We start from the raw sequence: 72,089 nt of genomic DNA, 5'->3' as shown, positions 1-72,089 counted from the left end.
ATCTCAATAAGGACATTGTTATTTCTTTATTTCCTTATAAAATTTTCACATTGACGCAGACTGAAGATTATTCTATACCTACCTACCTTTACTTTCTTCTTCATCAATCGGGTGTAAAGCAGGTGCGATTTTGCAACAAAAATGTGTAGGCTGATGATTAGATCGCCTTAATCTTTTTTTTAAAAGATTATTAGTAATTTGTTATTTCACAAATTACTAATAGTCCCGTTATCCCCTCGTACTAAGCTGAATATGCTTATGTCACGAGTAAGCTCACCACAATAGTCGAGCGGCGGCGGGGACCCAAAGATCACTAACTCATCACGAAATCTCAGAAACTAAAAGTGCTAGGAGTCTCAAATTTTGCATAGGGGTTCCTTTTAGAACGTAGGTGCTCACTAAGACAGGATTTTGCAAAATTCAACCCCTAAAGGGGGAAAACGAGGTCCACGCGCACGAAGTCGCGGGCAGCCGCTAGTGGTTAATATAGCAGAAGAAATAAAGAGCGTCATATGTTAACACGTTGAGTGCGAAACCAGGTCTATAGACCTTGTGTACGTCTCGCTTACCGTGCGGCTAAGAAAATTATAGTCTTCCTTATCGTGCGAAAGGCATAACTTCAATTGGGTCCGGTGTAGGAAAGTGATGAATATATATCTATGATGTANGTGGTTATAGTGAGAATTAAGGTATTGTATAATTATACACATCACACAAAAACAGTTCAACCCCTTCCCTACAGGCTATTGGAAACCAAAGTGCGCCTCTCAATGTGGGGTATTGTTACGCTGTCAAAATGTTTGCTCCACTTTACATCAAGATATTTTAAAAAGTATGAGACTTACGGTATTGAAATTTCGAATATAACAAAATATTCAATCAATGTACTTTCATAATTACATGCGCATTTTACACTACATTTGCAATTTTTTTGTTTTTTTGTCGGTAACCGTGATTTAGTATTGTCTTTGCCAAAACAACACTAGATGCCACCCGTATTGAGAAGTAACTTTTGACTTGCCATCAATAAATTAGGTGCCGCGTACTTTCGATTAATTTAAAACAGTATTTAGTTTTCTAGCGAGCAAGATAGTCTAGTGTGTATTGCTACTATTATGTATTCTGTGATATTAGTGGCTGGGTAAAAACTTAAGAAGTTATTGTGATAGTTGAGTTGACAGTTTCTTCCATCTCACTTCTCAGCACCAGGCAGCATGTTACCCCGAAGTTGTGCCAGGGCAAGCTATATTTGAGACTGGTGCAAGTGGTCACTATATTTCTGTTTCTGTGCAGACCGGAGACAGGATCTTGGAGGTGGACGGAGTGTGTGTGAGGTCAGCGCAGCACGAGAGAGCAGTTCAGCTGATCAAAGCGGCCGGGGATAAGGTCACGCTGACTGTGCAAAGTCTTATAGCTTGGGTAAGCGATTAGATAAGATAAGATAAGACAAGACAAGAAAAGACAAGACAAGACAAGACAAGACAAGACAAGACAAGTCAAGGCAAGGCAAGGCAAGGCAAGGCAAGGCAAGGCAAGGCAAGGCAAGGCAAGGCAAGGCAAGGCAAGGCAAGGCAAGGCAAGACAAGATAAGAAATAGAACAAAGGGACTTAAAACTATACACGCATATGTTTGTGTCAAAAAGGCGCTTAAAGAATATGTATAAAAAAATTACTACGCGACTAATCGCAAATCTCGTTCCCACTGTTGTAACTCTTGTGTAGCCAGGATCTATAGCTTGATCGCCATTAAAATGTGGAGAAAGTTTTTCCCGGGGGATAGTTAAACTGTCAAACACCTATTTACCTGCATACTACCTACAAAAATCTAATCTGTAGGAAGACGTCAGCTCAGATTTCATGGATTTTGGTTACTCAAGTTTATCATTAAAATCCAAATCTTTGGTAAAGAAATCGATTATTTGTCTCTTTCTCTACAGTAAATTAACTTAAGCACGACTTAAGGTCTATCAAATGCTCGACCAAGGTCAACAGCCATATCATTGTAAGACACTGGTGTCTGATGTGATGATCGTTTTTCTGTTGTCCAGAATACAGACTCGTCAGACGTAGACGCGTCTCCGCCCGCGGCTTCGCCCGCGAGGTCCGTTAAGAAGTCGCCGTGTCCTACGCCCGTGGCTGAGAAAACCCCTAGACATGAAATTAAGGTAAGGCAACATGCCTGACATGAAGGTAATGAGTAAGGTTAAAGGACGTAACACACTTATCAACCTGGAAAGGGATCGTGAGCGTATCAACTCGAGACGATCAGTATTCTTTGTATGAAACTCTATATTGCAACGCACACTTATCCGCACCGTAATGTAAACGCCTCGCCTTGTAATTGCCAGCGTGCGAAAGGCGATACGGTGTTGATCTCTTTCCCAGTTGACAAGTCTGCTTAAAATCATAGCAGACTTGTCTTTTAGGGAAGGTCTCTGCCTTGATTACGATGTCTTCAGCAAATCGACCCGGGCGAATGGGGACTCTGGTGTTCGATTTTATGATTTTTTTCTGCTAAGAATTTGTGCAAATAATAAGAGGTAGTGTGCTTCAGGGTACATTACTAAGTCCATTTCTATTCCTTGTCTATTCAGATAACAGTTTCGGATACTGGTGTTAAGTTTTATGACCTTTTTCTAATAAGAATATTTTTACGAAAAATACTAAGTTTGTCTCAAGGTACATTACTAACCCCATTTTTATTCCTTATAGATAACAGTGTCAGAACCAGACCTTGAAAACGAAAAAGAGATAGACTCTATCACAGAGAAGGAGTCAGAAAGAGAAACAACATCAGAAGAACAGCCAGAACCGAAGCCGGTGTACTCGGACTCGGAGAGCAGCGATGAGGAGGATGAAAGAGAGTTGCAAGGCAGGACTTACTCTGACAAAGGAGTTGAGGTAAGTCACCCTTTGCTAGAAGTTATCTGATTCTAATTGAAAATTATTGATATTTTAGAACAAACACCTCAAAAGCATTGCTTAAAATACATTACATCAGTACATTGAAAAATATGGATAAGCACAGTTTTATTGTAGGGTCAGGAAAGTAAATAAATAAATAAATAAATCTTTATTAATTTCTTCACAAGTAAGTTTTCAATTACATGTAAGAATACACAGTCTACTTTGTTTCCCACTTTAGCCTAAACTAATATAGATTATTTTTTATTGTTATTCATGTGCAGAGAAGAAAAAGAATAATTTAAACCACGGATGAAGTAGATAACAAACTGTGAATATCTGCATCATACATTGTATAATGCAGATTTTCACAATTTCTTCTGATATGAAGAAGGTTCTAGTGTTTAAAATTTATTGTACGACAGTACAACTGACGACTTTGGTTGCGGGGCTTCAGCCCGAAATCCTAGCGAGTGAAGCCGTACTAAACAAGTATTTTAAGGCAGTTACAGTTTTAAATCAGATAATTACAAAAACAAACGTTATATATTTTTCTCGCATCCACCACTTAAAAGACTGACAATTTAAGATTCACGACAATCTGGGAATGGGACATTTATAAAAATTTAAATATTCTACAGTACTATATTCTCCACAGATCGACCGGGCCTCAGCAGGCGCCATCAAGCGCAGCAAAGAAGAAAAGGAAGCAGACCCAGAGCAAGAAGACGACTTCGGATACACTACAAGTGAGTGGAAAGATACATTATTCACGCTGATCAACTTCTCGTTTTACCTTGTCCATGTTTATTTCTACGCGTGCCTTATTGAACATAACAGGTGAGATTTTCTCTTACATTCCTCGTATTATTGCGTATACATCATTATTTTTGGAAACGTTTTAATCAGGTTTTGTATCAGCTATTTTGCTGGTTCTTCTTCTATCGTGTGTGTTGTAAGAAAGACGCCAATATCTACTTGGTCATGTAGTTATAGAAGTGATAATTTTTTTCAATCAGGTTTTTAAAAGCGCTTTTACACGTCTCAGTCAAATCCTAATAACTTTATGAGCAGTCATAGGCGTTTGACATGGATCAATCGTACCGGCTTAACGTGTTCTCTGAACTACAGAATTATTGTTGATTGATTTTTTGATGAATCGGGTTGATTCAAGTTTGGAATCTCTTAAGAACAGTGGAAAAATGTACCGACAAAAAGTGTTTTTGATATTAGCGAGATTTAGAGATAATAAGATTGCTTGTTTAGATAAAGATTAAATCCATTTTACCTTGTTTTTAAAAATTAATACTATCCTTTGATCCATCGCCCCATCGTTTAGTGCAACAATAAAATTCGAATACTGTTTACACATTAGCTCGATTTTTACCATCGTTATTATCTTCGAGTTTTGTTCGAGAAATAAAATAGTCAGCTACGATCTATCTAATTGGTACAATTACTTTTTGATTTATTAATCGACAAAACTATTCGTCCGCGTCGTGGTCAACAAATACGGTGTTCATTATCTTTTACCTACGCATTTCCTCGGTTTTAATGATCAAACCTACGTGCCTGCCGTGCCACTTATTTTGTGGTGGTGATCGTATTTCCAACGTTGGGCACTTACTTAATGTTAGAACTTAGAACTACTAAATTATAAACACTACTGCTACTGATGTACCTNACAAGGCCCAAGATTAAAGCTCCTCCAGAAAAGTTGCTAAGCTTTCTTGTTTGTACAGTCGACAGCACATCAACCTATACATTTTAATTGCAAAATAGCCTGTATTACAACGAGATAAGACGCCACTGTGTTTAGGTTGATGTGCTGTCGTCCGTACATAAGTAAGTACTCTACTTAGGGACCCCTGAGGAAGTTGGGAATGCTTATTTATGTATTTCTCTTAAAACTGGGTCAAACTATACAATTTGACCCACTTGCTGACGTTCGTATGACAGAAGTTGTTTGCGAATTTTCCGAACTAAGTAATAGTCATTTTCAGAATATTTTTAGAGTCACGAGTAGCTTAATGGATGCGTAGGAATGTATAAGCCGATTCTAATTTGTATGAAGAATCAATCGGTGTTATGTGCGCTCTTCCATACATGCCCATACTGATTAACTGCCCGACTAAACTATCGGACGGCAAAAATTTTTAGTCTGCGCCTAGGCTAAAGATTTTTTTAATCAAAATCCCACGATTTCTTGAGTTCAGAACTTCTTTTGTTAACTCCTAAGGGCTCCTTCCCGGAGACATCCCGTTTTTTGCAGGACTGTTATTGCAGGATCCGTGTTTTAATATTAGCGTTCAAGTGAAAATCCCGTTTGTAGAGTCCCGCAAAAGATCGAACGGTTTAGGGATTCGAATTTTAAACACATATTTGTGTATAAATGTATAAGATTTTAAGAGTCTGCTTGTGACCACGGCTGCAGCATAGCAGCCGAAACGTCAAGCCGTGAGTACATAATGTAACTCATTAATAAACGTCGCGTTAAGGCCCGTGTCTGACTATTTTACACACTTGTGTGTTTACAAGACAGTCCAGTTTTGCGGGATACTGCATTACTTTGTGGAAAAGAGCCCTAATAGATTTTACATTGTCATTCTTTTTAGAATAGCAGGTATTTGATACAAGCGAAACCGAAAGCAAAGCACTGAGTCTAATAATAATTCAGATATTTCAAGAGATACTAGATTAGATCCAATAACCTTCATATTTTGTATAAAACAGTATAAGTTATAGAGTAAACATCTGCATTTCAACAAACCCAGACACATTTTTTACCTATCCTCAAAATATTTTAGAGATTCAACGTAACATTTCTGACATTTGTGTTCAGAATGACTCATACAAATTATGACACTTTAAAAAAAGAAACTAGAGTTGTTTAAAAAAAAGATCCATATCTGGCTTTAGAATAAATGCTATTACTCAGTACAAGAATACTTTGACGACAAATTATTATGACTAACAGACTATTTAACTTTCTCGACTAGAATTATTTATTGTAAAGCATGTTAATATAATCCATTGTAATAATAATCCTGACATTCAAACGCTGTAATTTATTATTGTTATTTTGTACTTACATTTTTTTTTCTCAATATTTGCATGACTAATTAAGTCAACATGTGGACATGCCAATTGTAATAATAATATCTTGTAAAACCATGTAAAAGCAAATAAATATTTCTGATTTCTGAAAAAAAACGTATCCCACCAAAAACATTCTGTAAAAAACTAGCCAAGTCTCGATGGAGCTGCTTGTTTATCTCTAAAAAGTAATGAAATCTAGACAAAGTCGTGCCAAGTCTATGGTTCTTTACTGCGATTTCTTTTTTATTATAGTTAATGTTGTGTGACTTGGCCGTTGAAGGGTACAAAACCAGGTGCTCCATGACACCATTGCACCAATCTGTTGCCAGAACCACTACCCATTGACGATGGAAAATTGCCACTTGGAAAACGTTGATTTAATAACCAGTGAATTGTAGGCTTAATAAAGCTGCGTATTTCAATAATACTTATGCATAATTATTGATTATCTTAATAAAGATTGTTCAACGGCCAAGTCACACAACATTAACTATAATAAAAAAGAAATCGCAGTAAAGAACCATAGACTTGGCACGACTTTGTCTAGATTTCATTACTTTTTAGAGATAAACAAGCAGCTCCATCGAGACTTGGCTNACGCTCAAAGTGCTAGCGCCATCTAGCGGTGAGCGGTACAGGCGAACACCACGGCGCCGGTGTGGCGCTAGTAGTATTGATTATTATGAATGTGGTGTTACTCCAGATCTTCGATTTTCCTAGTTTTGATAGTTTTCCCTTTATGTGGCCATTAAACCCTAACTCTGTACCAAATTTCAGCTCTCTGAGTTAATGGGAAGTACTAGTTCTATTTTGATGATCATCAGTGAGTGAGTGAGTGTCATAAATGCGAAACTTTGCTTTCGCTTAACTTCGGAACTAATTGACCTACAGACTTGAAATTTTGGATTTTAAGTGTGTGATTATAGCTTACTAGATGACGAAAATTTCTGCGTTCTGGTCTTATCTAAAGGTTCTCAAATAGAGGCCTGAAAATGCGGCGAAATGGTTCCAGTAAAGGATGGTACGGCAGTGTTTGCTTCGCGCTCGACTTGGCGGGGGCACTGCCGTGCCCCCAGATAGATGACCCAAGCTGAACTGTGCCACCAAACTCAATGACAGGGGGGCGCTACCATCGTTCAACTATATGGTTTCCAATATGGCAAAAATCGGAACCAGCGATCCGGTATTGACGGTGGCGCCCCACTGTCAATGTCATGCATAGGACAGTTCAGTATTTTGGAACTATGTATAGTATAGAATACTTATTATTGAGGTACAATATTTTATTACTTGTAAAACTGAAATGCCTCCCCAATTTGTCTGGCCAGCGTGGGGAGTGTAGACCAAGTCCTCCATTTGCCTCTGGTAAACTAAAGAGGGTCGTGTTCCTACAGTGAAGACTGAATGACCTAATGATGATGAGTCCTTTCAGCCAAATGACGTCCACTGCTGGACAAAGGCCTCCCCCAAGGTTTTCCACAATGAACGGTCCTGCGCTGCCCGCATCCAGGCTCTTCCCGCGACCTTTACCAGATCGTCGGTCCAGGTCCGGTTCGGGAAGCTTCGCCATATACTCACGTCCGAAATACCGCAGTGTCTCAAGTCGAAAGTATTTGACCAATGTGTGTTGCCAGTGATGGTATACCAGTGAAATATAATTGAAAATATCCTACCCCCACTTTGGGATGGCATTATTCACAGTCGATAGAAAGATTGGTGGGCGATTAGAGCTACACAAAAAACACAAAATTAGTTATTATTTTTCATATTTTCATACATATCATATTTTAATAATGTATCTTTTCACTTACTGGTATTTTTTAATTTGTTTATGTGCTCGTATATTATTTTTATCAATTGTTTTAACAAATATTTGTTTAAAATGTTTGTGTTTCAATCATTTCTAACACCTCTACTTATTGAATATGTAGGATGTAGGGAAACTCATATTTATGCTTAAACGAATACGAAGATAATTTATTTATATTTAAGTAATTGCTAGGTACGCTGTGTCACTGAATGTGACAGTAAAATTTTATGCAGTTTTGAAAGTACTATTGATCGTAACATTTATAAACAATCGAAAAAACACATAAGAATTATTTTTATATTAAGGAATCATAAAACTCATAAAACTTTTAAAATTTTAATTAGAATTATGTAATGTAGGGTACGAACCCGCATTCATCCGATTATGGTTTATATATTGTACTGTAACCTAAGCCTTTAAGACCTTTATAATAATAACTTCGATATTCAAGAAGTAAACAGCAAACCTCACGTTACAAGTGTTTGCCGGACTTTTACACGTCCCAGTATTAACCCTACCACTGCTTCAGGACAATAAATAGGCGAGTGCTGAGAAGAAGCAGCGCAAGAAACTCAGTCATTTACTCAAACATGGTACATTAAGTAACACATATAAAAATGTCGCGTTGAGACCATATTTTCCCTATTTTAGTTGAAATGGAACGCGGAAGATAAAAATCTTATATGGAAAGTTAGGCAGAAAACTCTTACATTCCTCGGCCCTTCTTCAAATATTACATATTAATAGTGTTTGCTCCACACCTGCTGGCGCATTGTTTATTGAATGCGGCCTTCGCTCATCAGAAATAGACCGGGGTCGATGCCGGTAGCGTGCTCTGTGACTTACAAGATCTCTGTAAGTTGTCTGGAGGAAATCACAGGACACTATTACGAGTCGTTAAGAGTCGAATCTCAAACTAAATTTTGAATAACGTAGAAAAATCGAATAGCCTAAGGTGCGAGAGGCGGAATTACGAAGAAAGACGTAGCGTGGGCAGGCCTCGCACTAGGTGGACCGATGATCTGGTGAAGGTCGCGGCCCTCGCGGGAGGTACCTGGATGCGAGGGGCGCAGCACCGGTCTTTGTGGAAATCCTTGGGGGAGGTCTTTGTCCAGCTGTGGACGTCTTTCGACTGAAACGAACGAACGAACGAAGGTGGGAGAGAAGTTGTCCAGCAAGCGAAAGGTCGAGGGTTCGATTCTTACCTTAGGCAATTCGACTTTTTTCAAGTCATTTAAAAAAAAGATAACACCAACAATTCCAAGGTTACATTCTTTAGAAACACTTCAATAATAGCCCTGAAAGGTCTGAAAACCAAATTAGTTTGCAATCAATTAATAGGCAATTGAGTTGGTAGGCAGTATGTAACTACCCACGAAATATACGGGAGAATCGCATTTTGACAGCTCATTTATCACTAAATTCAATTTTGGGACAGTGTAACAGTACAGGGTGGTGGTTATAGAATGAAGGAATGACGCTTATAGCATAGTGCGATAAGGCTATTTGTATGTGTTAGGATTTGATTTAGAATGTCATTACCAAAGGAAGGGATGAGAGTAAAGTTGACGTCATTAATAATTAATTGAAAGCCACGTTTGCCAAACGGTTAAGGTGTCGGATTGGCTGACTCGTGATCCGGGGAACGCGGGCTCGAATCCCGCCGCCGCTTGCCTATTGTGGTGAGCCCACTCGTGACACAAGAATATTTAGCTTAGTACGAGCTAACGGGACTAAACAACGCCACTCTTGTGGCGGAGTTTTGGGCTGACACTGTGTAGGTTTGTTGTCGACACGAAAAGAAGAAGACGGGAGTAAAAATTAGAGGCCTTTTGACTACTCTTGAGCAACTGTGAACTAAACTGTTGAGGATTAGCAAGCTGAAGTGGCAGTGGGCAGGGCACATTAGTACGCAGAACTGACGGCCGATGCAGCAAGGTTCTGGAATGGAGGCCACGTACCGGAAAATGCAGCGTGGGATATCCACCTACAAGGTGGACCGAAGACCTGATAAAGGTAGCAGGAAGGCGCTGGATGCAGGCCGCTACCAACCGTGCGATGTGGAAGTCATTGGGGGAGGCCTATGTTCAGCAGTGGACGTCCTATAGCTGAAATGATGATGATGATGATGAGTAACTGTGATTATTTCATTTCATTCGCCGACGTTATGGTATTAGTCACTTTTTAGATAAGACTATTTGTTCGGAAAGGTCTGGGTCATAATATGGAGATGTTTTTACGGCGCTATAAACGCCTTATTGTTTGGTAAACAAAACTCATTTTTACTACTCATGAAGGCGCACAGTCAAAAATTGTCTATGGCCCCAGTTTACGATATACGGAAAGGGACAGCCTGTAAACAATTCATAAAGATATTTATTATTATTACGATAAAATCTTATTTTTATTTTTGTAATAAAATGACGGTATTTTGGGAACGTTATAACGATTCAACATAATATTATAGGGAAAATTCCATTATTATTTCCATTCCAATGAAGTCTCATGCTTTAAATATTGTAGAAATCTTTGAATTTGATTAGTGCGAAAATAAAGAGTGCACTATGTTTCAAAATATGTCTTAATGATTATAATATTCATATTATGCTAGTGCAGGATAAATTGTTTCCTTGTCGGCAAAAGCATTACATAATAATATTATTATTCTGTGGTAAAAGTTGCGTTCCATAAAATCTAAATAATGATTTAAATTAAATAATTTGTTGATTACAATTTAATTAAGACTCTTAATCAGTTCTGAATTAATTGAAAAGTTTCTTAAAAAAACCTCCCCCAACAGACATTATTCTCTTTGAAGAAATCCAACAAAAGAAAGTGAAAAATTTTTTCAGACGCGAATTTTTCACGCCGTTATTTTATTTCTTACCAACTTATCTGGCAATTTGCACTGATAAATGAAACGCACATAAACATTCAAATTTAAAACCTCACCCATTCTAATACGTTTCAGTTTAGATTGCAACCGGCAAATAAACAAAACGCAAAATGGAAAACATTTGTTTTGAATTCAGAATCTAATGAGGGCGAAGATGGCCGACCGTGTGCGAAACTCGCCGATCCCGACAATTCCATATTTGAAAAATACATTGTCATAATGCTATTGCCTTTATCCTTACAAATTACGGTCGATTTTCCTTTGTTTGTGTTAAGGAATTTTATTGTGTTGTTAAATTCTGGCTGTTTTATCATCAACCCTATATCAATTTGAATAAGGTCAAATATTAATTGCATTTTCTTGAGTACGTAAGATGTTTTGGATGTAGACTGAGGAATATTTTGTCCCCACGTGCTGAATTTTCATTTCAGTGCCGCGATGGAAATGTTCCCGAATGGACGCGCGGCGTTCGGTCGTTTCGCGCCAAAGTTACGCTGATGTGAATTCAAATTTAGAACGCGATTTGTTTTCTTTTTTTTGTGTGTAGTTTTTCTACGTAGGTAAATAAATAGTTTTGGTGCAAAAAGGTGGTGGTGTGGAAAAACTTTTGTGAATTCGAAACGTTTTGGTGAATTTGTATAGTTTATCGGTTAGAAAGAATGTTTTTTCATTATTGACTTATCTAAAGGAGCCAGTAACCTTACAAGTAAGACAAAATAATAAAAAATACCTACCTGCAAAAATAACTTATGACATAGGTACGTTATAGAATGAAATATTTTTATAAATAAATTCTCTTCCGTACTTGAGACTATGCATCTAAAAGTCAATAAGACGGAATGTGACTTGTAAATTTTTTCCGCAGAATAGAGTGGGCTTGAAGTAAACATTATGTATTTATTCTTTTCCGAATTTCAAACATTTGAATAGTATGAATAAATGCACTTTGAATTTAATACGTCCGTGCTTTAGTTTGAATAGAATATTTACCATACGTATCAATGTAATACAGTAACTATTAAGAAAGTAAGGGATGAGTTTGTTATACTCTGAAATACCCCAAAATAAATGTAAAAAAGAGCAGTATTCTTTTTTCTCCATTGAAGATCTGATTACTCTGCACACTCTATGTACCTGTTCAATAGTTGCGTGTTCTTCTCTGAAGCCAAATTGATGTTCCGGGATTATTGATCTTTCCGTTATCACTTTCATCATTCTTTGAAGTATAGACTTTTCAAGTAGCTTTGACATGATCGGCAAGAGGCTGATTGGTCTGTATGATGTGACTTCGTGAATAGGTTTCCCAGGTTTATGGATCATTATGATACTCGATACCTTCCACAGGTCTGGGAAGTATCCAATCCTTATTATGGCGTTAAATACCATTGTTAGGTACACAGCCACTTTACGAGGGGACTCTTGTAGGACCTTTTTGTCTATGAGGTCATACCCCGGAGCTTTATTGTTTTTGAGCGACCTAAGGTTTCTATGTATTTCTCTTGGTGTCACCAGTCTCAGGGGTAGATCAAGTTGGAAATCTTGATTCAGTACTGATGCGATTTCAGTTTCATCCATGTTCATTACAGCGTCATTTGGCGTGAACACTCGGCTGAGATGTTTTGCGAAGGTTTCCGCTTTATCCTGAGTCGTTCTTATCCACTGACCGTCACTTGTTCGTAAAGGTGGTTTTTGATGTTTTGGTTTATCAATGTTTTTGCATGCTTTCCATAGTGAATAATTGGTCGTTTTCGTGGCTGACAGGCCCTCCAAGTACTTATCCAGTGCAGCATCGTTAGCGTCTTTTATGAGTGTCTTAAGTTCTCGAATGGCTCTGTTCAACTTCTTTTTGTCGCTTGGATGTCTACTAGAGTGCCATACTCGACGTAGCCTTCTTTTTTCAAGTACCATTCTCGACGTAGCCTTCTTTTTTCAAGTAACAATAACAAAGTAATTATTATGATGTAAGTACGTAATAATTATTGCCACAACGTGAGTTAGTAAGTAAATAATATGAATAAGAGTCTCGACTGTTCCTGAAAAAGTTGCTGGATACCGTTGAATATTGCTAGATATGACGATCCAACCGTTGTAAAAGTTGTAGTACCTATCTATATTAATTCTGTTAGATAAGTTCCAAAAAGACTACCTGACAAATTTTCAGAACAGTAAAACTGGCAGGCCGTTCTTTAAATTTCTATATCTCTTGACCAAGTCCTTTTACGCTGAGGCATTAAAAAAATTCAACGAGTTTTAAATACCTTAGTACCAAACCTCTAATACTAATTTAAACTCCTAAATTCAGCATTCAAGAACGATTAAGAATTCAGATAAAACTAAATTTGCCACAAAAATCCTAAATGGACGCTATCAATACATAAATTATCCGGTTTAGTCCAGTTTAATCCGATTTATTCTCGTTTTTAAAGTTCACAGACCCCGCTAATTACGCTGCCAAACCTTAACTAAGCGTTGGAATTGGAGTGTTTTAGAATTTAGAATAACCCTGCGAATATTACAGTTCCACCTCTTACACAATGTTAGTGGTTGAAGAAGGCTTTCCTTTCATTTATTTTAGTTTTAACTTAATTGATCAGTCATTTTTGCTTACTTATACAGAGAGCTATATCAACGACTCTTAAAGAGCATTCGACGTCGTAAAAATACCGCTTATTAAAAATAATTATTGAAGAAAAACATAGCAAATCGTCTACGAGTATAGCACACTACTGAGTATGAATAAGTTAATAGTTCCTTTTACAAAAGCAAATGTCTCTCTCATACTTATTATACTACAAAGGTAAATAAATGAACGATTTGGCGTAAACTCCTCACGCTGGCCAGACAGATTGGGGAAGTCCTAAGCTCGCATATTTTTCAGTCTACTGTCTCTACTTCCATTGCACTTTAGTTGTTGTTTTTCACCAGTCTGCGGTGCCAGACGTTCGTCGCTCGGTCCGACATTACAAGCGCATTTTATATAAGTGTATCAAATTAGTTTAACGGTTTACTATAAATGTGATGGCTTTGCTTAAATTCAAATGCTTAGTTCTAATATTTTACGAAGAAAAATGGGTGTATTATTTGCGAATGTCTAAAAAGCTTGTATTTAAAGATGGCTTAGGGTGTTGTTGCTGAGAAACAAATGGTAGAAGATTTTGCTTTCTTATTTTGTTAGGAACAATAAAGCAGCACTGTATTAGGCGTCTGGCGACGAAATTAAAGCGAATCTTTTTATGCATTGCTTGAGGCTCAATACACTATAGTATAAACCGTTGTGTTAACTGGGCACCTGGCAACCGTGACGTCACATCTACGCTATTTAAGGACGGGGCGAACGTAGAGTGTGCGGGTAAGTGGAAGGGAGATTCGCATTCCAGCGAGGTGCGCAGTTAGCTCTATCAGGTTGTATATCAATTGCAGCGACCTTATTCAATTGTAATAAGATCAATTTTGCAATAATAATGTATAGGCCGATATGCTTTCATAAAATATCAAAATTGTACCTGCTTTTCGAAGTTTCCTCTAACCCACCACTAGGTTTATGTCCGCCACTATAACAATAAGTAACACTTAAATTACTTCAATAAAGAAAACATTACTAAACTGAAGATATTCCAGATTATATTTTAATTTCCCTACTAATAAAAACAAGACACAACGAACAATATTTTGTGGTTCCATAAAAAGTTACCGCTCGACACTAAAACTGTGGAATGGCAGTTACTAGTTGTGTCTGTATTAATCTCGGACAACTAACCCGTTGTTACGGCAACTGAACGCATTAAATATTATTAGTCGGATGGGCCGTGTTGAAGCCTGTTGGGCTAACGAGCGCGGTTGATATCAGATTTAGATTAGCGTTTGGTTACATCGTAGTTGGATGCACGCTGCATTGCATTTTAAAAGCTATGCTAAACCAGAATTAGGCCCAGTTTTTTAATTCGTAGTTAAAATAACCAATAGTCAAATTTGACAGATGTCAAATGACAAGTGGTTAAATATAGGAAAAAAATGTTTTTCGAACAATGGTTAGCTTGACTTTTAGTACATTTTTAACTATTAGTTAACATTTTGTTAATATTTAACCATTAGTAGCAAAATATAACAATTTGTTATTTTAACTATGAATCAAAAAACTGGGCCTTAGTAGGTTACTGTTCGTATTGATACTGCACAAAAAACAAATGACGATCTCATGAGTTTTTACTCAACGGCATGCGTTGCAAATATAGGTAACTAAACCTACTATAGTCCAGTCAATAAAGCATTATAGATGGAAAACTGTAGAACACAATTTCTGACTTCAGGACTTTATTTAGACTAGTTAGGAGGTGAACATAGCAAAAGTCCCCGCCCTTAGCCCTTGAGCCGGCGGGGAGAGGGGGGTTTAAAGGTGCCACTTTTCGGTTTTTCGCTTAATCCTAGGAAACTATGCGTCCTAGTGACATGATTACTTTGAACCAAAAAAATCATATTCAATTTGCTACAGATGAGATAGACAAGTTTTTCTATAAATTGTATAGTTTTCGCGGCATCTGCTCTAGAAGGTCTGTAATATTGGAAATTTTATTTTTGTCTTACATGTTCCCATCAGGAGAAAATCGACTAAATCAACATTGAGCAATCATTCTAGACATGCGGGAGCATGTTAAGCCTAGTTCCAGCGAGGGGACTACACCGTGCGTATATTTAGACGAATCACTTTGAGCCACTTTTGAGTCCTCATCACTCAAAAACTACTGTGCATTAACACTTCAAATTTGGCTCATGTGTTGAGACTTGCAAGATATACATCAGTTTCAAATTTCATAAATATGCCTCAAACGGTTCTTTAGATATTGACGTCCAAAAATCTACATGTCTGACCTATAGACCAAATTCTAACCACTTCCAGATGACCTCGAAGGTTCAAATTTGGCATCCAGAAAGGTAGTTATGTAAATACAAAGGAACAAATAAAAAACCAGTAAATTTTAACATTTCACATGTGATAGATAGATAGTAGTGCTCTAAATATCGATTTTTGAACGTCAATACCTAAATAACCGTTTGAGGTATATTTATGAAATTTGAAGCTGATGTACATCTTGCAAGTCTCAATACATGAGCCAAATTTGAAGTGTTAATGCATAGTAGTTTTTGAATGATGAGGAGTCAAAAGTGGCTCTAATTGGTTCGTCTAAATATACGCACGGTGCAGTCCCCTCCATGGAACTAGGCTTAACATGCTCCCGCATGTCTATAGTGTTTGCTCAATGTTGATTTAGTTGATTTTCTCCTGAAAGGAACATGTAAGACGACAATAAAATTTCCAATTTTACAGACCTTCTAGAGCAGATGCCGCAAAAACTATACAAGATATAGAAAAACTTGACGGTCTCACCTGTAGCAAATTGAATAAGCTTTTTTTGGTTCATAGTAGTCATGTCACTAGGACGCATAGTTTCCGAGGATTAAGCGAAAAACCGAAAAGTGGTACCTTTAAACCCCCCTCTCCCCGCCGGCTCAAGGGCTAAGGGCGGGGACTTTTGGTATGTTCACCACCTAACTAGGCTAAATAAAGTCCCGAGGTCAGAAATTGTGTTCCACGGATTTCTCTCTACACCGTCGTTAAGGCATTCATTGACTGGACTACTACCATACTGGGACAACATCTATGGTAGGTAGGTATGTTGGTGCTGAAAAATGCCTAAAAACTAAGTCAGCCATAATTGTCTTTCAATACATAGACAAAAATTATAATACTACTGGTACAACAGTAAATAGCACATTAATACATTTTTAATACGAAATCGCACCTACTCGTACATTATACAATGGCATTATATGACTCAGTTTTTATTTAGCTTTGAAGCTTCCTGTTCAAATATAGCTTTTTTTCTGTTCTGCTTTTGCTTAAGTAAAAATAATTCAAGACCCGCTTGTTCCTAGCAATATTCCATTATTACATAATGCGCATTTATCTATTGGGCGGGCCGATATTTATAGCAATAATTCCAACTAACGATACAGGGATATGAAATATCTGAGAATAACCGCAGAGGTTATCAATTTGTACGATTCGATGCTAGAGACAAGTTTGTGCATAGACGCCGCGCCGCTTGTTCCCAATGCTTGTTTTTAGTAACCCTGTTACTCGTTCGAAAAAATATCCATCCAGTCACACCCCTACTTATTAATCTATATTTTCTTACTGTAAGCTTTAGATTACTTCATTATTTGGATTTTTTATGTATTTTGTACATTGTTTCTTTATAATGAAATGCTCTTTTATCTTGATATTAAAGGTATATTAATGTTTGTGATCAGTACCAGTGTGACTTATTGGGAACAAGCGGACGCCCGCTGCTTAATACGAGCCTAAAAATAAGGTTGATTTAGTGCTTTAGGTTACAGTTGACAACAGATTATACGTTATCGTTGCCAAACAGCACCTACTAATGATGCTGCTTGTTGTCCTGTCTGTTGTGCAGTCTGCGTCAAATAGTTCGTGACACCCAAAATGGCCATGCGAACTTTTTGGCTACTTTGGGTGTCACGATATTTTACGCTGACTGTATGAAAAATGGGATTTATGTTATGAGATACAATTGCACACTTTTGAGACTGCCAGATACAGTCGCGGATAGATTTCAGTAATGCAAAAAGTGAGTATTCAATGCGTATTTACATTGTTGGAAAAGGAAATGTCGACTCGTCCGTGATTTCCGTAGAGAAATGTTGCTGAGAAATATGTTATTTCATAAATACGGATAAATAAAATGCGGCGTCCATTACAACACCTTGTCTGTTTCCGATACAATTAGTTCCTAAATACGCATTTTGTTACTCATTTGCGGATTCGTATTAATAACAGTTTCATTGCCACAGTAATGGTCAAATGGATGGGCCTCGATTAATGTGAACGTTTGTAAAATATCCCGATGATTGCAATTAGTTCATTCAACGCGTACGAACTGTAAAAGCGTATTTATAGGACTTACGTGAATTTACATTTCCATGTTATTTTCAATATCAATCAATTACTTTTCACTTTATTTAAGCCAATAACAAAATCCACTATCCCCCTACATATTCGTATCTAACAACGGAACGCTAATTATTTGAATAACTATTTGAAAAACCCATATCGTCAGTGAAATTCTAAAAGTGTGTAAGTCAAAAATGTGCATTTTACAGGAGATCGGTCGGAAAAAAGGACGCGGTCTTTATAATCGTCAAAAAAACATCTACACACTGTTAGCACTTTACTGACGATAAGCAAAACAAGACCTCCTCAAATATTTTCACAACGGTTCTGTGCTGCCGGCATCCAGGTGCACCCTGTGACTTTCACCAGATCGTTGGTCCAGCCTGCCGAAACGTACGTTTTCCGATCCACTCAAAAACTTTTCTGCCCGAATGGCTATCAGTTCTATAAGCTATGTGCCCATCAACGTTACCTACTTAAGTTTGGCAATTTACCCGTTACTTTACTTTACTACAGATATCCTTCTATAGATATTCTGTTCATTTCAACAAAATATTATTTACATTTCAATTCAAAATAATTAGGAACGTTCTATTTCAGGACTACAAATTACAATCCACATAATTATAGGCAAAGTGAGACCACAAACGTCGAAGATAATGAAGGGAACCGAACGCCTACTCATCAAAAGCAAAATTACGAATTCATTAACATTTGAAGTTCATTAATAAAAATAATTAGTACGTAATCATTCCGCTAATAGGCCGTTTGCAAAAGGTTGAATAACTTGGTCAACTCCTGACAAACGATATTAAGTCAGTCAAAGGCCCGTAATTACAGTGGAAATTTAATTTTCAGGAATGGTCAGTCCGACGCTTTTGGAGAAAAGTGGCCCATCTCGAAAGTATGAAGAAACGATTTTATTATAAACTAGCTTTTGCCCACGGCTTCACCCGCGTGAAATTTAGTTTGTCGCAGATCGTCATAAATTATAGCCTATATGTTATTCTGGCTTATAAACAATAGTAGGTACTATAAAGTTTCATCAAAATCCGTTCAGTAGTTTTTGCGTGAAAGAGTAACAAACATACATCTATCCAGACATCCAAACTTTCGCATTTATAATATTAGTAGGATCAATATCTCTTGTAGTGTTAATCAGACTGATATTCAGACTCAACTTAAACGTATAATAGTAAGGAATAGCGACCAATTAGCTACAGCTCATAGCTGTCAACTTATGAATAGAAGAAAATAATGGACATTGGAAGGTGAATACATCCTGAAATTAAAATGCCGTGTTTCGGACGACTGTGGTAGCTCGTAAAGTATAAATAAATGCTTCTGCAGTAAATACTAGTTTCGATATTATGTGTTTTGAAGAATAAACATCCATTACTAACCATGTTTCCCCATATTATTTCCAACACATCCTGTATCTGGTATTAGATCCACGATTAAATACACTCGACATCAAATAAATCACACCTCCCGCGACAAGCACTTTCAAACGTATGCATCCCCACTTCCCACCAATATGGGCACCATTTAAAAACCTAGTTCTAAACTTCATTTCATTAAAGGAACGGTTTTTACCCCAAAAATGCGTCTTTAGAAGGATCCAGAGTCACTGCTTCAAAAAATAGGTAGTTGCGCTTGAGCCAAATTGTATGGCTATGAAACTGTTAAGTTAGGATTAATCGCTATCCATCTGTTAAAGAGGACACGTGAGATCATTATTTGATTTTATAACCATAAAAATTGGTCTAATTGATCCCAGAAGTGAGCACAAAGTGAAGTCTTTTTTCCAGTCACATTAATGGTATGTGTTAGTCATTTATTTAGAAATTAAATGTGTTTTTCTTTACGGATATTTATTGGGCTTTCAAATAACACCAATATTGTTGGGGCACCATGATTGTGTCAGAAAATCTTTAAAGTTCGCGTCGCAGAAGGTGCGATTTATTTGATGTTGAGTGTAGTTTTCCTTCGTTCTTAGAAGGTTCGCTCTTTCACTTATTAAAATCTAATTCTAGAAAGTAATATCGGTCGCCTGGCAAGTTTCACTTTGACAAATTTTTGAGTTAGTACATTATTCAGAACAAACCTCGAGTTGGTAACTTATTTTAACAAAGGGAGTGGAGAATTAGAAGTTACGGTCCAGTGGGCGAATCGAACGCTCTAACTATTAAGTTAACAACGACAAAGCTCGAGTTTCAGGGTTTTTCTCAGAGCTATTGGTAAGTTTTGTAAATAGGATTATGAGTTATTAGTTTTTCAGTGAGCAATTGAGTTTAAAAAATATATTTTTCGTAATGCTATTCGTCTTGCTCAATAGACTCAGGCCCAGTTTCTGAATAAAGAATTATAGCTTGACCGTGATCAAGGATGAAGTTTATTAAGCCATATAGCCTAAAATCTCAAATCAGAAACCGGGCCTCAGCATTACTATTTAATAGTAGTGAATAGCGGCCAATAAGCCACGGCTCATAAGCCATAGCTGTCAATTTAAAAATGGAAGAAAATAAAGGACATTAGAAACTTGAATAAGTACATCCGGAAAATATGCCGACGTGTTTTGGGAGGACACGTTTTATTTTATTGGTCCGATTGAACGATATAAAACGACTGTGGCGGCTCGTAAAGTATAATGACTGTTGCTGCAGTTGTTACCGAAATGAGAAGATTGAAATATAGGGATACGGCACCATCACCATTGTTCTAATACGTTATTATAGCATGTTCCTACTTCTTTTTATTTTGTTAAAGAAAATCCACCCTTCCTGCACACATTCCGCAAGGAAGTGAATTCACAAGATAGCACCCCCCAAATGTACAAAACACGGCGAATATTTATACCCTTTGTCCCGTGTATGAATTATTCCCCAGGAAGCTCCCTTTCTTCCCAATTTCAAAGATTTATTATGGTTGCTGCAACAATTACAAGGGGTGCCCGTTTGCGTCCTAATCAAATATGAACTGGTTTTGCAATCACTGCCGTAATAGAACTGTAAATGGGCTGTGTCGAATTATTACACTTTTCATTGTTTGCACTGGTTTGTGTTAAGGTGTATTCACATTCAAGTCGTGCGCAAGACAGGTAGCATAGACGCGCATTTATTTCAACACTTTTTACCTACGATTAAGAGTAAAAAGGGTAAGAAAAAACAGAAATTTCAGGAAGTTAAATGGAATTAATTTGATGGAGGACTGGCAGCACTTTAGGACCTAGCTAAAACTTGTTTCAATAGTTTTGAGGCTATTAAAATGATCTGAAATTAACAAAATACCTTTGAATGATCATATTTTGTATTACCAATTTTTATATCCAACAAAGCCATGTGGTCCCAACCCCCACTCTGACGTGAATGACTTAAAAAGCAACTAGAGACACATTTTGCGAACATCAGGTCTCCCCAACTCGACGTCTTCAGCCAAAAGACGTCCACTGCTGGACAAAGACCTCCCCCAAGGTTTTTCACAATGCATGGTCCTGCGCTGCCCGCAAGCCAAGCTCTTCCCGCGACCTTTACCAGATCGTCGGTCCATCTAGTAGGAGGCCTTCCCACGCTACGCGTTCCAGCCCGTGGTCGCCATAATCTACATACCTGTAGCACAAACAGCACACTAAGGAACACCATTAGCGCGGCCGCGCACACGGCGAGTGTGACCACTCGCTGTTGGACTGTAGCGCCGACCACTCCGCGATGCGACGCTTGCCCGCGCCCGACGAGTTTGACCTTAGAGCTCTCATAAAACAAATGTTCTACATACTTGTAGCACAAACAGCACAGTAAGGAACACCATTAGCGCGGCCGCGCACACGGCGAGCGTGACGACGGTCGCGGGCGGACCGCTCGGCGACCACTCGCTGTTGGACTGTAGCGCCGACCACTTGCTGTTAGACTGTAGCGCTGACCACTCGCTGTTAGACTGTAGCGCCGACCACTTGGTGTTAGACTGTAGCGCCGACCACTCGCTGTTAGACTGTAGCGCCGCTCACTCCGCGATGGGCTCTTACCCGACGAGTTTAAACCTAAAATAACTATAAAATGTTCCACATACCTGTAGCACAAACAGCACAGTAAGGAACACCACACGGCGAGCGTGACGACGGTCGCGGGCGGACCGCTCGGCGACCACTCGCTGTTGGACTGTAGCGCCGACCACTCCGCGATGCGCCGCTTGCCCGCGCCCGACGAATTTGACCTTAAAGCTCACATAAAACAAATGTTCCACATACCTGTAGAACAAACAGCACAGTAAGGAACACCATTAGCGCGGCCGCGCACACGGCGAGCGTGACGACGGTCGCGGGCGGACCGCTCGGCGACCACTCGCTGTTGAACTGTAGCGCCGACCACTTGGTGTTAGACTGTAGCGCTGACCACTCGCTGTTAGACTGTAGCGCCGACCACTCGCTGTTAGACTGTAGCGCCGACCACTCGCTGTTAGACTGTAGCGCTGACCACTCGCTGTTAGACTGTAGCGCTGACCACTCGCTGTTAGACTGTAGCGCTGACCACTCGCTGTTAGACTGTAGCGCCGACCAACCACCCGCTGTTAGACTGTAGCGCCGACCACTCGCTGTTAGACTGTAGCGCCGACCACTGCGCGATGGGCTCTTACCCGACGAGTTTTTAGCCTAAAATGACTATTCAATTTTCCACATACCTGTAGCACAAACAGCACAGTAAGGAACACCATTAGCGCGGCCGCGCACACGGCGAGCGTGACGACGGTCGCGGGCGGACCGCTCGGCGACCACTCGCTGTTGAACTGTAGCGCCGACCACTCCGCGATGCGACGCTTGCCCTCGCCCGACGAGTTTGACCTTAGAGCGCTCATAAAACAAATGTTCTACATACTTGTAGCACAAACAGCACAGTAAGGAACACCATCAGAGCGGCCGCGCACACAGCAAGCGTGACGACGGTCGCGGGCGGACCGCTCGGCGACCACTCGCTGTTGGACTGTAGCGCCGACCACTCCGCGATGCGACGCTTGCCCTCGCCCGACGAGTTTGACCTTAGAGCTCTCATAAAACAAATGTTCTACATACTTGCAGCACAAACAGCACAGTAAGGAACACCATTAGCGCGGCCGCGCACACAGCAAGCGTGACGACGGTCGCGGGCGGACCGCTCGGCGACCACTCGCTGTTGGACTGTAGCGCCGACCACTCCGCGATGCGACGCTTGCCCTCGCCCGACGAGTTTGACCTTAGAGCTCTCATAAAACAAATGTTCTACATACTTGCAGCACAAACAGCACAGTAAGGAACACCATTAGCGCGGCCGCGCACACGGCGAGCGTAACAACGGTCGCGGGCGGACCGCTCGGCGACCACTCGCTGTTGGACTGTAGCGCCGACCACTCCGCGATGCGACGCTTGCCCGCGCCCGACGAATTTATGCAGTCGCCTTGGAATAAAACGATATGATTAAAGCCCGGTCTGTGAGCACGTAGAATTTTGTCCAATGACCCCAAGCTATCTATCCTTATAGCTCGCGCGTAATTATATTGCTGTCGCGACTGAGCGACGGGCGCCCGCAGTGAGTGTGCGAGCGCGACAGCTACATAATTACGCGCGAGCGATAAGGATGGGTAGCTTGGGGTGGGGTCATTGGACAAAATTCTACGTACACTGACGCCCGTATTCACAAACGATGCTTGGTTAAGTGAAGCAGCAAATCGAATGCACAGCGTTGAATAGAGCTCCGTGATTAGTTCGTATGTCACCCTGTGCTTTCACGCGCACTGTGAAACCTCATAGTAATATTTGTGAATTGAATACGGGCGTTAATTTCGTTTCAGAAATTATTTTGCTTATATTCAGTTTTCAACATCGAACATTCTTGATAGTGTTTAGGAATATTGTAAAATCGTGTATTCGTAACATAAAAGAAAAAACAAATAAGCCTCTTACTGCACCTGGTTGACAACAATAACTTGAAATTAGTTGAAATTTAAAGGACTAGCTGACCCGGCGAACTTCGTACCGCCTTAGCGTAGAGATTTTCTTAATATTTTTTTCCGTAAGAACCATCCTTGGACTTCCACAAACATTAAAAAAAAAGAATTATCGAAATCGGTTCAGCCGTTCACACGTGATGCCGTGACAACGCGAAACGGGTTTCATTTTTATATATATAGATTACAGAAAATCAAAAATAGTACAAAAAACCTCACCAGTAGTGTCAGGAAATGAAAAAAATATAGAGCACAAAAATTGAAGTAGAACTTACCAGTGTCAGGATGACAGTGACAGCAGTCGGGCGCGGGAGTGGTGCTTGCTGTATTTCCGCGCTCCGCACAGCACGGCACGCATTGGTTGTTTAGTCTGAAAGAACATTCAGCTTTAGAAATCTATCATTACTAGCGGCCGCCCGTGACTTCGTACGCGTGGATCCCGTTTTGCCCCTTCCATCTATCTTACGCGGTTTAGATTTTTTCATACAAATGTTTTTTCCCGCTAACTCCCGTTCCATGGGAATTTCGGGAATTCCTTTCTTAGTGCACCTCTACGGTTCCTTCCAAATTTTAAGTACCTACGTTTAGCCGTTTAGGCTGTGCATTGATATGTCAGTCAGTCAGTCAATTTCTCCTTTTATATATTTAGATGACCATGAAGAGGAGGTTTTATTGCAGGCAAACAACCCTTTTTAATTTAACTTAAAGCAAAAGTAGAGGATTTCTCAAATAGAAATTAATAATTTCGAATGTAACACAGAATTTTGCATGTGACTTTAACATACGAACTCTACATAATGCTGAAGGTCTGGTTGACTGTACCTAAAATGTACAGCTATCATGATCACACATAAACCATTAAAAGGGAATAAAAAGTTTACTACATTAACAAAATCAACTAAAAAAATAAACTCAACATATTATTTTACTAGCTTTCCGCCCGCGGCTTCGCCCGCGTGGAATTTTGTCTGTCACAGAAAAACTTTATCGCGCGCGTCCCTGTTTCAAAAACCGGGATAAAAACTATCCTATGTTCTTTCCCGGGACTCAAACTATCTCTATGCCAAATTTCATCAAAATCGGTTGCGAGGTTTAAGCGGGAAAGCGTAACAGACAGACAGACAGACAGAGTTACTTTCGCATTTATAATATTAGTTGGGATATGACAGCATAAAACATTCGCGGAAAGTGCGAATTTAGAAATAAACGTCCGAGCGTATTCTTGTAATGGCAAAATAAAAACGGTCGAGCCCACCACCCCAAGTCACTTTTGGTCTATCTGCAATGTGCCGTGGCCATTTCACTCGAATAAACATTTGCATTTACTTAGACCCTACTCCGTCACGCATACAAATGTAATTCGCGTTTAAAATAACAGTGCGTCATAAATAGGTAGATGGAAATATCTTGGCAAACATTTGGCGAGGGTTTCCTTAAGCCCTTTTATAGGGGCTTAGGGCCCTTGAACGATCTCAGCGCCCTCTATGTCAGTAGGACTAGGGCACTTCAATCAGAAACGCTTTTGTACCTTAGACAGCCGAGTTGACGTGAGAAGCGGAAAAATAATCTTTTACGTTACGTTACTCGTTTCGGCGGCTCTCTTGAGGAGCGTACGGTAAGACGTTTGTTCATTTTGATCTTTCGAGTGGTTTGGGCACTTTTAAAATTAATATTTGAATGTTTGTTAACGTAAATATAAACATACAGTTTTGTACCAGGTATTTGATGACTTTTAAATACATATCAGAGTAGCAATTGAGTATAATACGCCAAGTGTGCGGATTTCTAATGCAGTGTTTTATTTAATTTAATTTTCAATTTGAATGACTTTAAAGGTGTTGAAAAATACCTACCCCAATTAGGCTACGGTCACCAGTAGCGATGCAAAACAATTAACTCGACAAACTCATTTAACATAAAAAGCACTATTTCAAAAACTTAAGACTCGTTTAGTCTCTAAGAGGTCTCAAGAAAGCAGCTGAACATGCCAGGGCCGCTCTACGTTTAGCAGGAAAAGTCACAATAATCAGTTCCATAGAATCCATAGTAAAGGTTAGTGTAATTACTTATCAAGATGAACTGGCCAGGGCCGGAGCTAGTTCTGCAGGAGGGGTCACAACTCTTGCAGGTCCCAGTAGTGGCATCATTGTACTGGGAACCGAGGCACTCCATACAGAGTCCTCGGTCGAGCATAAAGCGAGAGGACGGGACTTGTATATCGAACAGTTAATACTCACTTGTCGAGTCTGAGAGGTCTTGAGCAAGCAGTGCAGCTGAACTGGCCAGGGCCGGAGCAAGTTCTGCAGGAGGGGTCACAGCTCTTGCAGGTCCCAGTGGTTGCGTCATAGTACTGGGACCCCAGGCACTCCATACATAAGCCTCCGTCGAGCATGAAGCGAGGAGGGCAGGACTTGCAATGGAGAGGGCCTGAGCCGTCACACTCGCGGCAGTAGTGGTGACAGTGCCGGCAGCCGCCGACGCTTTGGTAGAAACCTGTTGGAAATTATCGAGATATTAAACTGCTTTTAACGCTCTATAAATGTGAGACCCGTATATGATAAGAAGATAGACAAAAACAATATTTAAAACGACTGTAAAATGAATATTCCTAAATTGTTAAATAAAATTCATCATTAAGGGCAAAGCACACTTGTAATCGGAATCTCGAAGCGGTCAGTATTCTTTGTATAAATCTTCGTACTGCAACGCGCACACATACCGTAACGTAAACGCCTCGCCTTCCAGCGAAAGATCGGTGTTTATCCCTTTCCGGGTTGATAAGTGTGCTATGACCTTTACACCTACTTTGAGCGCATAGCTCCATGTGTGTACAAACGTGACCTTAAACTAAAGTACGATCTTATACAAATACACACGTCGTGTGGAGCACGCTTCTCGCACCCCACGTGGCATGTTAATCTTGATTATACATTCATCTAAAACTATAGTGGTGGTAATAGTAACTGAAAACTGTAAAATGAGGGTAGTTAATGGATCGATGTTAATTGATTTCACGTTTAAGATAGTTCTTTGAAACTGATCCTAATTGGAGCACTCGTTACCATTAATGACAGCTAACTAATAGGTGATTTAGAAAATACCTTTTGCAATGTAAGCAAGTGTTTTAGTACTAAGCCGTGGCCATAATTGGTGATCGAAATCCATTTAACATTTTAATTGGATGCTATTAGATCAAATTAAAATTTGAAGGATTAAGATTTTCTCAGATATTCTTGGGTATTAATGCGAAAAGATGAAAATGTAACTCTTTTAAATTTTAATAAATCCTTTCTTTTCCTTCAAATACCTGTTAAACATCCAAGTGAAAATTTAACCTTGTAGCATTCCCCCAATGCTTAAATCTATTTTCAACGCTATATTTAATTCTACATTATTCGAAATTAAGAAAGAAAAAATATTTATTTAATAGAAACATGTCAAAATTATTCTTGAGGGCAGGAGGCGCCCTGGTCGCCTCGGGGACCGATGCAGGTGCGACAGGAGAGGTAGCATTTGTCAACCCTAAGTCGTCGCATGAGACCACGGTAACAACTGATTTCTATTGTCTCGATACACTGGTACTTGAAGAGCTGATTAAGACACTGTAATCTTAATGTTTACCTTGAGGACATTCAGGGTGGCACTCGCCCGCGGCCAACCGCCAGCCTTGGGGGCAGGAGGCGCACTGGTCGCGTCGGGGACCGATGCAGGTGCGACAGGATAGGTAGCATTTTGAACAGGTGCCGCGGTCCGCGTAGTACCTGCACAATGGAGAATTTTTATTACATTGATTCTCAGATGATTGGCGTAGTAGTTTGCAAACTGGATAGTACGGTTCGAATGCCACTAAGGACAATGCGATTAGCACCAGAATTAGTGAGAACTCGAAGACTTAAGGCGCTTTCAAAGCTGCCAAATGCCACGCGGTAACAGCGCGACAGCAGCTTTGTGGCGGTTTGCACAAAACTATTTTACGTGACTATTAAACATCAATACGAAAAAAGAACTAAAAATCATTCAAAAACCTATATCAAACTAAAAAACAGAGTATGAAAACCAAATTTTGGCGAACATTCGTGGAATTTTGAAACAGAAGTAAAAAATAAAATGTTCGCCCTCTAGGCGAGCTAGCAGCTGAAGTAACATACAAGCATTACATATTTTATCCGCTAAAAGTCAAAGTTGCAGCATGAAAAAGTGTAACACTCGAACCTTCTGAGTCCTGAACATTGTATAAAACAGCGTTTCTCAAACTTTACCGCTGTCCACGCTGATTCAAGTGACTGGACCGTGATATTAAAATAATCACAAACGAATACGATATTCAAGAATAAAGTTTCTCATACAAGTCATACCTATTTGAAAGTTTTATAGGCCTAGAAGTGCTTCTGTCTGTAACGTTTGATGCTAGTTTTAAAAACACTATTCACGGGACCAAGAAATACCTACAGCGAAGGTTCATCAGATGCTATGTATTTACTTTTCCGAAGAGATTTAAAAACCTAAATTGTAGAGACGACATCAGTATGCGATCTTATGTATGTATGGTCGCAGAATTGAGTGCTTACTAAAATTTACAGTCTGATGAGTTGTCAACTGAAACTTTTGTAACCATTACAAGGTTGGGGAACACCTTCCACCTTTGGGAACCGTCGGCATAACGAACGCTTTTAGACGCGACAGAGGGAGCGTCGTAAACCGGACCCAGAGTACAGATTCGCGGAGTGTCGAGTTACTGTATCTCACTGTAAAAACTCCGCGGCACACTCTTGCGATATTATTCTTTAAACATATAGACGTAAGAGTCAGTGTTGCACCCACGCGGTCACTTTTAACATGTTTGTAAAGTGAAAAATACGTACGTATGCTCGCACTAACAAAAACATGGTTATACCACACTGGAAAGAGATAAATGTGGGAAGAACTAGATATGCTTTAAAATATGTTTGTTTTCTCAATTTAATAGGAAAAAGTTTGCTGTCCATGGAGAGAAACTTGTCTTAAGTTAGTTTAGAGAATAGCGCAAAAGAACTGCGGGGCTATTCTCGCTAGCACCGTTTTAATATTTTCGAATCTATTTTCCCTCTCACTCCAAGCGAGAAACGAAAGCGACAGAGAAAAATGAAAACTATGTATTACCCTTAGTAATAATATGCCAAAACATTTAATAGAAATAGACATTGAAGAAGGAGACTCCAGTTCAAGCAACAGCTTTCAATTGAAAGATAAAACTAAACTTGAAGGCGTAAGTTTCTGAATTAAGGGACAATAAATATGTACTAAGATAAATGTAGAGACGCCAAAACGCAATTTAGAATCCATCTGCTATTATTATATGACATTGAACCAATAAACCGAGTTTATAACCTGTCAGTCAAGCCTAAGTAGGTCTAAGTCTTATTAATTATCCCAAAGTTAACTAAGTCCGTACATTAAAAACACGAATACATTATGGTAATTTACGCAATACATGTCTCCAAGAAGCTATTCGTTCGCCACAAACATTTAACTTGGGGGACTTTTCAAGACCAATAAAAACTTCGGAGCGAAATCAAAATGGCTAGGGCATCGCGGCCTTTACCCGTTTCGCACCACGAGTGATTCGGACCGCGGTGCGAACCGGCAAAAATCTCTTTTTGATAGATGTCTTTCACCGCGTAGTGTGAATCGACATGTTTTTTTCCTGATGGGCCGTGATAGGCAACAGTTACTTATTTATGTTCATTTACATTGTTTAATAAGGGTTGATTGGCACAGAAAGAAGAAGAATCACGCACTTTTTCCATAAAGTACAAACAAGCGTAAAAATAACGGGTTGGGTTGTATACCCTGGTCCAAATCGACCCATTGCAAATGATTTCTTGGAACATTCACTCCGCCCAAGTACTACAGTGCGTAAAGACCAATTCAATAACAATTATCTTCAATTCGCACCGCGGTCCGAATAACTCGTGGTGTGAAACGCCAAAAGACCCTGCACCACAATCTTAGGGCATAACCGCGCTCTCACAAACAAATGTACAATATTACTCTGAAATTACTTTCGCCATTGTGCCCGAGGATTACTTCGGAATAGCTGAACCGTGATGATTCGGTTAAATCGGGATGACCTGGTCGTTTCAATAAAAATAAAGCGTAAAGCGTGGGATTGTGCACAAATCAGTCGGCACGAAAGTAACTGCAGGTTTGTTGTGGCGTGTAACAAAATGATGAAAAATTTTAGGAGTATAGCAAACACTCCCTTTTTGGAGTCGCTTTTCGTTCTTTCGTTTCAGCCAAATGACGTCTAGCTAGTCTTGATAAATCGTTGATAAAATGTTGTAACCGCGATCTCTTACGCTCCGTGTAGAGGCCCTGGCTGCATTCAGCTATAAATCTTCTAAATATATAAAAGGAGAAACTGACTGACTGACAGATCAACGCACAGCCTAAACGGCTAAACTTAGGCACTTGAAATTTGGAAGGGACGTAGCTTAGGTACCGTAGAGGTGCACTAAGAAAGGAATTCCCGAAATTCCCACGGGAATGGGAATTAGCGGGAAAAAACATTTGTATGAAAAAATCTAAACCGCTTAAGATAGATGAAGGGGGTAAAACGGGATCCACGCGTACGAAGTCGCGGGCGGCCGCTAGTATGTTATAAAACTTACCCATCAGCACAAGAAGTGCGGCAAGCACCGGATTGGAGTCTCAGAGTGCCTACACACGAGGTGCAGTTCAAGCGAGACACGCAGTCGGTGCAGCCGTGGATGCAGCGCGAGCACCGACCTGCCTCCGCGTAGTAACCGTGGCTGCATTCGGCTACACACCTACGAGAAAAAAAACACAAATCAAAATTATCTGAAATGTTGATTGATTTTATTGTTGATTCAGAATAAAGATCAGTCGATCGATCGACGCTCTTATTCTATGTAACATTGAGTTTGAAACTCACCTTTAGGAGTATCTAAAGATGATTTTCACAGGCAAACTACAGACTTTTTGAATGTCAATGCATTAAACCGATTAGGTATTGGCCGATTTCTTGGAAAAATTAGAAGACGACCAACTTATCGGCCGCCTAAAAGTCTCTAGTCTGCGGGAAGTCTTAGCTTTCTCTTGTTATTTTGCTACAAACAATTCGAAGAAGAATTTTATTAACCTTACACCGAGCACAAAAGCATTTCTGACAAATCACAGAAACCTGCCAAAAATTACCAATGTCAGTCATTGTATCCACTACCTTTGTACGTTAATCCTTATTTATAACGTGCGCGTGTGTGAGATCCATTCGGCAGACGGTAACTGAAGTCGGGCCGGCCGTGGTACACCGTTTTACGCTCATGGCGGGACGTGATCGGGTTTAAACGACGCCTTGGTTGATTCTTAGATGCGGCATTGTGACGTTTTATAGAGATATCGAGAGTCTATTGTTGCAATTTGCTATTGGATAGCTATGGGAGACTTTTTGTTATTGATAAAATTTCTCATGTCAGGTAAAATGCATGGAAATGGACGTTTATCTTTGAATTTATTTGGCAGTTTAATGGTCACTAGCAACTCGGAACTAGGTTTTCACTATTTTAAATTGTTTTACTGGCTTACTCACTGATTTGAGTGAAACCCTAACGAATTTGCTATCACAGCTTGCTGCTGCTAAATAAAAGTCATAGCAGAGTTCAGTGGCGGATTTACCAATAGGCCAAGTAGGCCAGTGCCTAGGGCGGCAGATTAAGAGGGGCGGCAAATTTAGCAAATTTAGCAAATTTTTTTTACAGGAAAAAAATTTACAGTTATACGTGTACACAATCCATATATAAATAAACATATAGTAATATATACTTAGGTACTATGTGATCATGAATTTTATAATATTCCAATAGCGTTTCAATAAAAATAAAATACTCGTAACACAGGATCTTCGGAGCCTAACACGAGCACCATCTCTCCACAACTTCGTGTAATTGTTTTACAGGGTGGCCCAGAAGAAAATTCACTTTTGAAAATTCAAGGAAACGAAAGCTGTACATTTTTGTAGAACTTTAGGTACCTATTGCAATTTAAAGGAAATTTAGTGCAATTTATTTTTAAATTTACTATCTTTTATAAATTTTATCGTACATGTGATTCCCTTGACGTTTACAACATTCGGTCAACATACATCAAAATTTTGGAAAACTTTCGTAAGCGCTCCTGCACACGACGCCGCTACCGCGCCGCCGCCGCGCCTTCGCCGCGCCTTTGCATTGTTTATACGCACCGCGTGAATAGCGCTGCCGCGCCGCCGCCGCGCGGCGATGAACAGTGAACAATGAACAGTGTAGCGGCGCGGCAACGGCGCGGCGGCGGCGCGGTGGCGGCGTCGTGTGCAGGAGCCCTTAAAGTTACCTCAAAATGGATTCAGGATGGATGAATGCTGCAGAGTTTTTAGATTATTAGAGTACCTATACTCTGCTCATAAGGTAACCCCACAAAAAGAAGTCTGCTGGAATGAGATTAGCGCTTCTTAGAGGCAGTGAGATTTTTCACCCCTGCTTAATTGGTTTGTTGCATTGAAAGGATGATTAATTTTTGAGAGCGCTATACTGGTAGGTTGAAAAGCTTTTTGATTTCAAAGCTGCAAGATTCGCAAGGTTATGACCGGAGCGCTTGGTTTCATCAAGATGGGGCTGCGTGTCACACTTCAACTGAGAGCATTTAGATGGTAAGAGACATGTTCCCACAAAAAAAATATTTCAGGCAGGGGTGACATCTCCTGGCTACCAGGAAGCCCTGATCTCACTCCAGAAAATTATTTTTTGTGGTGTTACATTAAGAATAGAGTATACTTTTATAATCCAACAACCATGCAGCAACAGAAGCTGAGCATTCGGCAAAAAATTGAAAATAGGTTTCGAGGTGATTCTGACGAACGCATTCCAAGATTTTGATGTATGTTGTAAGCGTCAAGGAAATCTCCTGGGCGATGTAATTTAATAAAGGTAAATTAAAAAATAAATTGCATTAAATTTTCTTTAAATTGCAATAGTTAAAGTTCTATAAAAATGTACAGTTTTCGTTTCCTTGAATTTTCAAAAGTGAATTTTCTTCTGGGCCACCATGTATTACCAAGCCTTGGTCTTTCTGTTTACCTTTAAGTAGTTCTTAGCTAATTATACTGGATATAGCACTTCGCATGGCTCTGTGCACACCGGTGACAAATTGATCAGGTGAGAGAAGCTTTTCTTGCTTAAAACGGGTTAAAATTTAAAAACTATCTACGATCTACTTTAAGTCAAGAAAAGCTTAATGCTTTATCTCTTTTGTGCATAGAGTCAGAACTTATGAAAAAGATTTCATACGACGATATAATTAATGATTTTGCAAATTTAAAATCGCGCAAAAATAATTATGTAAAACTTATTTAATCTCATTGTCTGTCACCATTAACTGGATTGTTAACATGTTATATTTTAATAGAAATTGTTTGTATTGTTTTTAAACTGTTAAGTGCAATAAAAAATATTTAATCCTCCGTGTACCTATGAGGTGACTAAAAGTTACGTCCCGTACCAGGTGGGGTATGACATGACATACCCCAATATACAAAGTGATAAAATTTTCATTGAACATTTTTTTAGGTGGAATTTAATATTTAATCCCAACTAATATTATAAATGCGAAAGTAACTCTGTCTGTCTGTCTGTCTGTCTGTTACGCTTTCCCGCTTAAACCTCGCAACCGATTTTGATGAAATTTGGCATAGAGATAGTTTGAGTCCCGGGAAAGAACATAGGATAGTTTTTATCCCGGTTTTTGAAACAGGGACGCGCGCGATAAAGTTTTTCTGTGACAGACAAAATTCCACGCGGGCGAAGCCGCGGGCGGAAAGCTAGTATTGTATATTTTCGTATGCTAATTAGGTGTAAGAAAAACTCTGACCTGAAAATATGTACATAATATAACATTTTTATCATAAATAAACAAAAAGACACAATTTCTGTTGTTCTTGTAATTTAGGAATCAGTTTCTTATGTATAATTTTTAATTAGTGCCTTTAATTATGACAACCGTTTTATTTAACAAAGTACAATATATTGATTTATAATTAAAAACTGGAAGGGTATAAATTTATTTTGATTATCGGTTTTCAATTTACCACAATTCTGATGAAAGAAAATGAGTATGCTCAATGCATAAAATGGGAGCTTAACAATTTTATTTATTTATAAAATATGCTATTCCATTTCAGTAGCCCATAAATTGTATCATCAAGTATAAATTGTAGCCCATAAGTGTATGTTCACATACTTCTTCGGATCTCAGTACTAAACTTCCAGATTCGCACAAAGTCGTCCCATTTGACTAAAAGTGCTTTTTTTTTTAAATTATGGCGATTTTTAAAGGACTGGGGTGTGTCACACCCCACCTGGTACAGCGAGGGTAACAAAAACAATGTTTACTGACCACACATTATTTTGTCTGTGTTCATATAGTGTAGGTATTTTTAAGTCATGCCTTTCCCCACCTTATGATTAGTACATGCTGCTGTTTTAGGTCAACATTAAACTCTTCAGTACCTAAATAGCGGGTTGCAATAATAATCTAGTAACTGACAGAAATATCATTAAGTTCACAATCATACTAATAACGGGATTAAACTAACGTATTGAATTTCAAAAGTCAGTAGGGGCGGCAAAAATTGAATGGCCTACTGGCGGAAAAGTTGTAAATCCGCCACTGGCAGAGTTATTTAAATAGTACCTACTAGTAAATAAAACTTACTTGTAGTCTTGAAGAAGGTTAGGCGACGGGCAAGTGAGGCATTGCTCCATTTTGTCACCGTAGCAGGTTTCGCAAGCGGAATGGCATTGCTTACAGCTTTGCCCGTCTATGTATTCTCCAGAAACACAGCGGTCGGAGCCAGTTGGAACGCACTTGCCCTTTCTGTTTAACTCCCAGTTCAATTCGCAGGCGAGGCACAAGTTACCAGTGCATGCTGTGCAGCCTACTGGACACCTATGGACAAGTTTAGGATATAAGTTAAGATATACCTAATTAAATAATAAAATATCCGACTTATAAAAGTAATACTTACTTCATACACTCTTTGCGCTTCTTATCCGCGTAAAAGCCACTAGGACAAGTGGTAACACAGCGTCCGTCCAAAGCATAGCTAGAAGGGTGACAAGAGACACACTGCGTGTCCGCCGGGCCCTCACATGTGTCACATGATGTATGACACTTGGCACAAGAATAATCTTCTGTCTCGTAGAACGAAGGTGGACATGAGGCCATACAAGTCCCTTCATGAAGCACTAAATGATGTTCGCAAGAAGTACACACATCAGATCTTTCTGAGCACGTGGCGCAATGAGCAGCGCAAGGCCTGCAAACAGCTGAATCAGCGTCCTCCCAATATCCATCTGGACACTGCTGAAGACAAACAGCTAGATCTGCCACTAATAAGTGCTCTGGAGCACACGTCAAACAGGAATCTTGTCCTGGTCCCATACAAGTCTCACATGACTCGTGGCATGGCCAGCAAACACCTCCTTGGTTCGTGTAACTTCTTGGAGGACACCGCGAAAAGCAAGTGTCGTCCAAACGATAGTTCTTACAAGCTATACATTGAGTCGGTCCTTTTCCATAGCATCCTTGGGAATCGCATTCGGGGTCACATTCGTGCATGACGCGTCTGTCATTACTATCAGCGAGGACATTCTCCCCATGCGGTGAAGGGACGTTATGTCCGTCGAGACGGGCTACCGCCTTTTCCGGATCTGATCCGGCGGCGAATAATGTAGGAAAGTTCTGGTAATTGGCAAACGCGTCAGTGTTGTAAAAAGAATCCCCGATAGTGTCGTAACCGTCAGCTGCGGTTGGGAAGGCGAACGGCGGAGCCGCAGCCGAAGGGCGCTTCGAACGCAATCTTATCGGGTCGATGGATGTCCCATAGAATATAAGTTGCCATTTCTTGAGTATGCCAGGCTGGTTCACATGCCTGTTGCCTCCGTTGACAATTTGTAAAGTCCATCTGCCTTCGGCATGCTCGCCCCAGAAATGGACACTTAAGAATGGCCAGTCATCGAAGTTTGAACTGATGACGTCACGAGGCCTTTCGAATAGTAACGTGGAGACGGTTCCCATGGGAGATGTTAAAAGAATGCGTAGATTACCTCTAGGGAAAAATCTTAATGATATCTTGCATTGAACGTGTTCAAGATATCTCACCTCATTTACAGTTCCGCTGCAGCCGTTTACGTCCATGTGAACTGATAATGTATAACCAAACGTGGATTCAATTGGTTTGTCTTCGTTGAGCTCTTGTGACTTACAAATATGTTGAGGTGGGACGGATACCCATTGTTCGGCTAGGTTTACCATTTCTGTAGCATCCATTAAACCATAACCGAATTTGTGACTGACTTTTCTTTTGACGCCGTTCATGATCCAGCCGTTTTCTTTTTCTAGCGGTTGAGGACGGGACGTTAATACTACTAAGTATTGCATATCTCTCCAAGTGAGGTCAGCGTTGGCTTCCAACGCTAAAGCACAAATGCCTGCTGCTAAAGGTGCCGAGGCAGAAGTTCCTGTGTGTTCTACGGTGCAAATGTGATCAGGACGCAATCTTCCATCCATATCTACAGTGGCGACACTCTTGTCGTGACCAGGAGTCCCTGAACTATAAGTAGTAGCTAAAGTGGACGAGCATTCTTCTAAATACCAAGGTTTGTAACCGCCTTGCGTTGCGCTTGATATCGACAACGTGAATATACTGTTCGTGTAACCGTCGCAGTTGCAAGAGTCTGTATGTCTACCTCCGTTTCCAGATGCCCAAACGAATATAGATCCTTTGCCACGACGGCCACTGGTTACACCATAGATAAATGCTCTGCAAAGAAATGAATATTTTAGTATCTTTACCTCTTTATATATTTTTTAATATCTCCGACTTTTTGCTACTCTTTATGTAGAAAAGGGTATACTCACCTCCTAGCTAAAGGTCCTGGTCCATCAACAGTCTTTCCATCGTCTTCTGGTCCCCACGATGCACTGTAAATGTCTATGTGATCGGGATTGAGTCCCAAAGCTCTTGCTTCCACGGCATCATTGACTACTCCATCCAGCATTCTTACTCCACCTATACTCGCGTTGTACGCGATGCCGACTCCACAATACTGGTTGTACGCGACCGCTGCCACTTCACCAGCGCATCGAGTCCCGTGTTTATTGTCTCCATTGTCTTGTGGCATAGGATCATCATCATTGCCGTTGATGTCAGTTGAGGCGTTGGGATCCTACGAGGAATATTTTAGTCAGAGCTTTATAGTTTCGGAATTAATAACCTGACATTTCAATGGGTCTAAAATATAGAGCCTAATTCTTAGTTATTAAAGTCAATTCAAATAAAAGCCCAATAAACTTTCAGCTAGTACGAGTTCACCTATGTTATCATTTTCATTTAGTTCATCTCAAAAGCTTTTGTATGCGGGTACCTTATCTGCAGGAGACCCTTATAATTAAACTACTGATAAATTACTGTTGAACTCGGGATCACATCAGTTAATTTGTTAGGCCCTAAATACAATACATTATTCATAATAACAAGATAGATAATACCTACTTATGTACACTGGCGATACCATATATAGTAATTTATAGTTCAGTTGTTTTATGCCAACAGTTTTCTAGCAGAATGAACGTGAAAAATCGTAAATCTTAATAAGATAAGAAATACATATAGATTTCATATCGTATACGGTGATAGTAAAATAAAATTTTATTAGCATGTGCAGTGCAATTTATGCAAACATATTAAAGAATATATTTTTCGAATGGCAACATAAAATGGGGAGGAAAAACTTACGTAGTTTTGAGCAAGATCAGGATGATTGGTCTGGATGCCGTCATCAAGTATGGATACTACCACACCTTTCCCTGTGTAGCCCTTCTGCCAAGCTGGAGCGACATTCATATCCAATCCATCTTTCGCTCCGCCATTCTGTCGACAAGAACGAATGCATCAAACATAAAATCCAATTCATATGCATTTTACTATTACGTTTTATAGTTTATTGCAGACAAGAGATGAGCGGCAAAGGGATGCTAACAAAGCATAACGAGTGGAATCTACGTACAAAGCATCCGAGTTGTGCGTTATATCGAGGTTTGTAATTCTTGGAATATGAAGCGCAGTACTTCAGTAGGATTATGTTCTACGTAATATGAAATACAACTAGTTTTACGGACAATATTCGCTTTACCTTCCAGTTTCGACGCAATGTCTGGAATCTTGTAGATTTAGTTGCAGCAACTTTTTCCATTTTTAAAGTTTTTTTGACGCGAAACTACATTGATTCAAGCTTAGAATTGATCATAATATTGAGATATAAAGGCCTTCGCCCACGGTGACTTTTTGTCGCGCGTTTCGTAAACGAGCGATAGCATCGCTACTAACGCGCGTTAGTCGCATTTGCAACGCAATACAGAAGTGATGCCAACACGCTACGGCAGCGCGACTGCATCGCCGTGGGCGAGGGCCCTAAAGTGTGCGCAATTCTGTGCATTAAAACTGATCAGCTGTAAATACAGACTGATACGTATGATTATAAAGCCAACTCACAGAACGTACCAAGTACCACTGCTCTTTGAACAGCGGGTCGGGGAAGAATGGCGACGAGGTGAGCGCGCGATGATGCGTGCGGTGTGGAGGCAGCCTTCGAGAGATCTGTGAGTATAACGCCCCGTCATAAGGGTTGTAGTCGCGCTTCACTCTCCGCCGCTCGCGTTGCTGTTGTACCCATCGGACCTGCGGACAAAATATAAAATTAATCATCAAATAAATACATCATTAGCAGGTCATATACGTCTCCACTGTAGGAGCTCAACCCTCTAAGTTACCAGAGGTAAGTGGAGGATTTGATCTACACTCCCCATAGACTCGATGTTGGGCACAGAAATGGAAATAAGTTCGAGTTTAATAAACCTGGGACTTCCACCCACAAGGTGGATCGACGACATCATAAAGGTAGCAGAACGGCGCTGAACGTAGAGGGCAACATGGCAAGCATTGGGGGAGGCCTATGTTCAGCAGTGGACGTCCTATGGCTGAGATGATGATGATGATGATGATAATTAACCTGGAGTTTTTGTTGTGAACTCAAATCATAAACCACCGCAAACTTACTCGTATGAATTTATAAAGTAGGTAAAAAAGAATTGAATACATTAATACTTCATTACGTTGAAAAATGTCAACAGAGCTAAAAAAAAAATTACAGGGTTCATCTTGTGCAGAATTAAAAGTCGCTTAACGCGCCCCATGTGTGTGTTTTAAAGATCTAATAGGTCCTAATGGACCTACCGAAGCTTGGCTGACCGCCAAGTAATCAGGAGAGGCTCTTTAGACCATAATGTCGCGAACAATTAGGATAATATTAGTAAAACTGCTAGTAAAATGGAATGACTCGGTACACAATTTGAAGTTCATGTGAAAAGTGTTAGGCAAATGCCTCAATTGTGTCGTGCTGCTGTCAAATGACGTTAACTATAGTCGATGACACTCATACTTTTAATGCGCTGTCTCTCTCATAATTTGTATGACAACGACAAAATATTGTGCTTTCAAAGATAGGTTCTTTTTTTAGTAGTTATGCTTGAAATTATTTGATAAAGGTGTCAAATACTGAATCGTGGCACCAGAATGTTGATGGCATTTAAGGTATCTACGGTTAAAGGTCACCCTTTGGTCCCTTTGGTGAGGTCGACTTTACGAATAACTCAGATAAGGTTATTCGCGAAGGCATTCGACTGTAAGTAATATGTTATTATGTATTATAATAATCGTTATTGAGGAGCCATAGAATGGCTCATTTTGCCAGCTCTTCTATCTATAAACGACATAATATCGGCTCAATGATATTCTTGATATTGTTTTTCTATTTATTTAAGCTGACATAATGTTATGAAATTATCTGAGAGCTACACAAAGAACTGAAAGATTGGCCCTTAATAATAAAATGGAGGTAAATAAAGAGTTATTTAAGAGAGAATACTAAAATACAGTTATTATATGATTTTTCATGCAGATTTTTTATATTTGGCAGAATAAACACAGAGTGAGATCAAGCACACGCAAACCCCATGGAAGCACGAAAACATCAGACCACAGAGGGGGGTTCTGCGAAATAGTATTTTATAGTTAGAGAACCATAACTCTTCGGTGGACGCCTCTACATGCTTTTGGGTCCGAAATTGAGTGCGTAATTAACGTACAAAGCTGTAACAGACCGGAGAATTGCTGGTTTCATTGTGAAGAAGATAATGTGCCGAGTATACTTTAAGATTTTACTTATGATATAAAGTTTTATTAACATCTAAGAAGCTATAAATGACTTCTAACGTTTGAGTTTGATAACCAACGAAGTGAAATTCAGAAATTCTTAACCTAAAGATGCCGGGACAATTACGCCTGACATACTTCGCGGTAAACATTGCGGGTCAATGATACATTCGCCCTTAATTTCCCTATTCAGTTTTAAGAGCTGCGTCCTTGAGCGATGAAAATGGGATGGCATCTTTTTATACACCCAACAAAAATTAGGCCAGGCGAGTGAGGGATGGCGGTTTTTTCTATTAAATTAGAGCGGGACTGTGACACACAGTTGCGGCCGCTCGTTCATATGCCGCGCGCACCCTATAAAATACGTGTGCGTCCCGCTTTTGTTCCCGCCACATTTTTACTTGCCACCGCTGTTAATGAAATTAGAGTCCACAGTTAAGACAACGCAATTTGCCGTTGCGAATTTTTAACTCGACTCTTCGGGTTTACGAGTGTATTGCGCCGTTTTGTCGGACGATCCCGATCTCGGGGGATGAATTTCGTTAAGTGCGGGCGGCAATCGCGCGGCTACGCCATATCTTTAGTCTTGCAATTAGTGAAATGTATACAGTAATGTTAAGGGGACGCGGCTTAGCATAAAAATATGCGGTTGAGGACAAGCGGCTGTATTAGCGCTGTAGGACGCATAAGCAAGGACGGCGGTCGCCTGTAAGTAACTACAGCTCCCGGGGCGGCTAGTTTACGTTATTTCGAGCAACATTTTCATAGTCATAGCACTCAACGTTTATGCGATTATACGACATTTACAGAAACGGGACGCGAGCCAAGTTGGTGAGCCTACAAGCCGCCGCTACGCTGTAGCGTATTATCACAAGGGCTCTTTTATTAGGCGGTCCCTCTTTGATACGCGTAATGTGGTGCGCCACTTTATGGTCGATTTGAGATATACCCACATTTTCAATTGTCCTGTGACATTTCGCAGTCATTTTACTTAGATAACGTTTATCACTAAGAGTTTGTAAGGCCCGAAAGATAACGAGACATGTAAAGAGCCCCTTAGGGGCTTCCTTTTTATTTCTTTGACGTTCAAAGTTCCAAATTAAATAGACATTTCATTTTAAGATTACTGGGATGTCTACGTTTATTTCCAGGAGTTATCTATTTAATTTAATAATGGTTAATTTCAATCCGAAATTGGTAAAGGAAAGATATTTTTTTTCTTTTTTTAATGGAGAGCGCATCCTACCAGAATCTAACAGAATGCACGTCCCCATACGCCGTCTGTCGCGTTGCAACAACTGTGAAATTGCACTTTCCAAGCGCCACACTTAGTGGCCCATATTGAATGAAAATAACGGTTAATTACAATCCGAAATAGGGAAAGGAAAGATATTTTTTTCTTTTTTTTTTTAATGGAGAGCGCATCCTACCAGCATCTAACGCAGTGCACGTCCCCAGACGCCGTCTGTCGCGTCGCAACAACTGTGAAATTGCACTTTATAAGCGCCACACTTGATGGCCTAGTTAGCCCGCCGGGGTCGGTTTACAACCTATCCCAGATTTTCAATTTCCTTGCGATTTTCCGTTGTTGCATTTTTAAGTGTTCTCTTTAAACTTATTCGGACAGAAACGTTCGCGTTCGGAGTTAGAGATTCTCATTTGGCTGCAAAAGTTTTGGAATGGAAAAGTTTTTTCAGATATTGCTACTATAACAGTACAAGACTGTAATTGAAAGTGGATTGAAATGAACCCACAAGGGTTATAACATAACATAAAATAGCCCTGGTTAGACTATATGAGCCGTAACTGCTTGTAAAGAACACATTCAGAGACAGTAAGCTCATGCACTCTGGTCAAAAGCTAAACTACTTAATCTGCCTAACTTTTTTATCCATTCAGTGACAACTTTCTCCCTTATAGCAAACATTCCTCGTCTTTACTTCTTTGGTCGAGTTGTTTATGTGCCAAAAGGTTGATTCAAATATTTTTATTACTAGGACAACATGGTAAAGCATATTCATCTTCAGAAGACATCTTCGGAAGGTTCTACATTTTAAAAATCAAAATCAAAATCAAAATTATCTTTATTTGTTTAGACTAATTAAATTNAGGAGTTCTCAACCGTTCTCACTCAAGTAGAATCCATTCTTAATTCTCGGCCCTTGTGTCCGTTGCCTAATTCAGCTAATGATGAAATATTTTGTTTGACGCCAGCCCACTTCTTGATAGGCAGAACACCCATTTCGATACCTGACTATAATTATACAGACGTGCCAATGAGCAGATTGACACACTATCAGCAGTTGCAACAGCTGTACCAAAGCTTTTGGCAGCGTTGGTCGAGGGACTATATTGGACTGCAGAAAAGAATAAAACGTCACTTTTCCGTCAACCGAAGAAAAATATGGTTTCATTTGCTCTCTTCTAATACGAAATATTATGCAGAAATTCATTTGGTGACCCTTAAGAAGACGCATTTTCTCATGATGGAGTCTTATTTGGCCGTGTAGTCCAGCGTCCAGCTCGAAAATCCGAAGATTCTCGGAAAATACCAATCAAGGAGGGCGGAGGACACGCGCGGCGTACCAACGGTTGTTGAATTCACAACTTCTACGAACATTCTGCTAAACCAACGTTTGCTGTATTGGAAAACCAAATAGAAGGAAGGTCATAAAGGTATTCGAGTGGTAGTTGTCTTCAAGTAAGTGGCTGGTGTTATTTTTTACTTGGGTGTGTTATCGTAACCTACTTATTACAATTTTACCTGGTTCATAGTATTGTTTTCAATTAAATCATGGCGTCAGACTCTGACAGCGCTTCCACAGTAATGGAGCATGATTTGTTAAGAGATCTGATAAAGAAAAGGGGGTCTGAAAAGGGCAAATTAACGTTGTTTAAAAAGTACCTAGCCAAATTGGACCCCCAAGCTATTTCAGCTGAACAGATCATAGATCTCGAGCTACGGACTGACAAGGTTAGAACAGTATTTTCAAAATTCGAAAAAATCCAGGACAGAATTGAGACTCTCAGTACAGATATAGATAAAGAGTTAGAGGAGAGGGAGTGTTTTGAGAACTCCTACTACGAGTCAGTGGCTAGGGCAAAGAATTACCTAAACCAAAATAAACCCAATAATGCTTCATCCAATTCAAACCAGGACAGNATACTAAATTATTCAGGATTGCATTGGAATTATGCAAAGAGAATTTTAGAGCATTTGTTAAAAAACAAAAGTTATTGTTTGAGATGTTCTAAAGTAAAAAGCAAAGAACTGCAGAGAAACTCTCAGTAGCTGTGCGGCAGAGTACATGGGGTTTTGTCAGAAGCATGTAGAGAGAGGCTATATATTTGCAAAATTTGTAATGTGAATTGATAGGTTGTTGCAATGAGTTTATGCAAACACTTGGTATTGTTTTGATAAAAGTAAATTTAATTATTATTTTCTAGTTTTGTGTTTGTATAGTCTGTGAGATTGTAAATGTATAGTGTAATAGANGTTTGTATGGACTGTGAGATTGTAAATGTGTAGTGTAATAGATATTTAGATTATTTGCTATTTTGATATAGTGGGGGTGTTGGAAAGTATGTATATCAAAATAGAACAGTATTTTCAAAATTCGAAAAAATCCAGGACAGAATTGAGACTCTCAGTACAGATATAGATAAAGAGTTAGAGGAGAGGGAGTGTTTTGAGAACTCCTACTACGAGTCAGTGGCTAGGGCAAAGAATTACCTAAACCAAAATAAACCCAATAATGCTTCATCCAATTCAAACCAGGACAGTAATGCTTTTCAAATTTTTCCAGATTCAAATGCAATTAAATATCCTGATATTTCCTTGCCAAGCTTTTCAGGCAATATCACGCAATGGATTGAATTCAGAGACACCTTTGATGANCCCTATATTATAGCCGCCCTTGGGGGCGCTGTTTAATTTTTCATACAAAATTTTTCGATGACACTTTGAATACGCAACGAAACGAACTCGAAAGTTTTTCCTACTAGAGGTACTGATACTTTAGTCTAATATCTTAGTTCTTTTTAACTCGTTTACTTTCTACTGAATATTTTACTAAAAAGCTCAAAGTTCTCCAAGGCTCTCCATCTGTGAAAGCGCTATCATCCGCTTTTCCAGCTACGATTCCATCTCTACAATAGCAAAAGCTGTATCTTCGTCCAGGAAAGCTTTCTTAGAATGCAAGTAGAAAAATAATCCTTTTGCGCGTGAGTTCTCAACAATTTAATGTCCCACATTCTCCATCGTTTATAATGACTTTGTATCCCACTTGACAGCTGTCAAGTATGACAACTTAGTCCGTATAATCCGAATTGTCCAAATAGTGGGCATAGCTGGCGAGTGAGTCAGGGTTACGGCTCGGTGAGTAACGTCTTAAGTTCGGCGCACGCCCCATGGCTGCGCACGCGCGCCTTGGGCGCACGAGACTACACGTGTTCTCTGTAGGGCTGTCAAAAAGGTTAAAAAAAATCAAAAAATATTTATTCACATTATAAGTCTAACTTAAATAACAAAAAAAAACCGCTGCTGTGGTCTAGTGGTAAAACCACCTGCTTCAGACGCAGAGGGCTCGAGGTCTCGCTCGCTCCCGGGTTCGATTCCCAGTGGGAGCTGTTTTTTCTGTTCGGTTTGGTTGGTGGTAGAGCTTGTTATAAGTCCTTGTCCGAGTCTTGTTCTGGCTAGCTACCACCATCTTACCTAAGTCTGTCGCCATAACAACAATGTTAACACATTGTTGTGTTCCGGCAGTTAGAGGTAAAATAGCCAGTTCCTCCGTGGTTGAGGATTCCGGGTGAAGCTCGCTTCCACCTTCGCCCTGATCATCACTTACCATCAGGTGAGATACAGGCCAAGAGCTTCCTCGTTGTGGATAAAAAAATGTCCCATCCTAGACTAGGGTAAACTGAAAGTATCGTGATCTAGAATTTGACCAAATACAGATTATTACGTAAGGTAACTCATATACGGGGAAGTTTTCTTTTACAGGTTAATTTCATTACTACTAAATTACTTTTTCTATGAGATCAACATTGAAATTGATTCAAAAAATTATTTGTTTCTTTATATCGAAAGCCAATAAAGCTGTAATTGATTTATATGGTAAGGTTTTTTTTAATGTTACAGTGCAACGTAGGGATAATTCTAGAAAATCTGTAGTACCTACTAGTACCCGTTAAGACTAAATAATAGAAAAGGACTCATTTCAGCACATCTAGCCGATTGATTGTATTTACATCTTTACGTTAAAAGAGTACAGCTACCATACCTACCTACTTACATGTGATTTTATATTGGTTATTATAGCGAGTATTTTTTCTAAGTTAATTTGAATACTTATTACAATTTATGTGTACTATAGTTTTATAATTTGTTTACGCTACATTAACTAAATTACTAATAAAGTAAATTATTATTACTGTTACTGTTCCAGTAGAGACCACAGATTCAGTGGGGGAGTTGCTGGAGGAATCTGTGGTGAATCCAGAACACTCTTTTGTTCAGTTGAGTTCCAGTCTGGCTTATTTTTACACCCACTGGAACTCAACTGAACAAAAGAGTGTTCTGGATTCACCACAGATTCCTCCAGCAACTCCCCCACGGAATCTGTGGTCTCTACTGGAACAGTAACAGTAATAATAATTTACTTTATTAGTAATTTAGTTAATGTAGCGTAAACAAATTATAAAACTATAGTACACATAAATTGTAATAAGTATTCAAATTAACTTAGAAAAAATACTCGCTATAATAACCAATATAAAATCACATGTAAGTAGGTAGGTATGGTAGCTGTACTCTTTTAACGTAAAGATGTAAATACAATCAATCGGCTAGATGTGCTGAAATGAGTCCTTTTCTATTATTTAGTCTTAACGGGTACTAGTAGGTACTACAGATTTTCTAGAATTATCCCTACGTTGCACTGTAACATTAAAAAAAACCTTACCATATAAATCAATTACAGCTTTATTGGCTTTCGATATAAAGAAACAAATAATTTTTTGAATCAATTTCAATGTTGATCTCATAGAAAAAGTAATTTAGTAGTAATGAAATTAACCTGTAAAAGAAAACTTCCCCGTATATGAGTTACCTTACGTAATAATCTGTATTTGGTCAAATTCTAGATCACGATACTTTCAGTTTACCCTAGTCTAGGATGGGACATTTTTTTATCCACAACGAGGAAGCTCTTGGCCTGTATCTCACCTGATGGTAAGTGATGATCAGGGCGAAGGTGGAAGCGAGCTTCACCCGGAATCCTCAACCACGGAGGAACTGGCTATTTTACCTCTAACTGCCGGAACACAACAATGTGTTAACATTGTTGTTATGGCGACAGACTTAGGTAAGATGGTGGTAGCTAGCCAGAACAAGACTCGGACAAGGACTTATAACAAGCTCTACCACCAACCAAACCGAACAGAAAAAACAGCTCCCACTGGGAATCGAACCCGGGAGCGAGCGAGACCTCGAGCCCTCTGCGTCTGAAGCAGGTGGTTTTACCACTAGACCACAGCAGCGGTTTTTTTTTGTTATTTAAGTTAGACTTATAATGTGAATAAATATTTTTTGATTTTTTTTAACCTTTTTGACAGCCCTACAGAGAACACGTGTAGTCTCGTGCGCCCAAGGCGCGCGTGCGCAGCCATGGGGCGTGCGCCGAACTTAAGACGTTACTCACCGAGCCGTAACCCTGACTCACTCGCCAGCTATGCCCACTATTTGGACAATTCGGATTATACGGACTAAGTTGTCATACTTGACAGCTGTCAAGTGGGATACAAAGTCATTATAAACGATGGAGAATGTGGGACATTAAATTGTTGAGAACTCACGCGCAAAAGGATTATTTTTCTACTTGCATTCTAAGAAAGCTTTCCTGGACGAAGATACAGCTTTTGCTATTGTAGAGATGGAATCGTAGCTGGAAAAGCGGATGATAGCGCTTTCACAGATGGAGAGCCTTGGAGAACTTTGAGCTTTTTAGTAAAATATTCAGTAGAAAGTAAACGAGTTAAAAAGAACTAAGATATTAGACTAAAGTATCAGTACCTCTAGTAGGAAAAACTTTCGAGTTCGTTTCGTTGCGTATTCAAAGTGTCATCGAAAAATTTTGTATGAAAAATTAAACAGCGCCCCCAAGGGCGGCTATAATATAGGGGGCGCTGTTTAATTTTTCATACAAAATTTTTCGATGACACTTTGAATACGCAACGAAACGAACTCGAAAGTTTTTCCTACTAGAGGTACAGTTCTCATTTATCTTTCAGTGCCAACTTAAGTGCAATGTGTGTTACAATAATGATAGCACCAGCTTTAGCCTAAATAATAATTTAATCTCATCTTAACCCTCTCATCAATCGGGACCACTATAATGACAAAACACTCGCGTAAAATAANGTTGTGGATAAAAAATGTTCTGTTCAGTTATTGTCTCTAAACGTGTTCTACGTAACGTACACTTAGTGGATTGCAAACATTAGTTAGTCCTAAGAAAGTCAAAAACATGTAACGGAATCTCCGACTTACTACTTTAGTAGAGCGATTACAGAAAATAATGGCCTATTAAGTACATGTTTTTTTGTGTTATTATGAAAGTTTAGAAAACTGCGCAGTTTTTAAAATTATTTTGGACCTATGGAAATTCTTTTTTTTTCTCATACATTTCAGTTGAAAATTTTAGAATGTTCTGCTAAAAGCATATTTTTTATGTTTCTAGCAAAAATTTTGTATCTTGCATCAAAGATAGGAAGGTGATTATTTTTTTCAAATATCTGCAACTAATAGGGAATCTGTCAAAAAAAGAAATCTGAGAAAAGTCAACCCAAAAAAAGATAAAAAAAAATTAAGCCACTAGGTCATGAAATTTGAAAAAATCACAAAATTAACGATAACTTCTAAACTACGAAAAATCGTAGAACATACATGGGGGTGAAATCGATAGGTCTAGTCCTCACCTATCACCTGCCTTCGGCTTGACACCTTACAAGAAACACCCTGTATAAAAGAAAGTCGTGTTAGTTACTTCGCTTATAACTCAAGAACGGCTGAACCGATTTAGCTGAAAATTGTCAGGGTACCTCCCTAGAGCCAGGAGAAGGACATAGGATACTTTTTATCCCGTTCGAAATAAAAAAAGTCTGCTTATTTATTGCCATTAAGGCGGAACAAAGTTCGCCGGGTCAGCTAGTTATTTCTAAAACGCTTCTATGGATCAGCGGCAAAGAACTTTGCGTGTAACTTAGAGATTCTTGATTCGATTGAAAAAAATTTAATTAAATCTTACTTTTGATAGCCAGTCGTTCTTTCTATTATCGGTAGAATCACATTGCAAGGAAGATTGGATTGAATCAATCTAAGACGTTAATATTTTGTTAAAATGGACCAAAAAAGTTTTAACTAAAGCTACTTCAGCTGGAGTTTTAAAGAGCATTTTAAACACAACAGCAAAATAAAAAAAGATAAAAAAAAACATTTAGTTACAAATCTACATACGAAAGTTGCCAGTTTTTTAATAGCAGTAACAATAAGGCGTACAGCATAATAAATAACAATATAAGTACATGGTTAATTTAAGTATCAATGTGCTAAGCTATGGTTTGTGAATTCATGTATTTTTTTTATCCACAACGAGGAAGCTCTTGGCCTGAATCTCACCTGATGGTAAGTGATGATCAGGCCGAAGGTGGAAGCGAGCTTCACCCGGAATCCTCAACCACGGAGGAACTGGCTATCTTACCTCTTACTGCTGGAACACAACAATGCTGTTAACATTATTGTTATGGCGATAGACTTAGGTAAGATGGTGGTAGCTAGCTAGTCAGGCGGACTCGAACGGCGAACAGAAAAAACTGCCCCTACTGGGAATCGAACCCGGGACCTCTGCGTCTGAAGCAAACTGTCTTACCACTAGACCACAGAGGTGGTAAATTTAATGAAATTTTCTGGATAAAGCCAATCGCATGTAACAGCTAGTATTCATTTTCTTTTTCCTGCAGTTGGATAAAAAGCAAAACAGGAGGGATACATTGCTCTAAAGTGGAAACGATTTAAATCACAGACAAACGTCGCTGCATACAATTATAAGGCTGTTTGTATACACGACGCGAGAAGTATGGTGCCACAATGCAGATTACTACTTTATCACTGGAGAAGATTTATATACATTTTACTTATACACATATACATTATAAGTTAATAAGTGACTGAATTTGTTGTGGCGCTTCTTTTCAGCACTTGCCAAATGTTTGTCTCGAAGCGCTGGTTGGGCAAAAAAAAAGAGACATGTATAGGCTCCTTTGACGATTTGTAAGTACTAATTTAATTAGTCAACACAAATAAAGATAATTTTGATTTTGATAAGTCCGTATTGTGGAAGTTTGAACACAGGAGTTCCCAATGCGTTGCTTGCAATTTTTAAGTTTTTTTTTAATTCCGTTGCAGGTAGCCTAGCTGAATATTTGAAGATCCAGCATGGTTAATGTAACCAGTATCGTGGCACACTTAAATTCAAATTCAAATTCAATAATTTATTTGCTAGAATACATAATTACATGCCCGTTTTACAAGGCAGATCTTATAGTTAATATGATTCCCATGTATTCAGCCTGCAAGCAGACGTACAAATATTTTATCAGTCAGATTATTATTTAACATACAATGTCACAAATCAAATTAATGTATTAATATTTCCGTATAATAAATTTACAATGTCAAAAGTTAAATGTAGATGTCACAATAAAATTCATACACTATCTATTTAAGTTAAAATATTCGTCAATGCTATAAAAACCATGGCTCAGTAACCAATTTATCAATTTCTTCTTAAATACATTCCCTTCAAGTACTTTTAGTTCTTCAGGTAAATTGTTATATATTTCTATACACATATTATAAACATTTTTCTTATATATTACTTTGTGGCATTGGGGTTTAAACAATAGGTTTGCGAATTTAGCTCTTTTTTGACGGGTTATCACATCACTGCGTTTTTTGAAATAATATGGATGGGTTTTTACAAATATACACACATCTCTTATATACATGCATGGAAGAGGCAGGACATTACATTTCTTAAATAGTGGCCTGCAACTGTCTAGATACCAAGCCGCATTTATCACCCGTATGCATCTTTTTTGCATTTTAAATGCTCTGTCTACATCTACTGAGTTGCCCCACAACAATAAGCCATAACCTAACACCGATGAGACATAGGCATGATACGCAGCCATAGCTGCATCAAAAGAAATAGTTTGGCGTATCCTTTGGAGGGCAAATACGTATCGACTGAGTTTTTGGCAAACAAGATTAATATGCTCCTTCCAGTTCAGGTGTGAGTCTACAGTTATTCCTAGGAAATTAAACAAGGCTACCTCGCATACCTTCTCATTTTTATATTCAATGTCAAGATGTAGTGGATTAGTATTATAAGAATTGAATTGAATTATTTTAGTTTTATTGATATTTATACGCAATTTGTTATTATCTGTCCATTTTATTATATCTTCTAAGGCTTTTCTTAAAGTTTGTTGTGCAAGACACTTATCCTCCACATTGACCACAAGCGTAGTGTCATCGGCAAATAAAATGCATTTATGTGTCATATGCCTCGGTAAGTCATTAATAAACAATAAGAATAGTAATGCTGAGTTGGGAGCCTTTTATTGAAATGTATATTTATTTATTTAAAGACTTTATTGCACACACAACAATGTTCTGTACAAAAAGGCGAGCTTAATGCCATACGTCATATATGTGTTTTAAGCTTAACGCAATACCACTAACTTACACGCTGCTTTCCAAAAAGTTGTGTTATCTTGATACATATTAAATAATGTAATAGATACCACAAAATAATTTCAATTACACTAACACTGAAATTATCAATGAACAACTAGTGAGTAAACGTTCAGTAAGTCTCTCGCCCGTACCTATTCACAAACATTACTATGAGGTCTCATAGTGCGTGTGGACGCACAGGGTGACACACGAATCAATCACAGAGCTCTATTCAACGCTGTGCGTTATTGCTAAACATCGTTTGTGAATACGGGCGTAAGTTTTTCAAGTGTGAGTTACATACCTAATATTGTCACAACGTAATAAAAAAAAACTCAACTACTTCACTCTGTTTAGTACACACAACGCCATGTATCTGGTAGAGCTAGCAGAAGATGCATAATTGCTAATACTACAGCACGTAATCAGTGTTTTCATCAATGCGTCGCGCCCGGGCGGGCACGGATGCTCAGTCATTAGGTGTTTTGCATTTATGCGGCTGGATTTAACATTTAATTTAACTAAATTACTAACTTAAGTACTAACTTATTAATGTACTAGCGACACACCCCTGCTTCGCACAGGTACAATATATGTACTTAAAAACCTTCCTCTTGAATAACTCTATGTATTAAAAAAACGCATCAAAATCCGTTGCGTAGTTTTAAAGATTTAAGCATACATAGGGACAGACAGACAGGAAAGCGACTTTGTTACAAGCTTTATTTTATAACTAGCGGCCGCCCGCGACTTCGTACGCGTGGATACCGTTTTACCCCCTTCATCTATCTTACGCGGTTTAGATTTTTTCATACAAATGTTTTTTTCCGCTAATTCCCGTTCCCGCGGGATTTTTGCAATATCCTGTTGTAACTAAGCTTTAAGTTTACTAAGGTACCTGCATGCCAAATTTCAAGCGTCTAACTTAAGCGGTTTAGATTTTTCATACAAAAGGATTTTCCCGCTAATTCCCGTTCCCGTGGGAATTCCTAAGTATACTATAACCTGCCCAGGAGTATGAAGAATAATTGTACTAAGTTTCGTTAAAATCCGTCGAGTAGTTTTTGTTTCTATAAGGAACATACAGACAGACAGACAGACAAAAATTTTACTGATTGCATTTTTGGCATCTCACCCCCTGATAGTTATTTTGAAAATATATTTCATGTACAGAATTGACCTCTTGAACGAAATACGTCACCGACACTACGAGAGATTAATTGAATGAAAGGCTTTGTGGTGTAAAATAAAATTATATTGTAAAAATAAAATCAAGTTACATTGCTTTTAGTTCAGAGTAGAAAAGTCAAGAGNGAGGCAGGACATTACATTTCTTAAATAGTGGCCTGCAACTGTCTAGATACCAAGCCGCATTTATCACCCGTATGCATCTTTTTTGCATTTTAAATGCTCTGTCTACATCTACTGAGTTGCCCCACAACAATAAGCCATAACCTAACACCGATGAGACATAGGCATGATACGCAGCCATAGCTGCATCAAAAGAAATAGTTTGGCGTATCCTTTGGAGGGCAAATACGTATCGACTGAGTTTTTGGCATACAAGATTAATATGCTCCTTCCAGTTCAGGTGTGAGTCTACAGTTATTCCTAGGAAATTAAACAAGGCTACCTCGCATACCTTCTCATTTTTATATTCAATGTCAAGATGTAGTGGATTAGTATTATAAGAATTGAATTGAATTATTTTAGTTTTATTTATATTTATACGCAATTTGTTATTATCTGTCCATTTAATTATATCTTCTAAGGCTTTTCTTAAAGTTTGTTGTGCAAGACACTTATCCTCCACTTTGACCACAAGCGTAGTGTCATCGGCAAATAAAATGCATTTATGTGTCATATGCCTCGGCAAGTCATTAATAAACAATAAGAATAGTAATGGGCCCAATATGCTCCCCTGCGGAACACCAGAATCATTCATGAGCTCCATAGATCTGAAGTTACGCTTTATGAAGTTCTTCTTGGCATCTCTAATGACTCTGGTCACCTCAGTACACTGTTTTCTATTTTGTAGATAACTGTTTAGCCAATCAAGCGCTTTGCCACGAATACCATAACAATATAGTTTACGGAGAAGTATGCCGTGGTCGACAAAGTCAAATGCCTTGCTCAGGTCCATAAACAACGACAAAACCGGACCGCTACTACCATTCAGGTATTCCGTGATAGTCCTTATCAAAGTAAAACCCGCTAGAGAAGTAGAACTTCCACTGCGAAAACCAAACTGATCTTTATGGAGGATTTCATGTTTGTTAATGAAGCTATTCAATCTCAAAAGCATCGCTTTTTCAAGGACTTTTGATAATATTGGAACCATAGTAATAGGCCGGTAATTGCCTGGATCAGATTTATCTCCCTTCTTAAAGAGAGGTTTAACAATGGACATTTTAAGTGGTTCCGGGAATGAGCCCTACAGAAATGACAAATTAATTATATGTGCAAGTGGAAGGCATATTGATTTGGCACAGGCCTTCAGCACTAATGTAGTAACTTCGTCATAACCACTAGTTTTACTGTTGCTCAGCGACATAATTATTGTATAAATTTCATGGGCATCGACTGGATTAATAAATATTGTATTTAAATTATTATAAATGTTTGGAAAATTAATATTATCAGTATTAGACATTAAAGTTTGGTCAGTTGAAAGATTAGTAAAATAATTATTTAAAATATTGCTAATGTCAGACGGATCGGTAAATGTCGTATTATTATATTTAACTAGCTGACCCGGCGAACTTCGTACCGCCTTAGCGTAGAGATTTTCTTAATATTTTTTTCCGTAAGAACCATCCTTGGACTTCCACAAACATTTAAAAAAAAAAAAAATTATCGAAATCGGTTCAGCCGTTCATACGTGATGCCGTGACAACGCGAAACGGGTTTCATTTTTATATATATAGATAAATAGATAAATTCAATGTCATTTTGATATAAACGATCAGTCAAAGAAGATGAAATGGCGCCCCAAGTAGCCTTGGCCTTGTTTTTACTCATTCGAATGCGCCTTAAATTGATAATTTTTTGAGATTTTTGTATGCATTTCTTTAAAATATTGTCATACTTTTTGAATTTAGATTTGTTTATAAGTTTGTTATTCCCATTTTTCTTGTACTTCACATATAAGGAACGTTTCGTTTTACAAGATATTCTGATACCTCTAGTTAACCAGTTGAGCTTAACCGGTTTATTAGTAATTTTTACTTTGATCGTGGGAAAACATAGAACATTATCAAATCGATATAAAATATTTCGAAAGATACTTCAAGATTATGTGAATTATAGACATCGGAAAAAGAAAGAGAACATATACACTCACAGAACTTCTCAACATTCTCACGGCAGTAATCACGCTTATACTCAAACCAATAATGGTGGGCTCTCTGTTTTTTAACAGCCAGCGTAATCATTTGGGCCGTTTCATGATCAGACAGTCCAGAGTTAAGTACTTCAGAGTGAACATTTTTGACGTTACTGGCTATTTGGTCCAAACACGAGTTCAAACGAGTAGGCAGACTAATATGAGTCTGGAAACCATAGCTATGAAGCATATTAATCAGGTCAGATGCATTCTTATTCTCCCTCAATATATCGACATTCCAATCCCCACAAACCACTATTTTCTTCCTTCTGAAATTGTTCGAAGCATAACCTAGTAATTTATCAAGTTTATGCAGAAAGGTTCCTATCTTTGATTTTTTATCTTCTGGTATTCTATATATACAAAAAATAACAATATTAAGGCCCACAATCTCCGTCCCACAACATTCAAAATTGTATTTTGTCACCAAACATGGCGGAATGTTAACAATTTTAGTATTAAATGATTTCCTGACCAGAATACATGACCCACCCCTAGATTTATCATCCCTACTATAAGCCGATGCTAGCTTAAAGTTTTTTAATTTAACGTTGGTCTCATTATGTAATTTTACGTTTGTCTCAGTAAAACATAAAATGTCCACTTCACTATCACTCATCTCTAAATTATATAAAAACAATTCTAAGTTATCAATTTTGTTACAAAGACCAGCTATATTCTGGTGAAGAATTCTTAACTTATCTGAAGCACCCTTAGAGCTAATATTTATCAAAGTCCGCTCATGAGAGCGGCTTGTAGTGGAAAAAAATTATTCCCAATCGTTACATCCCTATTAAGGTTGACATCCCCCTCAACTTGAGACTTACATCCACTTCCAATATCGCCCGACGCATAAGAGTACATCGGTGAATCAGTATTCAAGGCAAGAGTCAGTTTAAATGTTATTAAGTCTAAGACAGACCTTTGATTATGTCTTTTAAACATGTCTTTGATCTCTAGGAATCTACAGTGATCGTAGTTTTTTATTAGCATTCGTAATTCATTATTTAGTTTATTTACATTTAGATTTCGATTCATTGGTACATTCAACAGAAAAACCTTACATTTTTTTAATTGACCTAAGATATGATATAACCTTTTGAGCAAACTACACGGATATCTGTCATGTTTACCAACTGAAATTACAATAATGTCTCCTTCTTTAACTTTTAGGAGTAAACTATCCAAATTACCAAATATTTCAGCTGAAGATGCATGAGGTTTCACCAATCCTTGAAAGTTGTATCTTTCATTTCCCTTGTCGAATTTCATTCTACATAAGTTTGCTGATAGTCCTTTCACCTGTTCATCGCCAATTATATAAACATTTCTTATTTTCAACTTTTTCGTAACGTTTGGCAATTTTTTGTTGATTGGTGAGCCTTGGCTTGATTTAATAACTCCCGGAGTCACTTGTTCCCTCGGCTTGCTTGGAGTATTTTGTTCAATAGAAAAATCTAGTCTTGTTTTATTCAGAGAGCTTATATTTCTTTTTTGCGATTTTTTGGGCGTAGACTTGCAGATATCCTTTAACTGGTTCACTCGTACATCATATGATGAGATTTGTTTTTTTAGGCAGGAGTTTTCTGTCAAAAGATTCGTAATTTCATTCTCTGCAATCTCTAACTTTTCTGTGAGTTTCGCGATTTTATTCTGTAAGGCTTCTATTTCATTAAAATTATCAGATCTGATATCGGGACAACTCCTGTTCAATTGTCCATTTCCTTTTACAATCATAGATAAGTCCTCGGTGTCCTCATCCAGCGATAGTGCATCAAAAGAGTTTTCTGTTTAGATATTTGCCCTGTACTTTCTTCGAATCGTAACATTGTCCTCCTGATCGTAAAAGAGGTCGCTATCACGTATTGCGGGCTGCAACACTCGGGATGAATTATGGCTATAAATACAGTCATCGCACCTCCACGCTGACTTCCTCTCGATGTCCATCAGGCGAAACAACTTCTCGGATTTGTTGGCGCAGGCAAGATCATAGGTTTTTTTGCAAATTACGCATGTTAAATAAAGTCTATCTGTTATTGTGGTTTTGCATTTTGCGCAGTGTAGTGCCATTTCCATTGATTGCCACGAAAGAACCAAAAATAGAAAAATAAAAAAGCAAAAAATCTTCGGTCCTTGAGGTTTGAACTTGGGATCGCCGCGTTGATACCGTCGCGTACACCGCCAGGCCAAGGACGTTACAACGATGCTAACGAAATTGAATGTACACTGCTGTGAGACCACGTCGTAGTAGTGCCAACAAGGTCGGTCATTCACCCGAGCACTTGTCACAGTTTTTCATTCCACCAACACTCGAGCGAATTTATAAGTTAAACGTTCACTGTTTGTTACGTATCCCAAATAGTTATTTGAAGATAATTTCACTAATACGCCACTTTGAATAACAGTTTTTTAACACAGTTATCAGTCTTTCGTGAGTATTAGACTGATGTAAGTTTAATGATGAATTGTTTATATTTTGAGCACCAAATAAATACAAAACTACGGAACAACTAACTACGTGACTGCTCAGCACGGCGCTCGGCGCCTACCTCGAGAGTGTCATTGTCTCAGAAAGTTGTAAATTCGGTAAATTCACAACTTTTCCCGGTCTAAATGTAAGACCGCACACTTGTCTACACCAAACTCCATCCTGATGGCGTTGCTAAATAGGTNCTTCAACCAAGGCAGTTGGTAATAAAACCGTTTCGTTACATTTCCCTGTCGATGAAAATGACACCCCTGTTTCATTAGGCTTCCCTACTTCTGTGCCTGAACTAGCTTTAGTCCTACCTTCCGCCCGCATGGCAGAATCTACGCCCTTCGCCGATTTATCTCCCGTAGATTTCGATAACCCGCTGGGATGTAACAACGTATGATGACGTTTCTTACAAATATGACATTTGAAGTTGGTTTTACAAGACTTGGCAGTGTGATTGTTGTACAAACAAATAAAGCACAACCCATTCTTCTGAGCAAAACACCGACGAGTTTCATTACTTTCATGTGCAAACTTTTTACAGTTCGCAATCTCATGCCTATCTTTACAATATGTACAAATTATATTTACATTTCGTGAATGAAAAGATTGTGAGCTTTTACATGTAACCCTTTCAGAACTAGTCCTTTCATTCAAGTTTTCTAAGCCTCTAAATCGTGCAGTTAAAAATTGAGCAAACTGTTCGTAGGTCGGCAGTTCATCAGACCCGTCCGATGAAATGTTTAGCTCCCATGCCTTCCTAGTCTCCTTGTCAAGTTTCCCACTGATTAGGTGAATGATAAAAATGTCCCATGAGGAGACATCCACACCTAAGTTCTTAATAGAATCTAAACAATCAGAAGTAGTACTTAACAGATGTTTGATACCCTGAGACGATTCTGTGTTTAAGCTTTTTTGAAAAAACAAACGGTTTAAAATATTATTGACTAAATACCTTTTGTTATTGTACATAAGGTCGAGTTTTTCCCAACAACTTATGTAATTTTGAGCTGAAATTGAAACATTATTTAAAAGTTGTGCAGCATCTCCTACAAGGTACGCTTTTAAATAATACAACTTTTGTGCTGCATCTAATGATTGGTTATTGTGAACTAGTCCTATGAAAAGCTCTCTAAAAGTTTGCCATTCAATGTATTTACCTGAAAATGTTGGGATTTTAATTTCAGGCAACTTAAACTGAGTTGAGTGTTGAGCTGGTTCTGTGTGTGAATCTAAAATGGGCCGTGAATGAAACTTATTTAAATTATTCTTGATGTGAGACTTGTACTCCATATAAAGCTCCTCAACATCATCAAACACACTTTCCCTGTAATAGTCAGATTCCTGCCATTCATCCTCATCAACCGTGCTTACAATTTCCTGTTGTGTTTTAAAAAAGACTCCCCAATGTTGTTCTAGAACCTCTAGCCTGGTCTCAAGATAAGCTTGAGTCAGTCTATCTTTTGGAGACTTTTTAAAGTTCGTGAATGCCCTTACAATTGCTGCCTTAGTGGCCTTCTGGAGCTTTACTAGGGGCTCCATATTTACAAAATCAATTTACAAAATACACAAAGCAAAAATATACAAAACTACACACACAATATTAGAATATACAATTAGTTTAAAATTACGAATAAATTGCAAAGTTACTAAGTAAATGTCCAAAGTTATCTTCTATTTTTGTTTCGTTTCAATAAGTAAGGTTTAAAGTACTCACGATTTCACTTCACAACACACACTATGATGATGATACGCATACCAGCTCTGACTTCTCACACTCACGCTCGCCGTGCTCTTTCTATGTAGCGCTCCCTAGCGCTCCTCGGTTGCCGCCAACCGCTGCCAAAGACTCTCTGCTGCTCCTCCCGTACGCCTTATCCAGTCTTTATCAAAGACTGGACCCTTCCGCTGCCGTGTGGTCACCGCTGACACCACTGCATGGATTCCAAAATAGCACCTTTGCTATTCGGTAATTTTGTACGGGCGGTACTCCGTAGTATGGACTACCGTAATTATCCTACCATTTTCTTCAAAGCCAATCCGACTCGTAGGACCATGAACGAAATACGTCACCGACACTACGAGAGATTAATTGAATGAAAGGCTTTGTGGTGTAAAATAAAATTATATTGTAAAAATAAAATCAAGTTACATTGCTTTTAGTTCAGAGTAGAAAAGTCAAGAGAGAAGAGAAAAAAGTGACAATCGATAAAATACATAAAAAGTAAAAAGAAGTTTCTCGCCGGCCAGGCGCGCGGCCAAGGAGTTTGGTCACACATTTGCGACCTCTACCATTTTTTCCTAGGCCGTCATTAGACAGACCTGTACACCTCTCTACAGATTTATTATAAGTATAGGTCATCTTTGCCAACTCCTTAGAGTGTTTTGTGAAAAAATTAAGATTGTATTTGTCTACTAACCATAAATATAAAGTACTTACTAACATTAATACCTACTTAGTGATTTTTAATATCTGTAGTTTTGTAATAAATAAACATTGGTGACTATTGCCAAAATTATTGAGAAACAAGCAATTCGTTTCTTCTCTTCGTTTCATTTCATACAAGTTTAGCAAACTACAACCATATTTCTGGAACTTTCTTCTTCATCAATGCTATGAAAGTACCTACTTTAGGACTAACAATCACGCCTATAAATCAAAGCAAACAATAAATGACTAACTTAGGACAACTCTCGTAAATAAATAAAATAAAATTATATTATGTAGTACGTACGAGCTCCTATTTGACTAACCTTGAGTAGTTACCCGACTACGGCAAAGCAAAAGGAGGGTTATGATTTTGACAGGCTATGTATGTATGTATGTATGTATGTTCATGTGTACCCTCGTAACTTCTAAACTACTTATCAGAATTCGACAATTGATATATCATTAGGAGCGTCTCAATTGTCCGCTGGTTATAGGCTATATGGGGTTTCACAAAATCTAATGTGGCGCCCTCTAGCGGACAAAACATACAGAGTAAAAAAATAAAGTTAAGATAAATATGCCGTGTTTGGTATCATTTGAAAGCGCTTTACTTGTACATTTTGAATATATATATATATTACTAGCATTTGCTTGTGACTTTACCTGTAATCATGGGCTAATTGCATATAATTCACATCTTTTCGTTCATAGCTTCTTTACTACTTATTAGTTCATCAATTTAACTTTTGTTTTCACAAATACACTTTATCACCAAAATAGTACAAAAAATAAAAAGTAAAAAACTAAAACCCAACTACGACTAAAAACGACGCTGAAAAAGTATAAAACAAGATTTTCAGAATACTAAACTGAACAAAGTTGCTAATGTAGTTGCATAGTAATTTTCATGTTTGGAAAGGCGTAGTCACACGTTACATATAAGGGAGAGTCCGGTAATTTGGACCAGTTTTTTTCAATCCCATTTTACACATAGTTTTCTTTTGTTTTTGCTAATGTTCATGGTATACAATTAAAGAGAAATTATTCAACTTACTATTTCATAGGTATTAATCAACATAATTGTTGTATATTTAGCACAAATCAACAAAATACGAGTTCAGAGCTTCGGTCCAATTTAGCCAACCGGTTCGATAATTTGTACCACAGGGTTACTAAATTGGAATTCAATAAATTTCAAGCCTATAAAAAAACTATGGCAAAATATTATACGATACATTCTTAATAAATTAGGTAACGAAAAGGAACAGCAGTTAATAACATAGACAATCGATATTGTTTTACACGTTATCACGATTTTGAGTAAAAGTTTTGTAATTTCAATTATCGTAACGCACACTTGTACCTAATCTACTTTGCCAGTCTTTTGCTTTCATTTATTGTTAGTCAAACATAACTACGCTATTATAACTTCAAAATATGATTTATTAAAAAAAATTCAAAATCCTTTGGTAAAGTTCCATACGACTTGATGTGGTACAATTTAGCCGACTAGGTGATAGTGCTTTTAAAAAATCGGTTAAAAATATAGCTTATAAATACCGAAAAATGTTTCAAATAATTGTAATCCACACTAATTTACGCTTCTAAATAATATATTAGAAACACCCTGTGATTAAATTTAACAAAATTACAAACTAAATATGCATTGTCAAAAGTTACTTGAAAACAATGAAAAAATACTTTTCAAAATAAAGCACACGTGTTCGTTGTCACGGCAAAAACCACATGGCCGATATTAATTGAATTTGGTTGTGTATCGCTGAGTGTTGCAATTACAGACATTCAATAAATACTTTACGAAATATGAGGGTGGTACAATTTACCAGGCGGTACAATATACCGAACTCTCCCCTACCTACCTACCGTAGCACTTTGACAACGTGTGACTGCGGTTTTCCAAACATGAAAATTACTATGCAACTACATTAGCAACTTTGTTCAGTTTAGTATTCTGAAAATCTTGTTTTATACTTTTTCAGCGTCGTTTTTTGTCGTAGTTGGGTTTTAGTTTTTTTACTTTTTTTATGTCAATTTTTATAATAACGCCTGTTTCCATAAAAGTAATAAGTGTAGGTATTATAGACTGTTTGCGATGATCTAAACCTACCTAATGATTATTACCCATGGATAAGAAGTTCACTTTGATCATCTAGGTGATCTTATTGATCGCCTATGGATGATGGTGATCTTATCCAGAGGTAATCAAAGGACACCAAAGTGTCGCTTGGAGTTCACTTTGATCACCTGGATGATCTAATCCAGGTGATTATAGTGTAATCCAGGTGATCAAAGTGGAATAGGCCTATTCTATGCACCACTACTTATTTATCATTCTAAGGACAATTCGTAACGTATACATACGAGTATTACATTAATTGAGGTGCAGCTCTTCCCCGGAAAGGGTAAGTTAATTGTTAAACTTATGTTGCATCATGAATCCAGGATTGAACGGTGAAGTAATCCCAAACTAATGCTATCCCGGGGGAAAATACCTGAGACCTGCAACGAATTTAATCAGTACGAACAGGACCACTTTGTATTTCTTAGCCAGACTGTTGGACTTAGATTTTCGTACTGTAGCAGGGTTGCCAGAGGGCAGTAAAGGTCATAGCAGACTTATCAACTGGTAAAAGGATCAAAACCGTATCGCTTTTCCCGTGCTGTCATCGCCTTTCGCGCGCTGTCATCCACGAGGCAAGGCGTTTACGATACGGTGCGAATAAGTGTGCGTACGGAGTTTAATACAAAGAATACTGACCTCCTCGAGTTGATACGGTTACGATCCGTTCCCAGGTTAATAAATGTGCTACGTCCTTAAGTCGTAACGTGAACTTCGAATCCACAACTGCAACTAGTAATTAGTCCAGAACGCAAACTACTACGTCTGTCGAAGCAACCGTGCAATTCTGTGCACCAGATATTCTCATGTCAATTCTAATTATAATAACAACAGGTCATAAAGGTGTTGGTGTGTAGGTAAGCTGGCAGATGCCCCAGGATAGATCTTAACAAGGAATAAGGAACGCGGACAAATATTGAAACCATAACTGCTGATGCCAGCTCACATGACTGCTGTTTGGCGATTACTCACTGTCCGTGACTAGAGGGTGGAAACACGAAGCATTGGTCCAATTTACGAGCCTCTATGATTTCTAGACCAACCCTACGACCGTAGCGCACTACGTCACGGCCGGTCGAACCGGGCAGAGTGCCAGCTCTGTCAGATACCTATTATCCGACCCACAAACGAAGGATTTCTGGAAACATCGCATGTCCAGTGCCTTCCAAATCATACATTTTCGGTCGAGAGAATATTGGGAAAATTTGCTAGATTTGCGAATACATTACAGAGTTGTTTTTGTTGTCTGCTATTGAGTTTTTCACAAAACATACCTACTTATGTATTGTACTATGTTGACTTAAAACACTTTTAAGGTGTGGCAATCTCACATTTTAGAAAACAACAGAGCGAAAATACCGTCCAAAATTTCCTTATCGCTGGGTGAAATTATGTCATGCTAAGATTATAAAGTCTTAATCATTGTTTATTGTATGATGCAGTGTGTACACACTGCTATGACCACTTTATGACTGTGTATTTTAGCTTAAAAATGATCGAAAGAGTTTTTTTAAACGCAAGTAAAGACAGAGTTTATTCCCAGTCTCTACAAATAATGATCAAAAATTTTACCTACTTAAAAATTGTGAAATCTATAAGTCATCTTGATAAACAGTATAGGTACTTCATATTTAATTGGGTTTACATTTTACGTTTTACTTGATGGCCACAAAAATCTTGCTAACACAGTGAAAATAATTCAAACCGAGACAACTAAGCAACGGTAGCAAACGTTTTGTCAACTGTACGGAAAATAAATCGGTACTACCCGCCAAGCTTGTTTAAAACAAAACCAACTTACCTTCGAATATTATTATTTAGAATAGGGTTCACACCAATGCACTCAAATGTTGTTGACACCGCCTCTAGTCATTTGAGATACTTTTTATTTTTATTTCACTTGGCATGGCAAACACAAACTACTTAAAAACTTTCAAAAAAGAGGACAAAAATTTTTTGAGATTTTTTTTTAATTTTTTATAGAATTTTTTTTCTTCCAATTACTTGTTGTAAAGAAAACGTAATAACTTTTAAACTAAGCGGTATATCCTGATAAAATAAAAACAGTAATAATGCTAAATAACAGGCGATACTAAAAAAATACATAAAATACACAAAAAAGGCCAACAAATAATAAAAAATGATACTTTTTGAAAAAAATCTGCTTAAAAATTCGTGTTTTTTTGGTTATTTGATAAATTTCTCCAAAAAATGCCCCTATAACCGGTGGTTTTTATTACTTTGTATTATTCTCTATCGTATTATCTTTGTAAAACCAAAAATCGCATGTCTCTATCCCTATCACAACATTTGCTATGATCGTTTGAACAAAGGCCTGCCACAACATTATTCTCCGCTACAGGTAGAGACAATTTTAATTTTAACTAAAATGCTTATTTTACTTCGAAATCTTTCTTTTTTATTTGAAATCTAACTTGTTTTTATCAAAATTACAAATCTAGAGCCATTTTCAGTTTTGTTGTTAACGAAGCGTTGAATGGCGCGCCCGGAGAGGCTTAGTTCAAACGATCATTGCAAACGTTGTGATAGGGATAGAGACATGCGATTTTTGGTTTTACAAAGGTAATACGATAGAGAATAATACAAAGTAATAAAAACTACCGGTTATAGGGGCATTTTTTGGAGAAATTTATCAAATAACCAAAAAAACACGAATTTTTAAGCAGATTTTTTTCAAAAAGTATCATTTTTTATTATTTTTTGGCCTTTTTTGTGTATTTTATGTATTTTTTTAGTATCGCCTGTTATTTAGCATTATTACTGTTTTTATTTTATCAGGATATACCGCTTAGTTTAAAAGTTATTACGTTTTCTTTACAATAAGTAATTGGAAGAAAAAAAATTCTATAAAAAATTAAAAAAAAACCTCAAAATTTTTTTGACCTCTTTTTTGTCGATAAAAATAGGTTTAGTTTCATCTATTTTCATATGTACACTTTAACGTGACTCACACTGTATAATAAGAGCTTAGGGAAGTTGTGTCTTGGAATTGGCTGAACTATTATTACTCTCCAAAAGATTTTTTTTTCAGTCCAGATATTTAAAATTTTATTTACAAGAAGACTGAATGGGTGTTTTAAGTTTTATTCAGGGAAAATGATTATGGTGCTAGCTGCCATATCATTAGGTAGTTTATTTTAGTTTCATATGTATCAAGGGCATTTCATTATCGTGGCGTGAAGGTCACGTCAAGGTTTTTGTTTGGACTTCTTTACGTAATCGATGTACTTAATCTTCAAAATGGTGCTAGTGTTATTATTACACAAGGAAGCAATGCCCGCATGTTGTCCGTTGCATAATTTTATGAGAATTTCTAGCCAACTTTAAAAAACTTACGCTATCACAGACTAATAGGTTCATAGGATTGTCCAACATGGCGAGAGTTTCAAAATCTATGGATAATGTACCTACTTTGTTGATTTTTAATTAAGTCAAGACGGGATAGGACCTAAATTTTAAAAACATTGCATAAAAATTTCATGAAAAACTATTTTCAACAGACTTGCGAAGAAAGCATGTTCTGAAATTAATTCGAGAAAAATTTTTTCCCACTCGCTATCCAACCACAGATTAAACAGCACAATGAGAGACTTCAATAAGGTTGAATTAACGCGAGAACAGTTTACAATTTTTAATGTTAAACCAAAATGTACGTAAATATCAAAATTACATGTACCTACTACATAGAGAAAAACTTAATGAATTGTATTTTGGAACCACGTTTTCCATTTTAATAATATAAATAATGACGGTAGTTGAAAAGCATTTATTTACTTTCATAAAATACTTAACTCTTTTCTTAGGGGGAAATGCCATTAGAAGACAAGTGGCGCACAGGAAAGTGTAATAAGTTTAGCTTAAGCATCGCAGTGGATCAAGCAGGGTTGTTTTCAATAAAGACTTTATTACCTACTAACTTACTTAAATATACATAATATATCGGTCTATTAAGGTGGTGACTATTTTATTAAAGTCAGGCGGTAAAGAAAAAGTTGACATGACGTTAACCATTGTGGTTAGAGGAAAACGTTTTGGAGCATTTTCCTTTCCTTTTTGTTCCATTTCATTTTCCTTTGGATAAATTGAAAAAATAAGTCAGCAACAAAATATTGATACTATGATCCGCTACCAATCGATCAACATGGAAAGCATTAGGGGAGGCCTAAGTTCAGCAGTGGACATCCTATGGCTGAAATGATGATGATGATGATGATGATGATCCTCAGCCTTCCGTATTGTTTTTGTAGATAGGCTCTAATTTTGTAAGAAAATTTTTGCCGGTTTGGTATTTTTCCCGAGGTACTCATACTTAATCCAACTGAAAATGTTTAAATAAAAAATACTTCAAGTGTAAATTGCATAATGTAGGTATGCAATAAGCCAGATACTTTAATGTTAATGTAATTTCTTAATCTGAGTTACGGCTATCATTTAAAATAATCCAGAACACAATGCCATTTAATCCGATCTGATTGATAGCTATTTTTAGACAATGCCCAACACCAAACTCTTTTTTGTGGACAATAGCCGCTCGCAATCAAAGAAGTGACTCGTTTTCGTGCCGGTCCAACAATTGGCCGAAGTCATCGACTTTACAAAAAGCAACAACAAAAACGCGTATACGTCAAGTTATAACATTATCGATTGTGGCAGCCCTGTGTCGAACAGCTGAGACGAGGTTATCCTGCCGGTTGTTTAGACGCAATGCAGATCACGTGTGCGCCGGGCAGCCTACTCGGGCTGTATACGCCCTAAAGACTCCCGTCTCTTTTTCCCCAATGCGGCAGCGGGCGGTGGGAGAAAGGAGCCACTCGGGGTAGCGGGCAGACGCCGGCGCGGCGGCCCGTCGCGCAGCGCTCGCGGTCGATTTCGGAACGTTGCGCGCGCATTCCGACCGCCTCGCCGATCCAAGTCATTCCGAGCGCAGTTCTCGATCTGAGCGGTCGGTTCCGAGTGCTGCCCTGGGCGAACCGTCGGTAGTCGCGCCGGCCTCGCCGTCCGTGATGGACCACGACGAGGACCGGTCCCTGTCCCTGGGCACGGAGGTGTCGGCCTCCGTGCCGCCGCCGAGCCCGCTCACGGGGTGTTACCTCCTCGCGGTCGTCGGCGAACCCCACACGCACGAGCACAAGGAGATCATCCTGCAGCGCCTTGTCAAAGGTAAGCCGTCAGCTGTGACACCTGTCAAACTCGAAAAAACAACCCGGCGTTTTTCCGCCGACTTTCTCGCAAGAAAGTGTGCTGGATATATTTTTCCGCAGAGTGATTATCATAATGCGGGCGTCTTCAGTATGTCTGGGTGACGTAGTAGGGTAATTAGATTAGTTTTTCGGCGGTCAGTTGTTTTCCTGTTACGTCATCCGTGACATTTTCAAGTCGGCTAAGTAATAAAGTAATGGTACGGCAAATTCTAAATATGGCTAGCCGTAGGAGAGAGCGTGTTAAACTTATTAAGCATGCCGTTTTACATATAAGAAGCCGGCATTTTTTGCTTTATCAGTTATTAACTACGGGAGTTGTAATTATATTATAAGTCCAGCGGTTCTATCACTGTTAAGTATTCCGGTTTCAGTTTTATTGTTTAGTAAATTATTCATAAAACCGAACGTTGTGGATTAGATCATTACCTACTTGAGCTCTACTTTCTTTACTGTAAGATATCTGTTCAAATTATGATTAGTTTGATTGCTTATCTTACGCGCTGTAATTGCCGTGTTGTTTAAAGTTAAAAATACAAAACTTCAGTGTATTTCACGCGATTTAAAACATTTAACATGTTTCAGTGTATTACGTAATGCGTCATTAAGAGCCCAAATAAAAGGGTGTATTACAGGTATTACGGTTCTCGTTAACATGTAATTTTGCGTTTCCCGAAAGGTGTAAGCCGGCTTGAAACCGGCGACGCCGGTTATTGACTAAACTTCATATCATAGTTAAATCAATATTGATTAACGTAACTAAAATGAATTCTTATAAGAATCGGCACTAAGTTATTGGAATATTAGTTTTCTTCTATTTAATCATACTGGATTTATTTATTTTTCATCGTATAAAGATAGGAATCGATTGCGGGACCTACAACAAACAATATTTCACATTTGTAAATAGCCGGTGTCTTTTTGTTTATTAATTGCTATAAAAAGTAAATAATAGGTTTGTTCTATAAAAGTGGTCAGTTGATTACACACTTTATAAAACGTAGAAATTGTTTACAACTGCTAAATTTGTCAGTTAATAAATATCATAAACTAGCGGACCCGATAAATACTTATGTTTCTATCGAACAGCTGGAACAGGAAAAGGAAAAAGGACTTTTCCGTTTTTCCGCCCATTTTTATCTTAATCGGACTTTATCGGAAAAGCGATTCTTTTTTGTTTTTATTTACTAAGGATTATACAGCTGGGCTGCGGATTAAAACACGTTTGTGTTTTGTTTCTATCACTTTTATTTGATCTACTTATTACCTACTTACTTTAACTGGTAACAAAATGATAACTTAAAAGGAATACTATGATGATTACGTAGCAGCAATATTGATGATATTTGGAAGTAAGGGAAATATTTTGTAGGAGCAAACTACCAACAAATAGGTAGAAAGATCATTAACTTTCAGGCAAAAGTAATTAATCATTTCAGACAAGCGGCTCATTTGTAGTATTTTAATGTTACTTTTGTCAATTCTATTTTTTCAAAGATTGTTTTGTATTATAACTATAAATATACTCTGAAATAACTTTACGAAGCGATGCCGGAGCAGCCAGTTATTATTTGATATAGTATCACATTTTTATTTGTTTATTTTAATCGCAAATGGTTCTCCGAACGATTGTTCATAATAAATCTTCAAAACTGACAGAAAAAATATAAAACTGATAAAATATAACATTCTAAAGTATATTAGTTTCAGTCTAATTATAAAATCGCAGTCTAATTATAAGCTCGCTTAGTATAATTTAGCTACTTTCATAGCCTAATGTCATATGGAATCATGCTATGGGGCAAAGCTGCAGATTTTGAAACAATATTTATTCTGCAAAAACGTGCCATAAGATACTTGTATAAAATGAAATCAAGAGCGTCCCTTAGAGAATTGTTTAAAGAAATTGGCATTCTCACGGCCGCTTCACAATACATCTTAAACTGTATTCTATTTATTCAACAAAATATTAATGAATTCAAAAAGAAAAGTGATATTCACCAAATCAATACTAGAAATAAAAATAAATTGGCTATACCCGCTTTTAGACTTAATAAAGTGTTTGCCACCTTTATGGGACAAGGTATCCATTTTTATAACAAAGTCCCTGATAAATATAAAGAGCTACCGTACAATAAATTTAAAGGTATAGTTAAAGATCACATGCTTAAAAAAGCCTATTATACAACTCGAGATTTTCTTAATGATAAGTCATCCTGGGAGTAGGATTATGGTCCTCTCATGCTCGCACTAAAAAAAAAAGAATTAAAATCGTGCTATGAAAAGTAATGTATAAACTAATCTAATTTTCTAAAATGTTATAGTGTCATGCTTCTCAATCTGGACTGTTACTTAGCTTTATTATTAGTTTTTTTTTCTCTATGAGATAACTTGGTATTGTCATTCTCACTAAAATGTCTCTGGGGTGGTGGCGTAGTGAGGCGGGTCGTTACATTCCCTCTAATATGGTCGAGTGAAGCGATGGCTGGTTCACTCGTCATGTCTGTGAACAGGCGCTGCTTTCGGGGACTGGTCAATCCAAGTTATTCCAACTTATGTATGCGAGTCATTTCTACTAGTATTTAAGTATGTAATCTGTAAGTCTAGATATTAGCACGTCACTACCTTGTTTAATATACCACGCAATTTTGTATACCCATTCTTATAAGATACACTATACAAGAATGCATGGTAAATTCAGTGAACTGCTCCTGAATCGAATGTACCTACTACTGCTATTTCTATTTATTTATATTAACCGGCAGACAGTGGTGACTGAGTTTGTTGCGGCGCTTCTTCTCAGCACTTGCCAAATGTTGGTCTCGAAGCGCTGGTAGGGTAAAAAGATTATGAGACATGTAGAGGCTCCTTAAGAGCAAAATGACGATTTGTAAGAACTATTTATTAGTCTACACAAATAAAGAAATTTTGACTTTTTTTTTTTTTTTTTTTAATAAATTCGTATAACGAAATTGATTTTTAAGTAATATGCAGTAAATATAATGGAAATAGTGTTAATACGGCGATCTTGCGCAATGAAGGTAGTCAGAATATTTATTATTATGCGTCCGCGCACAATTTCTATGAATACCGCAGTACCCACATAAAAAAACAAATAGCCGTTTTTCTTAATTAACCAATCATAATTTACATAATGCAGGCCGCCACTAACCGGCCATTGTGGAAATCATTGGGGGAGGCCTATGTTCAGCAATGGACGTCCTATGTCTAAAATGATGATGATGATGAATTTACATAATGAATGATATAACATCCAAAGCATACAAAGGTTAACAATTGTTTCTCTAGCTTTCAGGCATATACTTATCAAGCTTTAGAATAAAGCTTGAACATCATAATCTTAGGAAAGGTTATTAGGATCGGAAAATTGCGCTGTGCAAAGATTTTTAAGGCTTCATATTTCGAGTTCGAGTTCATGAAATATTATGTCATGCTAAGAAAACATCTTAGATGCTAAGTAGGTATTATGCCACAAACATAAAATCCGTATAAGTCCTGGTATTGTTATAGGTTTATTTTTGGACAATACGATAACATTTGAACGAAATACGTCACCGACACTACGAGAGATTATTAAATTGAAAGGTTTTATGGTCACATTACATAATATTGCATTTAGTTCAGTGTAGAAAAGTCAAGAGGAATAGAAAAAAGTGACAATCTATAAAGACACATAAAAAAGAAAAAGAAGTTTCTCGCCGGCCAGGCGAGTGGCCAAAAAGTTTGGTCGTACCTTTGCGACCCTTTACAAATTTGAAAATTATAACTAACTTGAAAAAATCGAATTGCCTATACAAATTATTTTACTAGGCCGTCATTAGACAGACTTGTTACAACATTAATACCTTTTTCCTAGCCTTTTTCCTATTTACAAGTGAAATGATAATTCTATAACCATTTTACATGCATTATATTAAATTAGCTCGGAGATATTAACGGATTTGCATAGAACACGCAATATTTTAGTAGCTCTATGCCGACTTTCGTAATTAATTAGTTAATGTTTTTTACAATTGTTATACCGTTATTAAATCATTTCCTTTTATATTTGAATAACTGAATATTATTAAATATTAAATAATTTAAATTATCACAATATACTGCTTATTAGGTACCAAGTGATACACTCAAAAACTGACAAACGGATTTTATGCGATTTCTCCAATAGATAAAGTGATTGATGTGGAAGGTTTATATAATTTGTGAAGGAGAAAAACCTTATAATCCAGGCCATTACAAGGCGAGAGTGAATAGACACTTGCAGGGCAGATTTATGTACCATCCTAGACTGCATCTAACTTAAAATCAGGTGCGATTGCGGTCACCTCACCTAATTCTGCATAAAAAAACAGGATAGCTAGTTTTTATTCTGGTTATTGGGGAAATACATCATGTGGATAAGTCATTCTGTGACAAACTTACACTAGTGAAGTCGCGGAAAATGCAAAAGAACCAGTGGGTTCTTAGAGTGCTAAGAGTAGGCGCACACCGTTGATTTTTCGTCGGCCGATAGTTTAGTCGGGCAGTTGATCAGTATGGGCATGTATGGGAGTGCGCACACTTCGCCGATTCGATTTGGCCGATTCTTCATACAATTTAAAATCGGGCACAACTATCGGCCAACTAAAAATCAACGGTGTGCGCCTACTCTTAAACTTAAACACAGAATAGAAAACAATACGTCATTCTTCTACATACTTGCATTTTTAAGCTGCATTTTATTACAATGCAGTCATTCAATTTTTAAAACAAACAACGCTTTATTTTGGATGCTGGTTGCAAAGACAGTTGCCTTGATCACAGCGATAAGATAAAAAAAAATTGCGTCACCGCGCACAATGTCCGCGTCTGCTGTGAGAATGCGCGCGAAAAACGTTTCGTCTTACCAATGTTAATTGACTGGCTTTCGTTCGCGTTCCGGTTGAGTGCGTGTGTAAAAACTACATTTATTGAATTATAGAATAACCGCGATCGAGTACGGTCAGTTTTAGAGTTATTGTTGAAATATTGGGTGGTGAAACTCACCATTCTGGTTAAAACATTGATTTAACATGATTTCACGTGGAGAAGTGAAAAATAAGTACATTTCTTCTTCCAGTTACTACTTGGCGTTGGCAAAGACAATTAAAATGGACATTTTAAATTGTATATTGTTGACGTTTGTTTGTAAATTACTTGAAAAATAAATGATAGAGTCATATCTTAGGTCTGCAGCATCTCCTCACTTAAAATTAGTACTTAAGAATTAGGTATGGACAAGATGACTAAGGCACTATTTGTTCCTTACCGAAAAGTAAATAGGCCTTCTTTATAACTAATTATATAAAATAATGATTTTTATTCTTCTGTTACACTCGTCTTCAGTCTGCTATAGTACAAATATTATGTGCTAAAACTAGCACATAATACTTGTACTTGTAAATACAGAATGTACTTTAGTAGTAATAAAATGTAAATTGTATCTCTAAGCTTGCCTGAGTTATTAATATTATTATGACCATAAAAGTTTCAACGGACCAAAACATTTGCGTTGTAAATATTCGTCTGACAAAATAATTATAAATTTAATTGGCTATTTCTCATCGCCACGGTTCTCATCGTCACCTTCGTGGCGAATTTTATTTCTAACTTATTTCAACTTTTTGTAAACAAAAATTGTAGCGC

At 38.1% G+C, this 72,089-nt stretch overlaps 3 protein-coding genes across 3 annotated transcripts; 2 read left to right on the top strand and 1 right to left on the bottom strand.

The window, feature by feature from the left end:
• Positions 1–662: 662 nt before the first annotated feature.
• On the top strand, positions 663–3,748 carry LOC114359783 (inactivation-no-after-potential D protein-like). Its single transcript, XM_028314286.1, has 5 exons — positions 663–677; positions 1,294–1,419; positions 2,049–2,165; positions 2,713–2,901; positions 3,563–3,748. Exons 1-5 carry the CDS (start codon positions 663–665, stop codon positions 3,746–3,748), a joined length of 633 nt encoding a protein of 210 aa, XP_028170087.1.
• Positions 3,749–22,896: 19,148 nt separating this feature from the next.
• On the bottom strand, positions 22,897–38,901 carry LOC114359782 (furin-like protease 2). Its single transcript, XM_028314285.1, has 11 exons — positions 38,893–38,901; positions 38,246–38,422; positions 37,481–37,615; positions 36,604–36,911; positions 34,709–36,505; positions 34,396–34,629; positions 30,303–30,461; positions 27,274–27,413; positions 25,890–26,145; positions 23,928–24,022; positions 22,897–23,102 (listed from the first exon to the last, which is right to left on the bottom strand). The coding sequence occupies exons 1-11, from the start codon at positions 38,899–38,901 to the stop codon at positions 22,912–22,914; spliced, it is 3,501 nt and encodes a 1,166-aa protein (XP_028170086.1). The 3' UTR covers positions 22,897–22,911.
• A 3,432-nt stretch (positions 38,902–42,333) lies between these two features.
• Positions 42,334–43,844, top strand: LOC114359786 (uncharacterized). Its single transcript, XM_028314290.1, has 2 exons — positions 42,334–43,117; positions 43,612–43,844. Exons 1-2 carry the CDS (start codon positions 42,750–42,752, stop codon positions 43,619–43,621), a joined length of 378 nt encoding a protein of 125 aa, XP_028170091.1. The 5' UTR covers positions 42,334–42,749; the 3' UTR covers positions 43,622–43,844.
• Positions 43,845–72,089: the final 28,245 nt, after the last annotated feature.

This window comes from Ostrinia furnacalis, unplaced genomic scaffold, assembly GCF_004193835.3.
Source record: "Ostrinia furnacalis isolate ACB-3 unplaced genomic scaffold, ASM419383v2 OfSCF4658, whole genome shotgun sequence".
Taxonomy (NCBI): Eukaryota; Metazoa; Arthropoda; class Insecta; order Lepidoptera; family Crambidae; genus Ostrinia; species Ostrinia furnacalis.
Note: the sequence above shows the minus strand (reverse complement) of the source record. Positions and strands in the feature narration are given on the sequence as shown.

Bases quoted from the DNA above. Each gene is read 5' to 3' on its own strand.
- LOC114359782 (XM_028314285.1), bottom strand. The intron at 34,630-34,708 runs GTAAGTATTACT...ACTTGTCCATAG, and splicing joins AAGCGCAAAGAGTGTATGAA to GTGTCCAGTAGGCTGCACAG. The intron at 30,462-34,395 runs GTAAGTTTTATT...TTTTTCTCGTAG, and splicing joins AACCTTCTTCAAGACTACAA to GTGTGTAGCCGAATGCAGCC.
- LOC114359786 (XM_028314290.1), top strand. From the start codon at position 42,750: ATGGCGTCAGACTCTGACAGCGCTTCCACAGTAATGGAGCATGATTTG.